Source organism: Tribolium castaneum, chromosome 8 (genome assembly GCF_031307605.1).
Source record: "Tribolium castaneum strain GA2 chromosome 8, icTriCast1.1, whole genome shotgun sequence".
Taxonomy (NCBI): Eukaryota; Metazoa; Arthropoda; class Insecta; order Coleoptera; family Tenebrionidae; genus Tribolium; species Tribolium castaneum.
The window spans coordinates 1,662,393-1,717,392 of record NC_087401.1 but is presented as its reverse complement, the minus strand read 5'-3'; the positions used below and the strand labels follow the sequence as shown (position 1 = coordinate 1,717,392).

The following is a 55,000-nucleotide window of genomic DNA, read 5'->3' as shown; positions in this document are numbered from 1 at the left end:
GGTTACTCCTACGTGAAAAATGCAAATTAGTATTTTGTAGGAAATTTTATCAGCTTTAATTTTAGTAAAAAGATAAAAATTGATAGGAGTTACTGTTTTCGAGATGTAAGCAAGAGACCAAAAAACTGTTACCTTAAATCAGCGTTTGCATATAAGCAAATTTAGTACTTTTAGTATTATTATTATTAATGTTATTGTTATTAATATGACGACTAAAGACGACTCTGAAACATTTAGTGACTTTTATGTCTTCTCCTTTTTCCTCTACTAAAGTGTTAGACACAATTAATTTAGTTTAATTCCGGTTTTTCAAGCATTTTATTTTAAAGCAAATTTTTGTTAAATATTATTTATGTCCAACTCTATAACTCGTTTATGCTTGGTCCTACAAGAAAAATGTTAATAACTATTTTGTTGGAAATTTTATCAGCTTTAATTTTAGTAAAAAGATAAAAATTAATAGGAGTAACGGTTTTCGAGATATAAGCAAGAAACTGTTACCTTAATTAAGCGCTTGCATATAAGCAAATTTAGTAATATTAGTATTATTATTATTAATGTTATTGTTATTAATTTGACGGCTAAAAACGACTCTGAAGACTTTGGTGACTTTTATGTCTTCTTCTTTTTCCTCTACTAAAGTGTTAGACCCAATTAATTTAGTTTAATTTCGGTTTTTTAAACATTTTATTTTAAAGCAAATTTTTGTTAAAGATTGTTTATATCCAATTCTATAACTCGCTTATGGTTGGTCTAACAAAAGAAATGCAAATAACTATTTTGTAGGAAATTTTATCAGCTTTAATTTTGAAAGAAAGATAAAAATTGATAAGAGTAAATGTTTTCGAGATATAAGCAAAAAACCAAAGTGAAAACTGTTACAGTTACTGAACAAAAATGTAATTCAGTTTTCAATGTTTGAGACGAAGACGAAAATGCAGCATTTACAAACGATTCTAAAAACTTCAGTGACCTTTCTGTCACCGCCTTTTTCTTCTAATAAAGTATTGGACCCAATAAACTAAGTGTATTTTAAATCACAAGACATTTTCTGTTAAAGCACTTTTTTTTAAATATTAATTATTTTCAAACTTATATCTCGTTTATGGTTAGTTCTACATGAAAAATGCAAATAACTATTTTGTAGGAAATTTTATCAGCTTTAATTTTGAAAGAAAGATAAAAATTGATAGGAGTAACTGTTTTCGAGATATAAGCAAAAAACCAATAAGAAAACTGTAACTGTTACTGAACAAAAATGTAATTCAGTTTTCAATGTTTGAGACAAAGACGAAAATACAGCATTTAAAATCGACTATGAAGACTTCAGTGACTTTTATGTCACCTCCTTTTTCTTCTAATAAAGTATTGGACCCATTAAATTAAGTGTATTTTAAATCACAAGACATTTTCTGTTAAAGCACTTTTTTTTAAAATATTAATTATTTTCAAACTTATATCTCGCTTAAGGTTAGTCCTACATGAAAAATGCAAATTACTATTCTGTAGGAAATTTTATCAGCTTTAATTTTAGTAAAAAGATAAAAATTGATAGAAGTAACTGTTTTCGAGATATAAGCAAGAAACCAAAAAACTGTTACCTTAATTAAGCGCTTGCATATAAGCAAATTTAGTACTAAAAACAACTCTGAAGACTTTGGTGACTTTTATGTCTTCTCCTTTTTCCTCAACTAAAGTGTTAGACCCAATTAATTTAGTTTAATATCGGTTTTTCAAACACTTTATTTTAAAGCAAATTTTTGTTAAAGATTATTTATATCCAACTCTATAACTCGCTTATGGTTGGTCCTACAAAAAAATGCAAATAACTATTTTGTAGGAAATTTTATCAGCTTTAATTTTGAAAAAAAGTTAAAAATTGATAGGAGTAACTGTTTTCGAGATATAAGCAAAAAACAAAAAAATTGTTACCTTAATTAAGCGCTTGCATATAAGCAAATTTAGTACTACTAGTATTGTTATTATAAATGTTATTGTTATTAATATGACGACTAAAGACAACTCTAAGACTTTTGTGACTTTTATGTCTCCTCCTTTTTCCTCTACTAAAGTGTTAGACACAATTAATTTAGTTTAATTTCAGTTTTTCAAACATTTTATTTTAAAGCTAATTTTTGTTAAATATTAAAAACTATAAAATGGCTTAGATTGCCTAAAAACACAGATCACACATGATCTTTTGCATAGAAATGAGAAAACACTCATATAACACACAAAATAAGCTTAATTTTTGCTTAGAAAACTAAGCTTACTTTTATTACAATTATTATTATTTTTATTAATATTATTGTTATTATTATTATTATTATTATTGTTATTATTATTTTTAATCAATTTTTAATTTTACACCAAAATTAAAGGTGATAAAATTTCCTACAAAATAGTTATTTACATTTTTCATGTAGAACTAACCATAAGCGAGATATAAGTTAAATAATTAATAATTAAAAAAAAGTGTTTTAACAGAGAATGTCTTGTGATTTAAAATACACTTAATTTATTGGGTTCAATACTTTATTAGAAGAAAAAGAAGGTGACATAAAAGTCACTGAAGTCTTCAGAGTCGTTTTTAAATGCTGCATTTTCGTCTCGAGTTTTTAGTCGTCAAATTAATAACAATAACATTAATAATAATAATACTAATATTCCTAAATTTGCTTATATGCAAGCGCTTAATTAAGGTAACAGTTTCTTGCTTATATCTCGAAAACAGTTACTAATATCAATTTTTATTTTTTTACTAAAATTAAAGCTGATAAAATTTCCTACAAAATAGTTATTTGCATTTTTCATGTAGGACTAACCATAAGCGAGATATAAGTTTAAAATAATCAATATTTAAAAAAAAGTGCTTTAACAGAAAATTTTTTGTGATTTAAAATACACTTAATTTATTGGGTCCAATACTTTATTAGAAGAAAAAGGAGGTGACTTAAAAGTCACTGAAGTCTTCAGAGTCGTTTTTAATCGTCATATTAATAACAATAACATTAATAATAATAAGACTAATAGTACTAAATTTGCTTATATGCAAACGCTTAATTAAGGTAACAGTTTTTTGGTTTCTTGATTATATCTCGAAAACAGTTACTCCTATCAATTTTTATCTTTCTACTAAAATTAAAGCTGATAAAATTTCCTACAAAATAGTTATTTGCATTTTTCATGTAGGACTAACCATAAGCGAGATATAAGTTTGAAAATAATTAATATTTAAAAAAAAAGTGCTTTAACAGAAAATGTCTTGTGATTTAAAATACACTTAATTTATTGGGTCCAATACTTTATTAGAAGAAAAAGGAGGTGACATAAAAGTCACTGAAGTCTTCAGAGTCGTTTTTAAATGCTGCATTTTTGTCTTCGTCTCAAACATTGAAAACTGAATTACATTTTTGTTCAGTAACAGTTACAGTTTTCTTATTGGTTTTTTGCTTATATCTCGAAAACAGTTACTAATATCAAATTTTATCTTTCTTTCAAAATTAAAGCCGATAAAATTTCCAACAAAATAGTTATTTACATTTTTCTTGTAGGACCAAGCATAAACGAGTTATAGAGTTGGATATAAATAATATTTAACAAAAATTTGCTTTAAAATAAAATGCTTGAAAAACCGGAATTAAACTAAATTAATTGTGTCTAACACTTTAGTAGAGGAAAAAGGAGAAGACATAAAAGTCACTAAATGTTTCAGAGTCGTCTTTAGTCGTCCTATTAATAACAATAACATTAATAATAATAATACTAATATTACTAAATTTGCTTATATGCAAGCGCTTAATTAAGGTAACAGTTTCTTGCTTATATCTCGAAAACAGTTACTCCTATCAATTTTTATCTTTTTACTAAAATTAAAGCTGATAAAATTTCCTACAAAATAGTTATTTGCATTTTTTATGTAGGACTAACCATAAGCGAGATAGAAGTTTGAAAATAATTAATATTTAAAAAAAAAGTGCTTTAACAGAAAATGTCTTGTGATTTAAAATACACTTAATTTATTGGGTCCAATACTCTATTAGAAGAAAAAGGAGGTGACATAAAAGTCACTGAAGTCTTCAGAGTCGTTTTTAAATGCTGCATTTTCGTCTTCGTCTCAAACATTTAAAACTGAATTACATTTTTGTTCAGTAACTGTAACAGTTTTCACTTTGGTTTTTTGCTTATATCTCGAAAACAATTACTCCTATCAATTTTTATCTTTCTTTCAAAATTAAAGCTGATAAAATTTCCTACAAAATAGTTATTTGCATTTCTTTTGTAAGACCAACCATAAGCGAGTTATAGAGTTGGATATAAATAATCTTTAACAAAAATTTGCTTTAAAATAAAATGTTTGAAAAACCGAAATTAAACTAAATTATTTGGGTCTAACACTTTAGTATAGGAAAAAGGAGAAGACATAAAAGTCACTAAATGTTTCAGAGTCGTCTTTAGTCGTCATATTAATAACAATAACATTAATAATAATAATACTAATAGTACTAAATTTGCTTATATGCAAGCGCTTTATTAAGGTAACAGTTTTTTGGTTTCTTGCTTATATCTCGAAAACAGTTACTCCTATCAATTTTTATCTTTTTTTCAAAATTAAAGCTGATAAAATTTCCTACAAAATAGTTATTTCCAATTTTTTGTAGGACCAACCATAAGCGAGTTATAGAGTTAGACATAAATAATCTTTAACAAAAATTTGCTTTAAAATAAAATGTTTAAAAAACCGATATTAAACTAAATTAATTGGGTCTAACACTTTAGTAGAGGGAAAAGGAGAAGACATAAAAATCACCAAAGTCTTCAGAGTTGTTTTTAGTACTAAATTTGCTTATATGCAAGCGCTTAATTAAGGTAACAGTTTTTTGGTTTCTTGCTTATATCTCGAAAACAGTTACTCCAATCAATTTTTATCTTTTCACTAAAATTAAAGATGATAAAATTTCCTACAAAATAGTTATTTGCATTTTTCATGTAGGACTAACCATAAGCGAGATATAAGTTTGAAAATAATTAATATTTAAAAAAAAAGTGCTTTAACAGAAAATGTCTTGTGATTTAAAATACACTTAATTTATTGGGTCCAATACTTTATTAGAAGAAAAAGGAGGTGACATAAAAGTCACTGACGTCTTCAGAGTCGTTTTTAAATGCTGCATTTTTGTCTTCTTCTCAAGCATTGAAAACTGAGTTACATTTTTGTTCAGTAACAGTTACAGTTTTCTTATTGGTTTTTTGTTTATATCTCGAAAACAGTTACTCCTATCAAATTTTATCTTTCTTTCAAAATTAAAGCTGATAAAATTTCCAACAAAATAGTTATTTACATTTTTCTTGTAGGACCAAGCATAAAAGAGTTATAGAGTTGGATATAAATAATATTTAACAAAAGTTTGCTTTAAAATAAAATGCTTGAAAAACCGGAATTAAATTAAATTAATTGTGTCTAACACTTTAGTAGAGGAAAAAGGAGAAGACATAAAAGTCACTTAATGTTTCATAGTCGTCTTTAGTCGTCCTATTAATAACAATAACATTAATAATAATAATACTAATATTACTAAATTTGCTTATATGCAAGCGTTTATTAAGGTAACAGTTTCTTGCTTATATCTCGAAAACAGTTACTCCTATCAATTTTTATCTTTTTACTAAAATTAAAGCTGATAAAATTTCCTACAAAATAGTTATTTGCATTTTTTATGTAGGACTAACCATAAGCGAGATAGAAGTTTGAAAATAATTAATATTTAAAAAAAAAGTGCTTTAACAGAAAATGTCTTGTGATTTAAAATACACTTAATTTATTGGGTCCAATACTCTATTAGAAGAAAAAGGAGGTGACATAAAAGTCACTGAAGTCTTCAGAGTCGTTTTTAAATGCTGCATTTTCGTCTTCGTCTCAAACATTGAAAACTGAATTACATTTTTGTTTAGTAACTGTAACAGTTTTCACTTTGGTTTTTTGCTTATATCTCGAAAACAATTACTTCTATCAATTTTTATCTTCCTTTCAAAATTAAAGCTGATAAAATTTCCTACAAAATAGTTGTTTGCATTTCTTTTGTAAGACCAACCATAAGCTAGTTATAGAGTTGGATATAAATAATCTTTAACAAAATTTGCTTTAAAATAAAATGTTTGAAAAACCGAAATTAAACTAAATTAATTGGGTCTAACACTTTAGTATAGGAAAAAGGAGAAGACATAAAAGTCACTAAATGTTTCAGAGTCGTCTTTAATCGTCATATTAATAACAATAACATTAATAATAATAATACTAATAGTACTAAATTTGCTTATATGCAAGCGCTTTATTAAGGTAACAGTTTTTTGGTTCCTTGCTTATATCTCGAAAACAGTTACTCCTATCAACTTTGATCTTTTTCTCAAAATTAAAGCTGATAAAATTTCCTACAAAATAGTTATTTCCATTTTTTTGTAGGATCAACCATAAGCGAGTTATAGAGTTGGATATAAATAATCTTTAACAAAAATTTGCTTTAAAATAAAATGTTTGAAAAACCGATATTAAACTAAATTAATTGGGTCTAACACTTTAGTAGAGGAAAAAGGAGAAGACATAAAAGTCACCAAAGTTTTGAGAGTCGTTTTTAGTCGTCATATTAATAACAATAACATTAATAATAATAATACTAATAGTACTAAATTTGCTTATATGCAAGCGCTTTATTAAGGTAACAGTTTTTTGGTTTCTTGCTTATATCTCGAAAACAGTTACTCCTATCAATTTTTATCTTTTTACTAAAATTAAAGTTGATAAAATTTCCTACAAAATAGTTATTTGTATTTTTCTTGTAGGACCAAGCATAAGCGAGTTATAGAGATAGATATAAATAATATTTAACAAAAATTTGCTTTAAAATAAAATGTTTGAAATACTGAAATTAAACTAAATTAATTGTGTCTAACACTTTAGTTTAGGAAAAAGGAGAAAACATAAAAGTCACCAAAGTCTTCAAAGTCGTTTTTAGTCGTCATATTAATAACAATAACGTTAATAATAATAATACTAATAGTACTAAATTTGCTTATATGCAAGCGCTTTATTAAGGTAACAGTTTTTTGATTTCTTGCTTATATCTCGAAAACAGTTACTCCTATCAATTCTTATATGTTTACTAAAATTAAAGCTGATAAAATTTCCTACAAAATAGTTATTTGCATTTCTCATGTAGGTCTAACCATAAGCGAGATATAAGTTTGAAAATAATTAATATTTAAAAAAAAATGCTTTATCAGAAAATGTTTTGTGATTTAAAATACACTTAATTTATTAGGTCCAATACTTTATTAGAAAAAAAAGAGGTGACATATAAGTCACTGAAGTCTTCAGAGTCGATTTTAAATACTGCATTTTCGTCTTCGTCTCAAACATTGAAAACTGAATTACATTTTTGTTCAGTAACAGTTACAGTTTTCTTATTGGTTTTTTGCTTATATCTCGAAAACAGTTACTCCTATCAATTTTTATCTTTCTTTTAAAATTAAAGCTGATAAAATTTCCTACAAAATAGTTATTTGCATTTTTCATGTAGGACTAACCATAAGCGAGATATAAGTTTGAAAATAATCAATATTTAAAAAAAAAGTGCTTTAACAGAAAATGTCTTGTGATTTAAAATACACTTAATTTATTAGAAGAAAAAGGAGGTGACTTAAAAGTCACAAAAGTCTTCAGAATCGTTTTTAAATGCTGCATTTTCGTCTTCGTCTCAAACATTGAAAACCGAATTACATTTTTGTTTAGTAACTGTAACAGTTTTCACTTTGGTTTTTTGCTTATATCTCGAAAACAGTTACTCCTATCAATTTTTGTCTTTCTTTTAAAATTAAAGCTGATAAAATTTCCTACAAAATAGTTATTTGCATTTTTCTTGTAAGACCAACCATAAGCGAGTTATAGAGTTGGATATAAATAATATTTAACAAAAACTTGCTTTAAAATAAAATGTTTGAAAAACTAAAAAATAAAATTTCCTACAAAATAGTAATTTGCATTTTTCATGTAGGACTAACCATAAGCGAGATATAAGTTTAAAAATAATTAATATTTAAAAAAAAAGTGCTTTAACAGAAAATGTCTTGTGATTTAAAATACACTTAATTTATTGGGTACAATACTTTATTAGAAGAAAAAGGAGGTGACATAAAAGTCACCAAAGTCTTGAGAGTCGTTCTTAGTCGTCATATCAATAACAATAACATTAATAATAATAATACTAATAGTACTAAATTTGCTTATATGCAAGCGCTTAATTAAGGTAACAGTTTCTTGCTTATATCTCGAAAACTTACATTTTTGTTCAGTAACTGTAACAGTTTTTACTTTGGTTTTTTGCTTATATCTCGAAAACAATTACTCCTATCAATTTTTATCTTTCTTTCAAAATTAAAGCTGATAAAATTTCCTACAAAATAGTTATTTGCATTTTTCTTGTAGGACCAACCATAAGCGAGTTATAGAGTTGGATATAAATAATATTTAACAAAAACTTGCTTTAAAATAAAATGTTTGAAAAACCGAAATTAAACTAAATTAATTGAGTCTAACACTTTAGTATAGGAAAAAGGAGAAGACATAAAAGTCACCAAAGTCTTCAGAGTCGTTTTTAGTCGTCATATTAATAACAATAACATTAATAATAATAATAATGCTGCATTTTCGTCTTCGTCTCAAACATTGAAAACTGAATTACATTTTTGTTCAGTAACAGTTACAGTTTTCTTATTGGTTTTTTGCTTATATCTCGAAAACAGTTACTCCTATCAATTTTTATCTTTCTTTCAAAATTAAAGCTGATAAAATTTACTACAAAATAGTTATTTGCATTTCTTTTGTAAGACCAACCATAAGCGAGTTATAGAGTTGGATATAAATAATCTTTAACAAAAATTTGCTTTAAAATAAAATGTTTGAAAAACTAAAATTAAACTAAATTAATTGTGTCTAACACTTTAGTAGAGGAAAAAGGAGAAGACATAAAAGTCAATAAAGTCTTAGAGTTGTCTTTAGTCGTCATATTAATAACAATAACATTAATAATAACAATACTAGTAGTACTAAATTTGCCTATATGCAAGCGCTTAATTAAGGTAACAGTTTTTTTGTTTTTTGCTTATATCTCGAAAACAGTTACTCCTATCAATTTTTACCTTTTCACCGAAATTAAAGCTGATAAAATTTCCTAAAAATTTCCTAAAATTTCCCTTACTTTTGTATAGTAAATGTTTTTATACCAGTTTTAAAATGAGTGATTTATTTTAGACAATTTCTTGCCTAAAAACTATAAAATGGCTTAGATTGCCTAAAAACACAGATCACACCTGATCTTTTGCATAGAAATGAGAAAACGCTCATATAACACAAAATAAGCTTTATTTTTGCTTAGAAAACTAAGCTTACTTTTATTACTACTATTATTATTATTTTTAATATTATTATTATTACTATTATTTTTATTATTATTATTACTATTATTATTATTATTATTATTATTATTAATATTATTATTATTAAAAACCGATTATAACTTTTGTATAGTAAATGTTTTTATACCAGTTTTAAAATGAGTTATTAATTTTAGACAATTTCTTGCCTAAAAACACAGATCACAGACGATCTCTTGCATAGAAATGAGAAAACGCTCAGATAACACAAAATAAGCATCATTTTTGCTTAGAAAAACTAAGCTTTAATTTAGAAAAAAATTCATTATTATAAGTATTATTATCATTATTATTATTATTATTATTATTATTATTATTATTATTAACTTTTGTATAGTAAATGTTTTTATACCAGTTTTAAAATGAGTTATTAATTTTATTCAATTTCTTGCCTCAAAAAAAAAGATCACAGATGATCTCTTGCATAGAAATAAGAATACGCTCATATAACACACAAAATAAGCTTCATTTTTGCTTAGAAAACTAAGCTTACTTTTATTACTATTATTATTATTATTATTATTATTATTATTATTATTATTATTATTATTATTATTGTTATTATTATTATTATTATTATTATTATTATTATTATTATTATTATTAATATTATTATTATTATTATTATTATTATTATTATTAATAATAATATTATTATTATTAAAAACCGATTATAACTTTTGTATAGTAAATGTTTTTATACCAGTTTTAAAATGAGTTATTAATTTTAGACAATTTCTTGCCTAAAAACACAGATCACAGATGATCTCTTGCATAGAAATGAGAAAACGCTCAGATAACACAAAATAAGCATCATTTTTGCTTAGAAAAACTAAGCTTTAATTTAGAAAGAAATTCATTATTATAAGTATTATTATCATTATTATTATTATTATTATTATTATTATTTCTTTTATTACTATTATTATTATTATTATTATTATTATTATTATTATTATTATTATTATTATTATTATTATTATTATTATTATTATTATTAACTTTTGTATAGTAAATGTTTTTATACCAGTTTTAAAATGAGTTATTAATTTTAGACAATTTCTTGCCTAAAAACACAGATCACAGATGATTTCTTGCATAGAAATGAGAAAACGCTCATATAACACAAAATAAGCTTCATTTTTGCTTAGAAAACTAAGCTTACTTTTATTACTATTATTATTTTTATTATTATTATTATTATTAGTATTATTATTATTATTATTATTATTATTATTATTATTATTATTATTATTATTATTATTATTATTATTATTATTATTATTAAAAACTTATATTAAACAGACAGAAAACGTCGTATTCTGACACAAAAAAACAAATTACGTTATAGACTTGACGAGAACGGCGTATCTCGGACTCTTATAGGACTCTTATAGGGTCAAAAAGTATCAGTTTGGATTAAAACAAATTATTTTTGTTGACTCTCAGTCTGAATTGTTCATCAGTTCAAACAAAAACGGTTTATTTTAGACGATCTTTTGCTTTGAACAAGAAAACTTACATCGAACAGACTAAAAACGTATTAATCTGGCATAAAAGAGCAATTTATGTATCACTTTGGATAAAGGCAGCTAATCCTATTCGTTTCATTGCCTAAAATAGACAAAATTGTTAAAAAATCTAACAAAAACGCTGTATTCTAGCACAAAATACTAATTACATTATAGTTTTGACGAGAACACCTTATTTGGAATGATTCTATGCTTCCAAACGAGTAAATTTTTATTAAACAGATGCCAAACATCATGTTTTGTCCTATAAAGACAGTTTGCAGTTTGTATTAAAACAAAATATTTTCGTTGATTCTTTGTTAGAAGCAGCAAACCTAACATTAAAGAATCTGAAAACTTTGTATTCGGACACAAACCACCGAATTTTGTATCAGTTTAGACAAAAACGGTTGATTTTCGACAATATTTTGCTTTCAACAAGAAAACTTACATCAAACTGACTAAAAACGTCTTATTTTAGCACAAAACAAAAGATTTGCGTTATAGTCCTAAAGCTGATTCATGCCACAGTTTGGATAAAAACCAATTATTTTTGTTAATTCATTGTTACAAACAAGAAACCTTACATCAAAAAAACTGAAAACCCCTTATTCAGGCACAGAAATTCGAATTACGTTTCAGTCTAGACAAAAACTGTTTATTTTAGACGATCCTTTGTTTTGAACACGAAAACTTACATTAAAAAGATTAAAAACGTCTTATTCTGGCTGAAAACTGCAAATTATATATTACTCTAGATAAAAGCAATTTATCCTGATTACTCCTTTGCTTAGAATAGAGCAAACTTGTATAAAACTTAATGAAAACTTTAAATTTCGTCTCAAAGAAATAATTTACGTTATAGTTTTGACCAGCACTGTTTATTTCAAACGAATTTATGATTCGAAACTAATGAACTTTTATGGGGCAGATGCAAAACCACATATTACCATATAAAGCGTTGTTTTAAAGCAAAGTATTACCTTTTGCAACAAGAAATTTCACGTCAAAGAAACTGAAAACTTCGTATCCATGCATAAATATCGAATTACGTTTCAGTTTAGGCAAATACAGCTTATTTTAAACGATTCCTTGCTATAAACAAGAAAAATTTTATCAAGCATATTGAAAACGTCTTATTCTCGAAAATAAGAGCAAATTATGTATCAGTTTTAACAAAAGCGGATTACTCTGTTTGATTCTATGCTTAGAGTAGAGTAAACTACTTTAAAACGTAATGAAAACTCTATATTCAAGCTCAAAAGAACAAATTACGTTATAGTTTTGACAAAAAAAAAATATTCCGGACGATTACATACTTCGAAGTGAGCAAACTTTAATTGAACAAGTGCAAAAGCTAATACTTTGCTCTAAAATAACGATTTATGTGGTAATATGGTATTTTGCATCTGTCCTATAAAAGTTTACTCGTTTCGCTCCATTGAATCATTCGAAATAAATTATTTTAACACAACAACAACGAAAATAATTTGTTTTTGTTTAAACTGTATCATAAGTCGCTTTTATAAAACGAACTAAGACGTTTGGCATTTGTTTAGTGAAAGTTTTCTCGTTTGGGGGCATAAAATCGTTTGAAATTAACAGTTCTGGTCAAAACTATAACGTAAATTATTTCTTTGAGACGAAATTTAAAGTTTTCATTAAGTTTTATACAAGTTTGCTCTATTCTAAGCAAAGGAGTAATCAGGATAAACTGCTTTTATCCAAAGTAATACATAATTTGCAGTTTTGAGCCAGAATAAGACGTTTTTAATCTTTTCAATGTAAGTTTTTGTGTTCAAAAGAAAGTATCGTCTAAAATATGCAATTTGTGTCTAGACTGAAACGTAATTTGATTTTTTGGGCCTGAATAAAAGGTTTTCAGTTTCTTTGATGTAAGATTTCTTGTTTGTAACAATGAATAAACGAAAATCATTGGTTTTAATCCAAACTGTGACATAAATCGTTTTTTAAAGGCGATGTCAGATGTTTTGCTTCTGTTCAGTGAAAGTATACTGGTTTCAAAGCATAGAATCGTTTGCAATTAACAGTTCTCGTCAAGACTATAACGCAAATCTTTAAAGTGATACAAAGAAATAATTTACGTTATAGTTTTGACCAGAACTGTTAATTTCAAACGATTTTATGCCCCCAAACGAGAAAACTTTCACTAAACAAATGCCAAACGTCTTAGTTCGTTTTATAAAAGCGACTTATGATACAGTTTAAACAAAAACAAATTATTTTCGTTGTTGTGTTAAAATAATTTATTTCGAATGATTCAATGGAGCGAAACGAGTATACTTTTATAGGACAGATGCAAAATACCATATTACCACATAAATCGTTATTTTAAAGCAAAGTATTAGCTTTTGCACTTGTTCAATTAAAGTTTGCTTACTTCAAAGTATGTAATCGTCCGGAATATTTTTTTTTGTCAAAACTATAACGTAATTTGTTCTTTTGAGCTTGAATATAGAGTTTTCATTACGTTTTAAAGTAGTTTACTCTACTCTAAGCATAGAATCAAACAGAGTAATCCGCTTTTGTTAAAACTGATACATAATTTGCTCTTATTTTCGAGAATAAGACGTTTTCAATATGCTTGATAAAATTTTTCTTGTTTATAGCAAGGAATCGTTTAAAATAAGCTGTATTTGCCTAAACTGATACGTAATTCGATATTTATGCATGGATACGAAGTTTTCAGTTTCTTTGACGTGAAATTTCTTGTTGCAAAAGGTAATACTTTGCTTTAAAACAACGCTTTAAATGGTAATATGTGGTTTTGCATCTGCCCCATAAAAGTTCATTAGTTTCGAATCATAAATTCGTTTGAAATAAACAGTGCTGGTCAAAACTATAACGTAAATTATTTCTTTGAGACGAAATTTAAAGTTTTCATTAAGTTTTATACAAGTTTGCTCTATTCTAAGCAAAGGAGTAATCAGGATAAATTGCTTTTATCTAGAGTAATATATAATTTGCAGTTTTCAGCCAGAATAAGATGTTTTTAATCTTTTTAATGTAAGTTTTCGTGTTCAAAACAAAGGATCGTCTACAATAAGCAGTTTTTGTCCTGACTGAAACGTAATTCGAATTTCTGTGCCTGAATAAGGGGTTTTCAGTTTCTTTGATGTAAGGTTTCTTGTTTGTGACAATGAATTAACAAAAATAATTGGTTTTTATCCAAACTGTGGCATGAATCAGCTCTAAGACTATAACGCAAATCTTTTGTTTTGTGCTAAAATAAGACGTTTTTAGTCAGTTTGATGTAAGTTTTCTTGTTGAAAGCAAAATATTGTCGAAAATCAACCGTTTTTGTCTAAACTGATACAAAATTCGGTGGTTTGTGTCCGAATACAAAGTTTTCAGATTCTTTAATGTTAGGTTTGCTGCTTCTAACAAAGAATCAACGAAAATATTTTGTTTTAATACAAACTGCAATATAAAATGTCTTTATAGGACAAAACATGATGTTTGGCATCTGTTTAATAAAAATTTACTCGTTTGGAAGCATAGAATCATTCCAAATAAGGTATTCTCGTCAAAACTATAATGTAATTAGTATTTTGTGCTAGAATACAGCGTTTTTGTTAGATTTTTTAACAATTTTGTCTTTTTTAGGCAATGAAACGAATAGGATTAGCTGCCTTTATCCAAAGTGATACATAAATTGCTCTTTTATGCCAGATTAATACGTTTTTAGTCTGTTCGATGTAAGTTTTCTTGTTCAAAGCAAAAGATCGTCTAAAATAAGCCGTTTTTGTTTGAACTGATGAACAATTCAGACTGAGAGTCAACAAAAATAATTTGTTTTAATCCAAACTGATACTTTTTGACCCTATAAGAGTCCTATAAGAGTCCGAGATACGCCGTTCTCGTCAAGTCTATAACGTAATTCGTTTTTTTGTGTCAGAATACGACGTTTTCTGTCTGTTTAATATAAGTTTTTAATAATAATAATAATAATAATAATAATAATAATAATAATAATAATAATAATAATAATAATAATAATAATAATAATAATAATAATTAATAATTAATAATAATAATAATAATAATAATAATAATAATAATAATAATAATAATAATAATAATAGTAATAATAATAATAATAATAATAATAATAATAGTAATAAAAGTAAGCTTAGTTTTCTAAGCAAAAATGAAGCTTATTTTGTGTGTTATATGAGCGTTTTCTCATTTCTATGCAAGAGATCATCTGTGATCTGTGTTTTTAGGCAAGAAATTGTCTAAAATTAATAACTCATTTTAAAACTGGTATAAAAACATTTACTATACAAAAGTTATAATCGGTTTTTAATAATAATAATAATAATAATAATAATAATTGTAATAATAATAATAATAATAATAATAATAATAATAATAATAATAATAATAATAATAATAATAATAATAATAATAATAATAATAATAATAATAATAATAATAATAGTAATAATAATAATAATAATAATAATATTAAAAATAATAATAATAGTAATAAAAGTAAACTTAGTTTTCTAAGCAAAAATGAAGCTTATTTTGTGTGTTATATGAGCGTTTTCTCATTTCTATGCAAGAGATCATCTGTGATCTGTGTTTTTAGGCAAGAAATTGTCTAAAATTAATAACTCATTTTAAAACTGGTATAAAAACATTTACTATATAAAAGTTATAATCGGTTTTTAATAATAATAATAATAATAATAATAATAATAATAATAATAATAATAATAATAATAATAATAATAATAACAATAATAATAATAATAATAATTTTAATAAGGAAATATGGAGCCTCTTTTGTGTGTTACATGAGCGTTTTCTCATTTCTATGCAAAAGATCATGTGTGATCTGTGTTTTTAGGCAATCTAAGCCATTTTATAGTTTTTAATATTTAACAAAAATTAGCTTTAAAATAAAATGTTTGAAAAACTGAAATTAAACTAAATTAATTGTGTCTAACACTTTAGTAGAGGAAAAAGGAAGAGACATAAAAGTCACAAAAGTCTTAGAGTTGTCTTTAGTCGTCATATTAATAACAATAACATTTATAATAACAATACTAGTAGTACTAAATTTGCTTATATGCAAGCGCTTAATTAAGGTAACAGTTTTTTTGTTTTTTGCTTATATCTCGAAAACAGTTACTCCTATCAATTTTTACTTTTTCACCAAAATTAAAGGTGATAAAATTTCCTACAAAATAGTTATCTGCATTTTTCATGTAGAACTAACCATAAGCGAGATATAAGTTAAATAATTAATAATTAAAAAAAAGTGTTTTAACAGAAAATGTCTTGTGATTTAAAATACACTTAATTTATTGAGTCCAATACTTTATTAGAAAAAAAAGAAGGTGACATAAAAGTCACTGAAGTCTTCAGAGTCGTTTTTAAATGCTGCATTTTTGTCTTCGTCTCAAACATTAAAAACTGAATTACATTTTTGTTCAGTAACAGTTACAGTTTTCTTATTGGTTTTTTGCTTATATCTCGAAAACAGTTACTCCTATCAAATTTTATCTTTCTTTCAAAATTAAAGCTGATAAAATTTCCAACAAAATAGTTATTTACATTTTTCTTGTAGGACCAAGCATAAACGAGTTATAGAGTTGGATATAAATAATATTTAACAAAAATTTGCTTTAAAATACAATGCTTGAAAAACCGGAATTGAACTAAATTAACTGTGTCTAACACTTTAGTAGAGGAAAAAAGAGAAGACATAAAAGTCACTAAATGTTTCAGAGTCGTCTTTAGTCGTCATATTAATAACAATAACATTAATAATAATAATACTAATAGTACAAAATTTGCTTATATGCAAACGCTTAATTAAGGTAACAGTTTTTTGGTTTCTTGCTTGTATCTCGAAAACAGTTACTCCTATCAATTTTTATCATTTTTTCAAAATTAAAACTGATAAAATTTCCTACAAAATAGTTATTTGCATTTTTTTGTAGGACCAACCATAAGCGAGTTATAGAGTTGGATATAAATAATCTTTAACAAAAATTTTCTTTAAAATAAAATGTTTGAAAAACCGATATTAAACTAAATTAATTGGGTCTAACACTTTAGTTGAGGAAAAAAGAGAAGACATAAAATTCACCAAAGTCTTCAGAGTTGTTTTTAGTACTAAATTTGCTTATATGCAAGCGCTTAATTAAGGTAACAGTTTTTTGGTTACTTGCTTATATTTCGAAAACAGTTACTCCTATCAATTTTTATCTTTTCACTAAAATTAAAGCTGATAAAATTTTCTACAATATAGTAAATTGCATTTTTCATGTAGGACTAACCTTAAGCGAGATATAAGTTTGAAAATAATTAATATTTAAAAAAAAAGTGCTTTAACAGAAAATGTCTTGTGATTTAAAATACACTTAATTTAATGGGTCCAATACTTTATTAGAAGAAAAAGGAGGTGACATAAAAGTCACTGAAGTCTTCATAGTCGATTTTAAAAGTTGTATTTTCGTCTTTGTCTCAAACATTGAAAACTGAATTACATTTTTGTTTAGTAACAGTTACAGTTTTCTTATTGGTTTTTTGCTTATATCTCGAAAACAGTTACTCCTATCAATTTTTATCTTTCTTTCGAAATTAAAGCTGATAAAATTTCCTACAAAATAGTTATTTGCATTTTTTTGTAGAACCAACCATAAGCGAGTTATAGAGTTAAATATAAATAATCTTTAACAAAAATTTGCTTTAAAATAAAATGTTTGAAAAACCGATATTAAACTAAATTAATTGGGTCTAACACTTTAGTAGAGGAAAAAGGAGAAGACATAAAAGTCACAAAAGTCTTAGAGTTGTCTTTAGTCGTCATATTAATAACAATAACATTAATAATAATAATACTAATAGTACTAAGTTTGCTTATATGCAAGCGCTTAATTAAGGTAACAGTTTTTTGGTTTCTAGCTTATATCTCGAAAACAGTTACTCCTACCAATTTTTATCTTTTTACTAAAATTAAAGCTGATAAAAGTTCCTACAAAATAGTTATTTGTATTTTTCATGTTCGACTAACCATAAGCGAGATATAAGTTTGAAAATAATTAATATTTAAAACAAAAGTGCTTTAACAGAAAACGCCTTGTGATTTAAAATACACTTAATTTATTGGGTCCAATACTTTATTAGAAGAAAAAGGAGGTGACATAAAAGTCACTGAAGTCTTCAGAGTCGTTTTTAAATGCTGCATTTTCGTCTTCGTCTCAAACATTAAAAACTGAATTACATTTTTGTTCAGTAACAGTTACAGTTTTCTTATTGGTTTTTTGCTTATATCTTGAAAACAGTTACATCTATCAAATTTTATCTTTCTTTCAAAATTAAAGTTGATAAAATTTCCAACAAAGTAATTGTTGCATTTTTCTTGTAGGACCAAGCATAAGTGAGTTATAGAGATGGATATAAATAATATCTAACAAAAATTTGCTTTAAAATAAAATGTTTGAAAAACTGAAATTAAACTAAATTAATTGTGCCTAACACTTTAGTGGAGGAAAAAGGAGAAGACATAAAAGTCTCTAAAGGTTTCAGAATCGTCTTTAGTCGTCATATTAATAACAATAACATTAATAATATTAAAACTAATAGTCCTAAATTTGCTTATATGCAAACGCTTAATTAAGGTAACAGTTTTTTGGTTTCTTGCTTATATCTCGAAAACAGTTACTCCTATCAATTTTTACCTTTTTACTAAAATTAAAGCTGATAAAATTTCCAACAAAATAGTTATTTGCATTTTTCATGTAGGACTAACCATAAGCGAGATATAAGTTTGAAAATAATTAATATTTAAAAAAAAGTGCTTTAACACAAAATGGCTTGTGATTTAAAATACACTTAATTTATTGGGTCCAATACTTTATTAGAATAAAAAGGAGGTGACATATAAGTCACTGAAGTCTTCAGAGTCGTTTTTAAATGCTGCATTTTCGTCTTCGTCTCAAACATTGAAAACTGAATTACATTTTTCTTCAGTAACAGTTACAGTTTTCTTATTGGTTTTTTGCTTATATCTCGAAAACAGTTACTCCTATCAAATTTTATCTTTCTTCCAAAATTAAAGCTAATAAAATTTCCAACAAAATAGTTATTTACATTTTTCTTGTAGGACCAAGCATAAACGAGTTATAGAGTTGGACATAAATAATATTTAACAAAAATTTGCTTTAAAATAAAATGCTTGAAAAACCGGAATTAAACTAAATTAATTGTGTCTAACACTTTAGTAGAGGAAAAAGGAGAAGACATAAAAGTCACTAAATGTTTCAGAGTCGTCTTTAGTAGTCATATTAATAACAATAACATTAATAATAATAATACTAAAAGTACTAAATTTGCTTATATGCAAACGCTTAATTAAGGTAACAGTTTTTTGGTTTCTTGCTTATATCTCGAAAACAGTTACTCCTATCAATTTTTATCTTTTTTTAAAAATTAAAGCTGATAAAATTACCTACAAAATAGTTATTTGCATTTTTTTGTAGGACCAACCATAAGCGAGTTATAGAGTTGGATATAAATAATCTTTAACAAAAATTTGCTTTTAATAAAATGTTTGAAAAACCGATATTAAACTAAATTAATTGGGTCTAACATTTTAGTAGAGGAAAAAGGAAACGACATAAAAGTCACCAAAGTCTTCAGAGTTGTTTTTAGTACTAAATTTGCTTATATGCAAGCGCTTAATTAAGGTAACAGTTTTTTGGTTTCATGCTTATATCTCGAAAACAGTTACTCCTATCAATTTTTATCTTTTTACTAAAATTAAAGCTGATAAAATTTCCTACAAAATAGTTATTTGCATTTTTCATGTAGGACTAACCATAAGCGAGATATAAGTTTGAAAATAATTAATATTTAAAAAAAAAGTGCTTTAACAGAAAATGTCTTGTGATTTAAAATACACTTAATTTATTGAGTCCAATACTTTATTAGAAGAATAAAAAGGTGACATATAAGTCACTGAAGTCTTCAGAGTCGTTTTTAAATGCTGCATTTTCGTCTTCGTCTCAAACATTGAAAACTGAATTACATTTTTGTTCAGTAACAGTTACAGTTTTCTTATTGGTTTTTTGCTTATATCTCGAAAACAGTTACTCCCATCAAATTTTATCTTTCTTCCAAAATTAAAACTGATAAAATTTCCAACAAAATAGTTATTTACTTTTTTCTTGTAGGACCAAGCATAAACGAGTTATAGAGTTGGACATAAATAATATTTAACAAAAATTTGCTTTAAAATAAAATGCTTGAAAAACCGGAATTAAACTAAATTAATTGTGTCTAACACTTTAGTAGAGGAAAAAGGAGAAGACATAAAAGTCACTAAATGTTTCAGAGTCGTCTTTAGTCGTCATATTAATAACAATAACATTAATAATAATAATACTAAAAGTACTAAATTTGCTTATATGCAAACGCTTAATTAAGGTAACAGTTTTTTGGTTTCTTGCTGATATCTCGAAAACAGTTACTCTTATCAATTTTTATCTTTTTTTAAAAATTAAAGCTGATAAAATTACCTACAAAATAGTTATTTGCATTTTTTTGTAGGACCAACCATAAGCGAGTTATAGAGTTGGATATAAATAATGTTTAACAAAAATTTGCTTTTAATAAAATGTTTGAAAAACCGATATTAAACTAAATTAATTGGGTCTAACATTTTAGTAGAGGAAAAAGGAAACGACATAAAAGTCACCAAAGTCTTCAGAGTTGTTTTTAGTACTAAATTTGCTTATATGCAAGCGCTTAATTAAGGTAACAGTTTTTTGGTTTCATGCTTATATCTCGAAAACAGTTACTCCTATCAATTTTTATCTTTTTACTAAAATTAAAGCTGATAAAATTTCCTACAAAATAGTTATTTGCATTTTTCATGTAGGACTAACCATAAGCGAGATATAAGTTTGAAAATAATTAATATTTAAAAAAAAAGTGCTTTAACAGAAAATGTCTTGTGATTTAAAATACACTTAATTTATTGAGTCCAATACTTTATTAGAAGAATAAAAAGGTGACATATAAGTCACTGAAGTCTTCAGAGTCGTTTTTAAATGCTGCATTTTCGTCTTCGTCTCAAACATTGAAAACTGAATTACATTTTTGTTCAGTAACAGTTACAGTTTTCTTATTGGTTTTTTGCTTATATCTCGAAAACAGTTACTCCCATCAAATTTTATCTTTCTTCCAAAATTAAAACTGATAAAATTTCCAACAAAATAGTTATTTACTTTTTTCTTGTAGGACCAAGCATAAACGAGTTATAGAGTTGGACATAAATAATATTTAACAAAAATTTGCTTTAAAATAAAATGCTTGAAAAACCGGAATTAAACTAAATTAATTGTGTCTAACACTTTAGTAGAGGAAAAAGGAGAAGACATAAAAGTCACTAAATGTTTCAGAGTCGTCTTTAGTCGTCATATTAATAACAATAACATTAATAATAATAATACTAAAAGTACTAAATTTGCTTATATGCAAACGCTTAATTAAGGTAACAGTTTTTTGGTTTCTTGCTGATATCTCGAAAACAGTTACTCTTATCAATTTTTATCTTTTTTTAAAAATTAAAGCTGATTAAATTTCCTACAAAATTGTTATTTGCATTTTTTTGTAGGACCAACCATAAGCGAGTTATAGAGTTGGATATAAATAATCTTTAACAAAAAATTTGCTTTAAAATAAAATGTTTGAAAAACTGATATTAAACTAAATTAATTGGGTCTAACATTTTAGTAGAGTAAAAAGGAGAAGACATAAAAGTCACCAAAGTCTTCAGAGTTGTTTTTAGTACTAAATTTGCTTATATGCAAGCGCTTAATTAAGGTAACAGTTTTTTGGTTTCTTGCTTATATCTCGAAAACAGTTACTCCTATCAATTTTTATTGTTTTACCAAAATTAAAGCTGATAAAATTTCCTTCAAAATAGTTATTTGCATTTCTCATGTAGGACTAACCATAAGCGAGATATAAGTTTGAAAATAATTAATATTTAAAAAAAAGTGCTTTAACAGAAAATGTTTTGTGATTTAAAATACACTTAATTTATTAGGTCCAATACTTTATTAGAAGAAAAAGGAGGTGACATATAAGTCACTGAAGTCTTCAGAGTCGATTTTAAATGCTGCATTTTCGTCTTCGTCTCAAACATTGAAAATTGAATTACATTTTTGTTCAGTAACAGTTACAGTTTTCTTATTGGTTTTTTGCTTATATCTCGAAAACTGTTACTTCTATCAATTTTTATCTTTCTTTCAAAATTAAAGCTGATAAAATTTTCTACAAAATCGTTATTTGCATTTTTCCTGTAGGACCAACCAAAAGCGAGTTATAGAGTTGGATATGAATAATATTTAACAAAAATTTGCTTTAAAATAAAATGTTTGAAAAACTGAAATTAAACTAAATTAATTGTGCCTAACACTTTAGTGGAGGAAAAAGGAGAAGACATAAAAGTCTCTAAAGGTTTCAGAATCGTCTTTAGTCGTCATATTAATAACAATAACATTAATAATAATAAAACTAATAGTAGTAAATTTGCTTATATGCAAACGCTGAATTAAGGTAATAGTTTTTTGGTTTCTTGCTTATATCTCGAAAACAGTTACTCCTATCAATTTTTATCTTTTTTTCAAAATTAAAGCTGATTACATTTCCTACAAAATAGTTATTTGCATTTTTTTGTAGGACCAACCATAAGCGAGTTATAGAGTTGGATATAAATAATCTTTAACAAAAATTTGCTTTAAAATAAAATGTTTGAAAAACCGATATTAAACTAAATTAATTGGGTCTAACACTTTAGTATAGGAAAAAGGAGGAGACATAAAAGTCACCAAAGTCTTCAGAGTTGTTTTTAGTACTAAATTTGCTTATATGCAAGCGCTTAATTAAGGTAAGAGTTTTTTGGTTTCTTGCTTATATCTCGAAAACAGTTACTTCTATCAATTTTTATCTTTTTACTAAAATTAAAGCTGATAAAATTTCCTACAAAATAGTTATTTGCATTTTTTTGTAGGACCAACCATAAGCGAGTTATAGAGTTGGATATAAATAATCTTTAACAGAAATTTGCTTTAAAATAAAATGTTTGAAAAACCGATATTAAACTAAATTATTTGGGTCTAACACTTTAGTAGAGGAAAAATGAGAAGACATAAAAGTCACCAAAGTCTTCAGAGTTGTTTTTAGTACTAAATTTGCTAATATGAAAGCGCTTAATTAAGGTAACAGTTTTTTGGTCTCTTGCTTACATCTCGAAAACAGTTACTCCTATCAATTTTTATCTTTTTACTAAAATTAAAGCTGATAAAATTTCCTACAAAATAGTAATTTGCATTTTTCATGTAGGACTAACCATAAGCAAGATATAAGTTTGAAAATATTTAACATTTAAAAAAAAAGTGCTTTAACAGAAAATATCTTGTGATTTAAAATACACTTAATTTATTGGGTCCAATACTTTATTAGAAGAGAAAGGAGGTGACATAAAAGTCACTGAAGTCTTCAGAGTCGATTTTAAATGCTGCATTTTCGTCTTCGTCTCAAACATTGAAAACTGAATTACATTTTTGTTCAGTAACAATTACAGTTTTCTTATTGGTTTTTTGCTTATATCTCGAAAACTGTTACTTCTATCAATTTTTATCTTTCTTTCAAAATTAAAGCTGATAAAATTTTCTACAAAATCGTTATTTGCATTTTTCCTGTAGGACCAACCAAAAGCGAGTTATAGAGTTGGATATGAATAATATTTAACAAAAATTTGCTTTAAAATAAAATGTTTGAAAAACTGAAATTAAACTAATTTAATTGTGTCTAACACTTTAGTAGAGGAAAAAGAAAAAAACATAAAAGTCACAAAAGGTTTCAGAGTCGTCTTTAGTCGTCATATTAATAACAATAACATTAATAATAATAATACTAATAGTACTAAATTTGCTTATATGCAATCGCTTAATTAAGGTAACAGTTTTTTGGTTTCTTGCTTATATCTCGAAAACAGTTACTCCTATTAATTTTTATTGTTTTACTAAAATTAAAGCTGATAAAATTTCCTTCAAAATAGTTATTTGCATTTCTCATGTAGGACTAACCATAAGCGAGATATAAGTTTGAAAATAATTATTGTTTAACACAAAAGTGCTTTAACAGAAAATGCCTTGTGATTTAAAATACACTTAATTTATTGGGTCCAATACTTTATTAGAAGAAAAAGGAGGTGACATAAAAGTCACTGAAGTCTTCAGAGTCGTTTGTAAATGCTGCATTTTCGTCTTCGTCTCAAACATTGAAAACTGAATTACATTTTTGTTCAGTAACAGTTACAGTTTTCTTATTGGTTTTTTGCTTATATCTCGAAAACAGTCACTCCTATCAAATTTTATCTTTCTTCCAAAATTAAAACTGATAAAATTTCCAACAAAATAGTTATTTACATTTTTCTTGTAGGACCAAGCATAAACGAGTTATAGAGTTGGACATAAATAATATTTAACAAAAATTTGCTTTAAAATAAAATGCTTGAAAAACCGGAATTAAACTAAATTAATTGTGTCTAACACTTTAATAGAGGAAAAAGGAGAAGACATAAAAGTCACTAAATGGTTCAGAGTCGTCTTTAGTCGTCATATTAATAACAATAACATTAATAATAATAATACTAAAAGTACTAAATTTGCTTATATGCAAACGCTTAATTAAGGTATCAGTTTTTTGGTTTCTTGCTTATATCTCGAAAACAGTTACTCCTATCAATTTTTATCTTTTTTTCAAAATTAAAGCTGATAAAATTTCTTACAAAATAGTTGTTTGCATTTTTTTGTAGGACCAACCATAAGCGAGTTATAGAGTTGGATATAAATAATCTTTAACAAAAATTTGCTTTAAAATAAAATGTTTAAAAAACCGATATTAAACTAAATTAATTGGGTCTAACATTTTAGTAGAGGAAAAAGGAGAAGACATAAAAGTCACCAAAGTCTTCAGAGTTGTTTTTAGTACTAAATTTGCTTATATGCAAGCGCTTAATTAAGGTAACAGTTTTTTGGTTTCTTGCTTATACCTCGAAAACAGTTACTCCAATCAATTTTTATCTTTTTACTAAAATTAAAGCTGATAAAATTTCCTACAAAATAGTAGTTTGCATTTTTCATGTAGGACTAACCATAAGCGAGATATAAGTTTGAAAATAATTAATATTTAAAAAAAAGTGCTTTAACAGAAAATGTCTTGTGATTTAAAATACACTTAATTTATTGGGTCCAATACTTTATTAGAAGAAAAAGGAGGTGACATAAAAGTCACTGAAGTCTTCAGAGTCGATTTTAAATGCTGCATTTTCGTCTTCGTCTCAAACATTGAAAACTGAATTACATTTTTGTTCAGTAACTGTAACAGTTTTCTTATTGGTTTTTTGCTTATATCTCGAAAACTGTTACTTCTATCAATTTTTATCTTTCTTCCAAAATTAAAGCTGATAAAATTTTCTACAAAATCGTTATTTGCATTTTTCCTGTAGGACCAACCAAAAGCGAGTTATAGAGTTGGATATGAATAATATTTAACAAAAATTTGCTTTAAAATAAAATGTTTGAAAAACTGAAATTAAACTAATTTAATTGTGTCTAACACTTTAGTAGAGGAAAAAGAAAAAAACATAAAAGTCACAAAAGGTTTCAGAGTCGTCTTTAGTCGTCATATTAATAACAATAACATTAATAATAATAATACTAATAGTACTAAATTTGCTTATATGCAATCGCTTAATTAAGGTAACAGTTTTTTGGTTTCTTGCTTATATCTCGAAAACAGTTACTCCTATTAATTTTTATTGTTTTACTAAAATTAAAGCTGATAAAATTTCCTTCAAAATAGTTATTTGCATTTCTCATGTAGGACTAACCATAAGCGAGATATAAGTTTGAAAATAATTAATATTTAACACAAAAGTGCTTTAACAGAAAATGCCTTGTGATTTAAAATACACTTAATTTATTGGGTCCAATACTTTATTAGAAGAAAAAGGAGGTGACATAAAAGTCACTGAAGTCTTCAGAGTCGTTTTTAAATGCTGCATTTTCGTCTTCGTCTCAAACATTGAAAAGTGAATTACATTTTTGTTCAGTAACAGTTACAGTTTTCTTATTGGTTTTTTGCTTATATCTCGAAAACAGTTACACCAATCAAATTTTATCTTTCTTTTAAAATTAAAGCTGATAAAATTTCCAACAAAGTAATTATTTGCATTTTTCTTGTAGGACCAAGCATAAGCGAGTTATAGAGATGGATATAAATAATATCTAACAAAAATTTGCTTTAAAATAAAATGTTTGAAAAACTGAAATTAAACTAAATTAATTGTGCCTAACACTTTAGTGGAGGAAAAAGGAGAAGACATAAAAGTCTCTAAAGATTTCAGAATCGTCTTTAGTCGTCATATTAATAACAATAACATTAATAATAATAAAACTAATAGTAGTTAATTTGCTTATATGCAAACGCTGAATTAAGGTAATAGTTTTTTGGTTTCTTGCTTATATCTCGAAAACAGTTACTCCTATCAATTTTTATCTTTTTTTCAAAATTAAAGCTGATTACATTTCCTACAAAATAGTTATTTGCATTTTTTTGTAGGACCAACCATAAGCGAGTTATAGAGTTGGATATAAATAATCTTTAACAAAAATTTGCTTTAAAATAAAATGTTTGAAAAACCGATATTAAACTAAATTAATTGGGTCTAACACTTTAGTATAGGAAAAAGGAGGAGACATAAAAGTCACCAAAGTCTTCAGAGTTGTTTTTAGTACTAAATTTGCTTATATGCAAGCGCTTAATTAAGATAACAGTTTTTTGGTTTCTTGCTTATATCTCGAAAACAGTTACTTCTATCAATTTTTATTTTTTACTAAAATTAAAGCTGATAAAATTTCCTACAAAATAGTTATTTGCATTTTTCATGTAGGACTAACCATAAGCGAGATATAAGTTTGAAAATAAAGAATATTTAAAAAAAAGTGCTTTAACAGAAAATGTCTTGTGATTTAAAATACACTTAATTTATTGGGTCCAATACTTTATTAGAAGAAAAAGGAGGTGACATATAAGTCACTGAAGTCTTCAGAGTCGTTTTTAAATGCTGCATTTTCGTCTTCGTCTCAAACGTTGAAAACTGAATTACATTTTTGTTCAGTAACAGTTACAGTTTTCTTATTGGTTTTTTGCTTATATCTCGAAAACAGTCACTCCTATCAAATTTTATCTTTCTTCCAAAATTAAAGCTGATAAAATTTCCAACAAAATAGTTATTTACATTTTTCTTGTAGGACCAAACATAAACGAGTTATAGAGTTGGACATAAATAATATTTAACAAAAATTTGCTTTAAAATAAAATGCTTGAAAAACCGGAATTAAACTAAATTAATTGTGTCTAACACTTTAATTGAGGAAAAAGGAGAAGACATAAAAGTCACTAAATGGTTCAGAGTCGTCTTTAGTCGTCATATTAATAACAATAACATTAATAATAATAATACTAAAAGTACTAAATTTGCTTATATGCAAACGCTTAATTAAGGTATCAGTTTTTTGGTTTCTTGCTTATATCTCGAAAACAGTTACTCCTATCAATTTTTATCTTTTTTTCAAAATTAAAGCTGATAAAATTTCCTACAAAATAGTTATTTGCATTTTTTTGTAGGACCAACCATAAGCGAGTTATAGAGTTGGATATAAATAATCTTTAACAAAAATTTGCTTTAAAATAAAATGTTTAAAAAACCGATATTAAACTAAATTAATTGGGTCTAACATTTTAGTAGAGGAAAAAGGAGAAGACATAAAAGTCACCAAAGTCTTCAGAGTTGTTTTTAGTACTAAATTTGCTTATATGCAAGCGCTTAATTAAGGTAACAGTTTTTTGGTTTCTTGCTTATACCTCGAAAACAGTTACTCCAATCAATTTTTATCTTTTTACTAAAATTAAAGCTGATAAAATTTCCTACAAAATAGTAGTTTGCATTTTTCATGTAGGACTAACCATAAGCGAGATATAAGTTTGAAAATAATTAATATTTAAAAAAAAGTGCTTTAACAGAAAATGTCTTGTGATTTAAAATACACTTAATTTATTGGGTCCAATACTTTATTATAAGATAAAGGAGGTGACATAAAAGTCGCTGAAGTCTTCAGAGTCGTTTTTAAATGCTGCATTTTCGTCTTCGTCTCAAACATTGAAAATTGAATTACATTTTTGTTGAGTAACTGTAACAGTTTTCACTTTGGTTTTTTGCTTATATCTCGAAAACAATTACTCCTGTCAATTTTTCTTTTTCTTTCAAAATTAAAGCTGATAAAATTTCCAACAAAATAGTTATTTGCATTTCTTTTGTAAGACCAACCATAAGCGAGTTATAGAGTTGGATATAAATAATCTTTAACAAAAATTTGCTTTAAAATATGTTTGAAAAACTGAAATTAAACTAAATTAATTGTGTCTAACACTTTAGTAGAGGAAAAAGGAGGAGACATAAAAGTCAATAAAGTCTTATAGTTGTCTTTAGTCGTCATATTAATAACAATAACAAAAATAATAATAATACTAAAAGTACTAAATTTGCTTATATGCAAACGCTTAATTAAGGTAACAGTTTTTTGGTTTCTTGCTTATATCTCGAAAACAGTTACTCCAATCAATTTTTATCTTTTTACTAAAATTAAAGCTGATAAAATTTCCTACAAAATAGTAGTTTGCATTTTTCATGTAGGACTAACCATAAGCGAGATATAAGTTTGAAAATAATTATTATTTAAAAAAAAGTGCTTTAACAGAAAATGCCTTGTGATTTAAAATACACTTAATTTAGTTGGCAAGCGCTTAATTAAAGTAACAGTTTTTTGGTTTCTTGCTTATATCTCGAAAACAGTTACTCCTATCAATTTTTATCTTTTTACTAAAATTAAAGCTGATAAAATTTTCTACAAAATAGTTATTTGCATTTTTCATGTAGGACTAACCATAAGCGAGATATAAGTTTGAAAATAATTAAAATTAAAAAAAAAGTGCTTCAACAGAAAATGTCTTGTGATTTAAAATACACTTAATTTATTGGGTCCAATACTTTATTAAAAGAAAAAAGAGGTGACAGAATGGTCACTGAAGTCTTTAGTGTCATTTGAAAATGCTGCATTTTCGTCATCGTCTTAAACATTGAAAACTGAATTACATTTTTGTTCAGTAACAGTTACAGTTTTCTTATTGGTTTTTTGCTTATATCTCGAAAACTGTTACTCCTATCAATTTTTATCTTTCTTTCAAAATTAAAGCTGATAAAATTTCCTACAAAATCGTTATTTGCATTTTTCTTGTAGGACCAACCATAAGCGAGTTATAGAGTTGAATATAAATAATATTTAACAAAAATTTGCTTTAAAATAAAATGTTTAGAAAACTGAAATTAAACTAAATTAATTGTGTCTAACACTTTAGTAGAGGAAAAAGAAGGAGACATAAAAGTCAATAAAGTCTTAGAGTTGTCTTTAGTTGTCATATTAATAACAATAGCATTAATAATAACAATACTAGTAGTACTAAAGTTGCTTATATGCAAGCGCTTAATTAAGGTAACAGTTTTTTTGTTTTTTGCTTATATCTCAAAAACAGTTACTCCTATCAATTTTTACCTTTTCACCGAAATTAAAGCTGATAAAATTTCCTACAAAATAGTTATTTGCATTTTTCATGTAGAACTAACCATAAGCGAGATATAAGTTTGAAAATAATTTATAATTAAAAAAAAAATGTGCTTTAACAGAAAATGTCTTGTGATTTAAAATACACTTAATTGATTGGGTCCAATACTTTATTAGAAGAAAAATGAGGTGACAGTAAATGCTGCATTTTTGTCTTCGTCTCAAACATTGAAAACTGAATTACATTTTTGTTCAGTAACTGTTACAGTTTTCACTTTGGTTTTTGCTTATATCTCGAAAACAGTTTCTCCTATCAATTTTTATCTTTCATTCAAAATTAAAGCTGATAAAATTTCCTTCAAAATAGTTGTTTGCATTTTTCTTGTAGGACCAACCATAAGCGAGTTATAGAGTTGGATATAATTAATATTTAACAAAAATTTACTTTAAAATAAAATGTTTGAAAAACTAAAATTAAACTAAATTAAACTAACACTTTAGTAGAGGAAAAAGGAGATGACATAAAAGTCACTGAAGTTTTTAGAGTCGTTTGTAAATGCTGCATTTTCGTCTTCGACGACAGATACTGAACAAAAATGTAATTCAGTTTTCAATGTTTGAGACGAAGACGAAAATGCAGCATTTACTGTCACCTCCTTTTTCTTTTAATTAAGTATTGGACCCAATAAATTAAGTGTATGTTAAATCACAAGACATTTTTTGTTAAAACACATCTTTTTTTAATTATTAATTATTTTCAAACTTATATCTCGCTTAATGGTTAGTTCTAAATAAAAAATGCAAATAACTATTTTGTAGGAAATTTTATCACCTTTAATTTTGGTGAAAAGGTAAAAATTGATAGGAGTATCTGTTTTCGAGATATAAGCAAAAACAAAAAAACTGTTATCTTAATTACGCGCTTGCATATAAGCAAATACTACTACTACAATACTACTAGTATTGTTATTATAAATGTTATTGTTATTAATATGACGCCTAAAGACAACTCTAAGACTTTAGTGACTTTTATGTCTTCTCTTTTTTCCTCTACTAAAGTGTTAGACACAATTAATTTAGTTTAATTTCAGTTTTTCAAAGATTTTATTTTAAAGCAAATTTTTGTTGAATATTAAAAATTATAAAATGGCTTAGATTGCCTAAAAACACAGATCACACATGATCTTTTGCATAGAAATGAGAAAACGCTCATGTAACACACAAAATAAGCTCCATTTTTTCTAATTAAAAGTATTATTATTATTATTATTACTTTTGTTACTATTACTATTATTATTATTAATATTATTATTGTTAATATTATTATTATTATTATTATTATTATTATTATTAACTTTTGAATAGTAAATGTTTTTATACCAGTTTTAAAATGAGTTATTAGTTTTAAACAATTTCTTGCCTAAAAACACAGATCACAGATGATTTCTTGCATAGAAATGAGAAAACACTCATATAACACACAAAATAAGCTTCATTTTTGCTTAGAAAACTAAGCTTACTTTTATTACTATTATTATTATTTTTATTATTATTATTATTATCGTTATTATTTTTATTATTATTATTATTATTATTATTATTATTATTATTATTATTATTATTATTATTATTATTATTTATATTATTATTATTATTATTATTATTAATATTATTATTATTAAAAACCGCTTATAACTTTTGTATAGTAAATGTTTTTATACCAGTTTTAAAATGAGTTATTAATTTTAGACAATTTCTTGCCTAAAAACACAGATCACAGATGATCTCTTGCATAGAAATGAGAAAACGCTCATATAACACAAAATAAGCTTCATTTTTGCTTAGAAAACTAAGCTTACTTTTATTACTATTATTATTATTTTTATTATTATTATTATTATTGTTATTATTTTTATTATTATTATTATTATCATTATTATTATTATTATTATTATTATTATTATTATTATTATTATTATTAATATTATTATTATTAAAAACCGCTTATAACTTTTGTATAGTAAATGTTTTTATACCAGTTTTAAAATGAGTTATTAATTTTAGACAATTTCTTGCCTAAAAACACAGATCACAGATGATCTCTTGCATAGAAATGAGAAAACGCTCAGATAACACAAAATAAGGTTCATTTTTGCTTAGAAAAACTAAGCTTTAATTTAGAATGAAATTCATTATTATAAGTATTATTATCATTATTACTATTATTATTATTAACTTTTGTATAGTAAATGTTTTTATACCAGTTTTAAAATGAGTTATTAATTTTATTCAATTTCTTGCCTAAAAACACAGATCACAGATGATCTCTTGCATAGAAATGAGAAAACGCTCATATAACACAAAATAAGCTTCATTTTTGCTTAGAAAACTAAGCTTACTTTTATTACTATTATTATTTTTATTATTATTATTATTATTATTATTATTATTATTATTATTATTATTATTATTATTATTATTATTATTATTATTATTATTATTATTGTTATTATTATTATTATTTTTAATATAAACTTATATTAAACAGACAGAAAACGTCGTATTCTGACACAAAAAAACGAATTACGTTATAGACTTGACGAGAACGGCGTATCTAGGACTCTTATAGGACTCTTATAGGGTCAAAAAGTATCAGTTTGGATTAAAACAAATTATTTTTGTTGATTCTCAGTCTGAATTGTTCATCAGTTCAAACAAAAACGGCTTATTTTAGACGATCTTTGGCTTTGAACATGAAAACTTACATCGAACAGACTAAAAACGTATTAATCTGGCATAAAAGAGCAATTTATGTATTACTTTGGATAAAGGCAGCTAATCCTATTCGTTTCATTGCTTAAAATAGACAAAATTGTTAATAAATCTAACAAAAACGCTGTATTCTAGCACAAAATACTAATTACATTATAGTTTCGACGAGAATAGCTTATTTGGAATGATTCTATGCTTCCAAACGAGTAAATTTTTATTAAACAGATGCCAAACTTCATGTTTTGTCCTATAATGACATTTTATATTGCAGTTTGTATTAAAACAAAATATGTTCGTTGATTCTTTGTTAGAAGCAGCAAACCTAACATTAAAGAATCTGAAAACTTTGTATTCGGACACAAACCACCGAATTTTGTATCAGTTTAGACAAAAACGGTTGATTTTCGACAATATTTTGCTTTGAACAAGAAAACATATCAAACTGACTAAAAACGTCTTATTTTAGCACAAAACAAAAGATTTGCGTTATAGTCTTAAAGCTGATTCATGCCACAGTTTGGATAAAAACCAATTATTTTTGGTAATTCATTGTTACAAACATGAAACCTTACATCAAAGAAACTGAAAACCCCTTATTCAGGCACAGAAATTCGAATTACGTTTCAGTCTAGACAAAAACTGCTTATTTTAGACGATCCTTTGTTTTGAACACAAAAACTTACATTAAAAAGATTAAAAACGTCTTATTCTGGCTGAAAACTGCAAATTATATATTGCTCTAGATAAAAGCAATTTATCCTGATTACTCCTTTGCTTAGAATAGAGCAAACTTGTATAAAACTTAATGAAAACTTTAAATTTCGTCTCAAAGAAATAATTTACGTTATAGTTTTGACCAGCACTGTTTATTTCAAACGAATTTATGATTCGAAACTAATGAACTTTTATGGGGCAGATGCAAAACCACATATTACCATATAAAGCGTTGTTTTAAAGCAAAGTATTACCTATTGCAACAAGAAATTTCACGTCAAAGAAACTGAAAACTTCGTATCCATGCATAAATATCTAATTACGTATCAGTTTAGGCAAATACAGCTTATTTTAAACGATTCCTTGCGATAAACAAGAAAAATTTTATCAAGCATATTGAAAACGTCTTATTCTCGAAAATAAGAGCAAATTATGTATCAGTTTTAACAAAAGCGGATTACTCTGTTTGGTTCTATGCTTAGAGTAGAGTAAACTACTTTAAAATGTAATGAAAACTCTATATTCAAGCTCAAAAGAACAAATTACGTTATAGTTTTGACAAAAAAAAATATTCCGGACGATTACATACTTCGAAGTAAGCAAACTTTAATTGAACAAGTGCAAAAGCTAATACTTTGCTCTAAAATAACGATTTATGTGGTAATATGGAATTTTGCATTTGTCCTATAAAAGTTTACTCGTTTCGCTCCATTGAATCATTCGAAATAAATTATTTTAACACAACAACGAAAATAATTTGTTTTTGTTTAAACTGTATCATAAGTCGCTTTTATAAAACGAACTAAGACGTTTGGCCTTTGTTTAGTGAAAGTTTTCTTGTTTGGGGGCATAAAATCGTTTGAAATTAACAGTTCTGGTCAAAACTATAACGTAAATTATTTCTTTGAGACGAAATTTAAAGTTTTCATTAAGTTTTATACAAGTTTGCTCTATTCTAAGCAAAGGAGTAATCAGGATAAACTGCTTTTATCCAAAGTAATACATAATTTGCAGTTTTGAGCCAGAATAAGACGTTTTTAATCTTTTTAATGTAAGTTTTCGTGTTCAAAAGAAAGAATCGTAGTAGATAACGAATGGGGGGACAACACAACACAACCTTGACCTTGAGTTTGACTCCGCCCATTTTCCCTCTCTTTCTTTCAAGGCCACTCGTTCTCTCTCTTACTTTTCAAGGCCAACCCCTCCCACTTCCCCCACCACTTCAAGGCCAAGGCATTATTGGACCTTGATGTTTTCAAGGTCAAGGTTATTCATGCTACTCCCCACTTTTGCAAGGCCAACAACTCCTCACTCATTCAAGATGAATCGCGCAATTGTCCTTACTCATTTTCCACCCCAAACTGTATAAAAGTTAATGTGTTGTGTTGTGTAACACAGTTCTTGTGTATATCTACTATAACAAGAAATTCTTTAAAAATGGAACCCATCAGAAAAAGTTCTATTTATAATACTCCTGGTAAGTTTAATATTTTTTTAGTAGTTTAGTTGGAAATAATTTTTTTTCAGAGGATATCATAGTTTGTCCATACGACAAAAATCACATTCTTCTTTGGTTTCGGCTCGAAAGGCACATATGGAAGTGCCATCGGGCCGATAAAGAAAAACAAAGGGCCTTACGTGAAGTGATGATGAAGGAAGAAGAGGAGAACTGGGATCATTTCAATGAGCCCAGCTACCTCGACTTCCTGAAATCTAAAAAAATTCATAATGTCAAAAAACAAAGATCCTCATGTGAAGTGATGATGAAGAAAGAAGAGGAGAACTGGGATCATTTCAATGAGCCCAGCTACCTCGACTTCTTAAAATCTAAAAGGAATCATAATGCCTTAAATTAAAGAAGTAAGTTTTATTGAATCTTTTTCAACAGTAATTTATTGTGAATTTTTTTAGGGCCGGGGTTCTTTCGTAAAAATAGTGTAGAATAAGTTTAGCAAAGTAGTAGTAGTCGTAGTAAACTGTAAATATTATATTATTGTATAAAAAAAATAAAAGTTGTAAAAAAAAGCTACATGTTTTTATGTACACCTATTTCAACCTACTGATACAAGTAAGTGTGACCTGCAAGCAGAGAGTCGCTCACTGTTTCAAGACCACTCATTCCCTCTTTACCTTTGATGTTTTCATCTCACTTTTTCTCATTATCTCACTTTTTCAAGGCCACAATATTGATGCATTTTCATTCAAGGTTAAAAAGTGGGGGTATAGTTAATATATAGAATTTAGTACAAGTTTGATAGCAGTCAGTACTGATTTAATCCTCCGAGAAATAATAATATAAAAAAGTGCATATATCTGTGTTAATGTCTAAGAGTATTCGCTGCTGGGTCATGGATGTATTGAATCGAATCGCTCGATGCGGACAGAAGCCCATTTTAAAAGCTGGTGAGCTAGAGTTGAACACAAGATTCCGCATACATAATATTAGACGCACAAAGTCTCTGTTCGGAAATTCAGTGCTTGTTGAGTTGGACAATTATGCAGTGTTTCTGCCGAGAAGAATAAGTGATTATTTAACTGAGGAGAAAATTGATGAGTTATTACGAGATCCACGTCCACTATATTTAATATATTTGGGAAAAGAAGATGCTAGAAACCCGACATCTGCACATTGTTTTGAGTTTCAACGTGTTGATGATGAAATATTAGGTGAGTGAACATAATGTAAAATGGAGGATGAAAAGAAATTAAAGAAATGTATATTTCATTTACAGTTAACGAGAGTGCCGAAGAGTAGGATGAAATTATCGGAAAAAGACTTATGTGTGTGAAGTAGTGTGCGTTTTGTGCTAGTGATAGTTTCTTAAAATAAATGAATAAAAATCATGTGTCTAGACGATGGACAATATGAAAAATGTTTATACGAGTGTTTTGATAAAAGACTGTTATCATATAAGAACTGGGTACATTCATACCCATCTCCATGGAGTTTAGCAAAAGCGGGATTGTTTTATATTCAAATATCTGATTGTACCCAGTGTTTTGTTTGTGGAGTAATAATTTCACGATGGGAAAAAAGTGATGATGCGTTTATGGAGCATAAAAAACATTCTCCAAAATGTGGATATGTGAAATTGCTTTCCACAGACAAAACTACAATTCAAAAATTCAAATTAGTTACTAAAAATAGCATTGTTGTAGTTTTATTTTTTATAGTATTTGTATTCATGTATTATTTATGTGCATCTTCTTATGCATAGGTAATGTGATGCAGACTTGTTAACCTTGATCAGTGTCGGGCGCGCGCCAAAGGCGAGGTAAACTAAAGGTTTCAAGAGACGTCTTGATTTAATTAGTTTATAATTAAATAAGTGGTAGAATAATATGGAGGATTTATAATAGATTTAAGGATATTTAATGTACTACCTATAATATTGATGAAATAAAGTGTTTTAATTGATTCCTTTTAGTTTATTTTATTAAAAAAAAACAATTCATAATAATAATTATCTATGTAATATCCGATGAATTAATCCAAGAGTTATGAGTTTTATCCATTCCACTCCACTTGACGAATAAACGGTTACCTTTCTTTCGTAAAACTTTCTCAACGAGATATACATTCGGATATTTAACTTTTTGTAATTCTTCAGTGTAGAAACCTCCTCGTATTGTTTCTCCAGAAACATCTTGTAGCAAATAAGTTCTAGGATTAGTATTTTGAATCTTCGAAACTGTAAATACTTCATTACTCCAATTTGGGGTGTACCCTTTCTTAAAAAGATGTCGATGTTTACTAATTCGAACAAAATCACCAACTTGAAATTTGGGTTTATAAATGTCCATTGTTTTAAGATGACTATAAACTTGATCCAAAACTTTGCGTTCGTTTTTCTTATTTATTGAAATCGGTTTTAAACCAGTAGTCCCATGTCTGGTATTATTGTATTTTTTTATTATGTCAGGTAAAATGTTTATCCAGTTGTAGTGACCTTGCACCGAAAATTCTTTATACATCATTCCCTTGATTGTTCGATTCACGCGCTCGACAACACTACTTTTTAAATTCGAATAAGAACTGTAGTGATTAATTTTGTATTTATTCATTAATTGTTGAAAATGTTTATTGTAAAACTCCTTTCCCAGATCTGTTTGAATGTTTTTAGGAACGTTACGTCGAGTTTTTAAAATTTCACTCATTGCATTTACAACACTTAAAGCCGACTTATTCTTTAATGGAACAGCCCATACAAATTTAGAAAAAACATTGATAACCATTAAGATATACTTAAAGCCTTTATTGACGCGTGAATATGGTATCATTTCAACCAGATCGAGTTGCAATAAATCATTTAAACCTTTCACTATCACACGTCGTCTTTTAAAGTTCACTCTCGCCGGTGCATGTAGTTCATTAACAACTTGACGCTTAATATTTAAATCACTACGCTTCATGGTGGATTGGTACTTTTAAAACTATTTCTATATATATATATCGGTTTAGCTTCTGATGTTTTGGGTCCATATTTAAATGATAGTTTGTCACCTTCACGTAAAATTTGACCAATTAAATTCGTAGTTTGTTTCGAATTAATTAATGCAATCCACCCGCTCGATGGATTACCATTTACAGACGTAATCGTTGCTTCTTTTAATGGGAAAATATAATTCGTACCAATATTAAATAATACAAAAAGTTTTTTAGCTGGATCCAGTGTCCCAAAGAGTGAGATTGTGGTATATGAGAAAGATTTGACACGTTGTAAAGTTGTCCGAATTCTGTGTTCACTAATGTGTTCACCAAATTTATCTAATGTCATATTCTTGTCTATTGAATGAATAAAGTATGTAGAAATACTAACTATAAAATATAATGTGTTTGCAATATATACAAGTCGTCTCTAAATTATTAACGAATTATTTTCGATTCACGCAATTCTGTTATGATGCGATTGATTTCATTCATATGATTATTATTACCAGCTACTGTCGATGATAATAAAAGACGTAGTCTATTTACGAGTGTGTTGGGATTTTTGTAGGGAACAAATTCTAAATTTTTATCTGTTAAAGCCAATGTGCGAAGAATACTACCACCCTTAACTCTTTTTGATATTGGTTGGATACTACTTGTCGGAGTTGATTGTTCATGACCTTGAGCCTGCAATCGTTGTATTGCAGGTATGTTGCGAAGTCGCGGATACTGTTTACGTGCTGGTGGTACGAGAATTGAAAGACTACTACTGCGGCTTCGTTGCTGGACAGGAGTCGATTGACCTTGATCTGCATCAAGGCTTTCTTCAGTATCACTGTAAAATGGCGGCGACTGAGATGCACGGTGTTCCTGAAGCGGTTGTGGCTGTCTCGAGAAATGTCGAATAATTGTTTTATATTTGTTCCCTACATTACCCAGAATTTGTGCATTTGGTTTATAGTTTTTTCTGTCTGCATTGGTTCGAATGACAATATTTCGATAAGTTTCTAAATCTGATTGAGTATAATTAGTTGGATTTTTTTAAATAATAATTCATACAATCCAGGTGTATCAGGATAAGCTACATTTTGAACGATTACATGATCGTCTTTGAAATCAATTTCAGAATTGCCAATAAAAAATTTATTTGCCTCGGTTCCATGTCTCACACCATATTGATGATCAAATTTGTTTTCTGTGTCAATAATCATATCTTCAATGTACTGTCGAGGTAAACCGGTCCATTGTTTAAGAAAATGGCGAAATGCATCGGTTTTTGACAAATTTATTAATGTTTCTTGCAACTTTCCAATGGTCACATTCCTGAGTGATTCTCCCTCCTCTCTGGGTGTGCTAGCAGCCGCATGTTGTCGCATTAAACTGAATCGTGGATCGAGCGATGTAGTACTACGGCTTGTAGTCGTTGACTCAAAAAGTCGCTTCGCCTCCGGTTGCTTGATCTCATGATGAATTGATATTTTTTCCTGTTTTGGGACAACTTCGCGTTCATGTTTAATTTCAGAAATTAAACTTTTTATTGGATCAGTTAGAGGTTGAATATGGGTTGCGAAACGTCTTTGCGAACTTGCAATGTGTGAAGATAATGATCGTACTTTTTGTTTAACGTGTCGTCTTGCCTTATCCAGCTCTAAAGCTAAACGTTTATCCATGTCGATCGTCGACTAATAAATAAATCTTTGACAAACATTTACATTTATATTTTAATGAACTGATCAAAACCGTTACGATAACGCCCATTGTCTTGTTCAGCATCCTTATCAATAGTAACAAATCCATACGGTTTTTGCCAACACTGTGAACACATTTTCTGAAAGGTTTCAAATGACATATCTGTACCAACGTGATCATTAAAAATATGTTTTAAATTTAATACATCCTGAGGAAAGATAATTATGAAATTAGCATTATCACGAATTAATTGTTTCTGAATGGAAGAATACGTTTGGCTAATAAATATACAATCGATATTATAATGCCTACCAAAGCAAAAATAATCACGTATTATATTTTGGTTACAAGTGACTACATCATCAAATATTATTATGGAATAGGGTTTGATTTCTTTAGGAGGAGGAATTTCGGCACCATCTTCATATTCATAGTAACCGACTTTATCGAGAGGTGCCAGAACCGATTTTAAAAATTGATATTTTGGTTGTTGTAGGGTTTTTGAAAATAAGTAAATGTCTGTGAAGCGTAATCCATTTGGATGCAGCAAGAGACTTAATATCACATTTGTTTTTCCACATCCAGAACGTCCAACCACTAGTCCTCTTTTTACACTATTATTGAATAAAGTATTATGTTTAGGAAACTGTTGATAGGGTACACAAACTGAATAGTCGTGGTTAGAAATTTTTAATAAATCTTTTTGTTGCACAAGTTTCATTGTTGACTTACAGAATACAAATAAAAATACTTTACACATTACATCAATTATAAATACATAATAATAATAATAATAATAAATACGTAGTATAAATAAATGGTTACATATCGTTACATATCTACAATAAGGTAAAATTCAATCAGTGGGTTCCACATATTTTTGCAATTCTCTAATTAGGGAATCTAAATTTCGATCTCTATCAATATCGTAATGTCCCCAGGCTAATGTATCAATTGAATTACCTAAAATGTATCGTTTATCATCGAAATTAGACAGTGCTATTTTATTCCTTAATTCGGTATACATATTATGTAAATAAGATTTGAAAACGTTCATAACACAGAAAACTGATGAAGATGAAGGATTTGTTGCAATTGCCCGATATTGTAACAGTGTTAGAGATTTATCAATTACATGTTTACTTACACCTTTAGCCTTTTTAATTAAATCATTCACTGTTTGCACACAATATGCTTTGGCACCGGTGCCATAAAGAAGTACAATTGGTACACCAGCATACTCATCTTTCATTTTACCGATAATAGACACAGTTTTAGGAATATCATGAATATTATTCTCGGGATAATTTGAAGTATCAAACCGATCGATATTCTGTTTAATATCATTATATACGTTTTCCGTATAAATTTCTAAAATTAATGAATCCGTATCCGTATACAAAAGCTGTACATTATTTCCATACTTAACTTTAAGGAAATTATAAAAAAAGTCATACATTAAAGTTTTTGAAATTTCCAATATACTGAATCCTACATAAATAGGTTTATCATACGTTACTTGAACTTTATTCATTTCTATTGCAACTAAATTTTCAGTAAAAATAGAACAATTTTTAAATTGTGGTTTGGCTATCCATGTCTCTGCTCCATACTTGTGACCGTTTTTTTTCCAATGTGTAGCCAGTTTAATATCTACCCGATTATCGACATTTTCCATGGTTTTTCCATACACGCTATTATTCATGAGTTTAAATAAATCTTTTTCAAACTTATTTTTAGTCTGATTTCGTAATTTCGTATTTAAATCAATATATGGTTTGAGCCATGACGATTGATTGAATTTTAGTACTCTATGAATTTTTGTCAATTCTAGTCCATTTTGTAGAGCTTGTTTTAAATTTCGATAGTGTATTATGTAGTTTGTTTTAGCACATAGATTTGGAATGAGTTTCGCACATTTTCCGTTTGGTGGAATTAAATTTTCAGGTAGAAATGGCATATCATTATGAGAGTTGTGTAAATGATAAGGATAAGAGATATCTACTTCAAGGACATAACCTTCAGGTGTGGTATCAGTCAAATCCATAATACTAAGTGAATTAATTTCGTCTTGCGTTAACCAAGTAAATCCACCTAAAGGGAGTACTTCACTCATAGCCCAACCATAGAGATTTGTTGCATCGAGATATAAAATGTATGATGTCGGTTTCAAAGGGTCATAATTTGGAAGAAATTTATTATTTGCTTGAGCCGCTCGTTTAACACATGTACTAACTCCCCCACGAATCCCTTTTTTGAAAAAATGCAACATATCTATATCAGTCAATAATTCTAATTTTACATGGGTAAATTTAAGCATAGCATTCCAACTAAGAGATGGTGCTGTCACGTAATGTGCTGGATCAAGTTCATAATGCTTAAGGCACATGTTTCGAAAATTCTCAAAGACATCAGCTAATAGTAAAATATCACTTTTTAAATAGAGATCAGAATATTCGCCTAGAGTCTGACAATGGAATGTATTCCATACGGTATTAGCTCGTTGATAATCATCTTCAGAAATATGCTCATCGCGAAGTTTATCGTAAAAATCAATTTTTTGTGGTAATTCCATGAGATCTAATTTAGAAAAATCATCGATAAATGAATATGGAAAAACCCCTTTCTGTCTAATTAACTGAAATTCTCTGTCAACGGGAAAGTATCGTTTTACTTCCATACATTGAGCATCATCCAAGGCTGCTGCCAGTTTTTCTAATGAACATGCCAAAAACTGAAAACTATCTATAAAACGCAAGTGTAAGTGCTCCTTGACTATTCGATTGTTTGAATTTAGATATTCGCCTACACAAATTTTTTTCGAAAATGTAATATATTTCTCTTTAGTTTTACCAAGGATATTAATTTCACTTTCTTCAAGGGCCAACTCTTTAATGAATAAGTGACTATCATAATTTGTTAAATTATGAAATACTATCGGAATAAAATTTGGAATTTGAAAATTCAAGTTACAATTACTGTGCGCGGCGGACCTATAACGACCCGTTAAATGACAGTGATCTTTTACTTTAATATCATTCTGTTGAAAAGGTTATTGACAAATATGACATTCCGTTGCTGTAAGATAATCAAACTCTTCTTGAATAGTTAATGGAAGCATTGGTTGTACAATACTTAAATACTTTTTATAAATCTCTATCAAATCTATTTCTAATGCTGTAATAAAGTCAACCACAGATGACTGTCCTCGAAAACTTTGGAATTTAGATAATTGATCATTATATGAACATTTAATGTAATATGCACATGAATATGGTTGATGGAGAAAAGTTTTTATCGAAAATGATTGATTTGGATTTGGTGCAACTGTACTCATAGGTTTCAATAAACATTCGAAATCAGCATAAACAATAAATGGGATAGTCATTTTATGATGATAATTTTGAAATTCTAATACATTAGCGGGAACATTATAACCAAATCTATTTGTTATTAATTCATTATTTGGGATTCTAGCATAAAGTTTTCCACAATCAGTCGAAGAATGTCTATCTAATAAAGCTTGGGTTGTGAAATATTGTAGACATCCATCACAAAAAAATTTTGAATGATGATGTTTTGAGAGTTGGGAAGATACTAAACGTGGCAAATTAGTTATTGTACAGTAATGTTGATTACCATCGTTATCACTCAACAATAATAAATTTATATGTACCGGTTTCTTAAAGTTTGTAAAATATAATGGTCCCACAATTTCAAATTTTACCTTATTGTTTACATAAAGTAATTCAAGTCCGTAAACATTAATAGAGACATTATTTTGACTTTCAAATTTTGCAATACTATCCAGTTTTACAGGAAATTCAATACCTTGGAAATTAAAAAGTGTCGACCAATGTGGATATGAACTGGGTAAATGTTCTGGTCCCATAGGTAGACACACTGCTGCTACGACACTCCAACAAAAACAATGAATATCCTGATTTTGAACATTAACTATTGCCCTCTTCATTTTCACGCTTGGCGGTAGTGGGATATACGATGAAGCTTTCAATGGATTGTAATAGTTTACATTTAATTCTAAATGTAAGATTTTCACAAGTGTCCAGCCTAAAATAAAGAAGCAAAAAAATAATTGTATTATAAAGATTTTTACAATATATAACTACCTGAATCTCGTTCCAAAAAATCCATCATTTTTTGACTAATAACTTCTTGAAAGTCATGCAACATATTCCTAATATTCGTGCCTAAAGTGACAATTCTGTTAGTAGTATTGAAAGATTTTACATCAAATATATTTTTTGACTCAATGGTATACAATCCAAATAATTCCAAATTAATTTTGATTGTACTAAATTTTTCAATTTGTGAAACAATAAGTCCAAGTAATTTATTGTGAATTTTATCCATAAGTTCATTTAAATCGATATAATCGCCCTCATCACAAATCCTATATGAAGCGATGCGTGATTTAAATGCACTGCTGAGTGCAAACACCCCATCCTCCAAGGGAGTACTTTGACAATTATTTCTATGCTGTCTACTTCTCTCATGAGCCGTAATAAGCTTTGGAGCAATTTCTTGATTACATGTAACGCACATATAATTGTTGCTAGCTAGAAAAGAAAAATAATTGAAAATAGAGTACCTATTAGTTAAAACTTACCAGTTGAATGACATATTTTCTGTTTTTTGGCGGCCGGTCCTCCATTTTCCTGTTTTTTGACCACTTGACAATAGAGCTTTTCATGGCGTAGTCGTGATTGACGGGTTGTAAATTGTTTATTACAGTTTTCACAGTGATGCATTTTCTTATGAAAATATGAAATAATAAATTAAACAGGTTACAAATAAAGTTTAATTATAAATTTGCTGCCTTCTGTTACTATCTTTGAAAGACTTTTATTTATACTATATAAATATATATTTTTTTGTGTTCAAAGATAGGTATCCAGCAAGACCTCGAGGAGGAGCAGCATGCTTGCCATCGTGTTGTAGGTAGTATGATGTTAAAATTTGGAAAATCACGTCCGAATTAAATGTACTTGATATGAGTGTAGGACGGAAATAGGATTTATTAATAATAATTATTAATATTAACATCATTAATATTAATATTAATATTATAATTATTAGTAATTAATATTAATGGGGACTTTCGCGCACGTCTACGAGGCTTTCTAGGGCGCCGACTCCTCCTTGATCGTGAGTGAGGGGGAGTGGGTGGAATGATGTTGTCGTCGTCGTCATTGTCTTCGTTTTCGACATCAACGTTTCCACCCTCCACCCTATTCTCAACTCTATTATTTATTTGCCCTAGAATGGGTGACAATTGAGAGGGTTGAATGATGTCATTTTCAACATCCATCTCTTCACCCTGCCTCCTCTCTTCAACCCACGGCTCTGCCAGTGCGTCAATGACATTTTGAGTAATAATACTCATCGGATCGAACGTTGCAGGAGGCTGAGGGAGTGGTGGTGTGATGATGTTAAGTTCCACATCAACCTCGGATCCAGATAGTTGTTGTATGTCATTGACGCCCTGTGATAATATCATGGGTGACGGTGGTGGTGATGGTGACCGAATGATGTTATTTTCGGCCTCTACCACCACCAATCTCTCTGGCAGAACATCATTTTCCTCAATAATCGGTGAATTGGGTTGAGGGGGATGTTCAACGTTACCATTGATAACGTTTTCCACCTCAACCCAAGGCTCCGATAAAGCGTCAATGATGTCCTGCGATATTATCATAGGGGGTTGAGTTAATACCGCGGGTGCCGCTTCAGGAGATGTTGGTGTAACGGGGCGGGTAAACACTGGTTCAACGAAGGGGCTTTGTGGTGGTAGTGGTGGACTGGGAGAGATTGGGGGTTCTTCCACCACCACCATATCATTATCAAATACATTTAACTCATCGGTAACCGAATTATTGATGGGACAAGTTCCTTCATCCACAACCGGATTGGACGCCGCCTCGTCTTCGTTAATAAACTGGTCTATTAAGGTCAACGAGATGTCGTCCGAATAATCATTTTCAATACCATGTTGAGCCAGGTATTGCGTGAATGGTAAAGAAAACGATAATTCACTATCAGGTTGTGATGAAGGAGTAACCATAGAATCATCATCCTCATCAACGATTTGAACAATGTTAGCAACAGCGTGATTAGCTAATTGCTTCTCTTTCACACTTAACTGACTACATTCAATCACATCCTCTTCAAGACAATCTTCCCTCAAAGATTGACTTAAAGACGACTTGGCAAATTGTTCAAATTGTGTCTCATCATTTTTGATTAATTTTGAATTAGCAGGTCTAATAATTACATCAGAAACGATATTGATTCTAGGTTTATCCCTATTAAAACCACTACGGTTTTGATAGGGATTTGCAACTTTTCCCTTCAATACTTTAAATAATAACTTGGATGACTGGTTACTTACAGTTGTCCTAGTTGAGGGACCGGGACACTGAGAACACTCGTCACCATGAGAACACGGTTTAAAATGAGCAAAATAATTTGAACACATTATTTCGTACACAGACTACCTGTACAACACAGAATGAATTTCTGCATGCACTCCTTGCAATTTTATAAATTGTTGAAAGCTCCCGTCAAGGTCAACTTCTTACTGCAACTACATTGGTGTATTCCATCAAGGTTAACATATAGACACAAAAAAAATGTAAAAAGAAGACCTATGTAGACAGGGTGGAGTGTAACCGCCTGTTTCAAGGACATCGTTAACCTGTTTAATTTATTGAACAAATGAGAAAAATCACTCATATCCACTGCAATAATCAACTCTTTTTTATAAATGAAATGAATTTTTTGGGTGGTGTACAAGGATTATTGAAAGTGTAAGGGAGTGGTAAATATTATGAAAAACATACAAATGTTTATAAATTTATAACATTTATTTATAAATACTACAATTAATTAATTCAATTAATATTCCATTTCATTACAAAAAATATTTTTTGAAGAGTTTGTATTTTCAAAGTTGCTTCTCGATGATTGTTGATAATCATTATTAGTATTATGGGATAAAGATGAATCAAAATAATTCCCATTTCCGCAATCAAAACTCCTCCAAGAATATTCACGATGTGGAAGACATCTTCGTAAATGTCGTCGAAGATGTTTTACTTTCAGGCGATGTCCTGGATTATTACGACACGTTATCCAACTCTCTTGATCCATGATTACTAATAGACTGATGAGTTGAGATTATTTACACAATGTTTTGTACACTTTTAACGAAATGTTTGTTTTAAAAAAAATACGTTATGTAGACTGCAATATGCGTTATCGTTTAGATGGTACATGCATTTAACTTTATCGGCGTGTAATGTTGGTTGTTGTGGAAATTCAATAACTTGTTTATGTGTATATTTTTTCAAAAATTCGGCTTTTTCTTTTCCTTTTACGTAAATTTTGTCAACATCCTTCAACACATTGTTTATAACTTGTACGTGCTTCCAATATGGAATATGTCCCATATTCCAGTCAATACAATGATAATTCTTCATTAACCATTTTACTTGTTTTTCATCTTGAGGATTCAAAAGTTGTGAAGGGAAAGGGGGTTGAAAAACATAGTGTGCGAGTTTGTCTCCTCTTAAAGCAGCCAGTTCTTTAACTATAAACTTTTTTCCAATTTTGTAACCTTGAACGTCTATAATCACTTCGTTCTCCATTACTATTAATATTAATTTACACTTGTTTTACAGATTTTGTCAACGGTGTATATGTAAAGGCTCGGTCACTAATGACTAATGCATATGCAGTGGTTCCCTCACTTATACCGGTGTCTGTATCAAATTCAATTCTCAGTGCAATAGACTGTGTTTGTAAACCAGTTTTTTGCATCGAACAATCAATTATGATTAGTGGATAACTGTCGAAAAACTGTGTAGGTGTAATGTGTGTTTTTTTTTATCTGTATAATAGTATCGGGATCTAAAGTTTGTAAACATTTCATATAATATACCGAAATGGTGTTTTTTATATGAAATATTTAAATTTTCATACGGATATCGTTCATTATTTAGAAATACTCTCATATTGGTTATATCGCCTCTATCAAATTTACTCATATTTTTATCAAGTTGTCCTTCTCTATTGCTTTGAAGGCCAAAGATAATATAACGAGGTGTTTCAAATTTTGTAGAGATTTTCACAGGCCAACTACACTTTGTAGTATTTGGAAAGAGTGGCAGCGAATGAAGTTCCCAGCTTCTGTACGGTACTGCAATTTCTTTATCTTTTTCAATGGTTTTTGTCAATTTAACCTCTTCCTTTAAACCGGGCACAATATGTGGAACTAGCCATGCAATTTTATCAATTACAACTCGTGCTTTCTCATTTGTTGCACAAATTAATGCATTGACATCACTATTACTACGAATTAATATTAACTCTTGCGGTATGTTTAGCATTATATTTTTATAATCTTCTGCAAATCCTAATAGTCGATTTAATGGGATACATGCTTGAAAATATCCATCTATAGGTTTAGTGGCTTCTTCATTTAGATCCCAACCAGACATTGTTAATTTCAGACTTTCACTTTGATTTAATGATGCCAGATTTTTCATAGTTGTTGTAATACCTGGCTTTGTGTTTGTATCTACAGTTACTCCACTTACTTCATACCGTATTTCACTAAACAAAAAAGCGACACCATTATTTACAAACTTGGTTTCTGTTGCTGGTACAGTTTTATTGGTTGTAGCGTCGGTTTTAACCAATTGTCCCTCAATTAAAATTAAACTATCACATGGTAGTGTACACAAATCTTCTTGTAAAGGAATTCGAATTTCATCCGTGTTTTCATATCTGGCTGTATATGCCTCATGACTTTGAAATTTGTAACCTACCACACCTTCATCCCACTCAATACCCTTCTCAATATCGAACATTTTTTATGTGTATAATTCAAATCCTAATGATTTTAGAAACAGTTTATTTTTATTACTTAATTGTTGCACGTTTCGTTTCGTACTAACTGTTTTTCTACACTTTTGTTGCTTTTTATATGAGTCAGTTCTAAAACTAATACCCATTTTCTTCTTTCTTCTGCAAATGTAATCCAACTGTTACAGTCTCTTGTTGAAAATTGACCAACTTTTCATCTTGATCTATTATTTTAAGTGTAATATTTCTGATAGTTTTAACACTAATGGGTAGATAAATCACATGATCTGGTGACTGTACTATTTTAAATCCAGGTGGAACGTTTGGAAAAAATTGATAAATTATGTGTACAGGTTCTCCATTTTTAAAACTTCCAATTGTAATATTACATTCAATCATAATCGAATTAAGTTTCATTATGTCTGCAATATTATCCGAATCTTTTCCAATATTTTTTGGAACTATTTGACTATTAAATCCCAACACTGGTCCGATAGTATTTGGTTTGGTAAAGTCAACATCTTTTGTTGCTTTGATATGTGTATGTAATGTATTATTGTTTGCAGTAATAGATAAGAGGTCATTACTGAATTGTTTTTCAATTATATGTTGTAAATAGTTGTTTATATCGGTTAATTGATAACAACCGGTCGGTATTTTAAATTCGACATCCCCGAAAAAGAATTTATTATTTTCTTCATCAATATTCGGTATACTGTTGTAGACTTCAAAATTTGTAACACCCAGTTCATAGACACCATCACTAACATCAATCGGTGGATTAAAGTCAGCACTTAGTATCGCTGATTTTCCTGTTAATACAAACAGCATCTTTGATTCGACTAAACTTATAATTTGCATGTGTGTCTATATAAAAACTTTAAACATAATTGTCCACAATTATATGAACCCATTTTCTGATATCCATCATAATTGTATGTAATGTTATTACCATCATTATCACTTTTGAAATAATTGATAATCTCTGTTGGAGGTTTTAAATTGCCCATACTATCAAAGTATAATATATTATTTTTATTTTTTACATATGCTGTCCAATGAGTTCCACTATTTTTTTCTTCATCTAAATTTATAATTCCTGTTTCATTTTTATGTATAATTTTCGGTAATTTATTACGCATATATACACCTCTAAAATTTGGAATTTGTAATAGTCGAGCAAACTTTATTATTTCAATATTAGTGAGGGCGTGACGTGGTAATTTTACTGGGAGTTTTTTTTCTGATACCATTTATATGGACCAATGTAAAGACCTTTCCCTTTAGTTTTTCCTACACCTTTACCGCTACTCATTTCCATTGCTTTATTATGCCGCATAGTTTCCTCCAACATTTTTTTATCTACCGAAGCTTTATTTACAGCAGTCGCTATCCCTGCAGCTCCTCCTCCTAAAGCGCCTAGAGCACCTAATAGTGGTAATAGGAATGGTAAAAAACCACCATATTTAGGAGCAACTAGAACTCGTTGTTTTTTTGTCTTCTTTTTTTTACCCTTTTTACTTTTAGGTCCCATTCCGAATTTTACTTTGCCTTTCATTATACCAGCAATTGCTAATGCAGCTGCTTTTTCCCCAAACGATGCGTCTTTTGCTTTTAAACGTTCAACTGCTTTACTTAATAATAACTTATCTGCTTCGTGTCGTTTTTGCAAATTAGTTTCGTTGGCGTACGATATATCGTGTTCTTTACAAGCCTGATCTAATTTATTTCTACCACTATGTCCAAGTGCAATTCGTTTTTGTAATTTGGTTCCACAAAACTGATAACCCGGTATATGTAATTCAATAGGTAATTTATTTATTAATTTATTTATTAGAGTTGAATCAATACTATGTTGAGAATCACAAGTCTGTTTATTATATAACTTCATTTATTTACTTTTATCCATACAGCAAAAGAATAATCTAGATACTAATTTAATCTAAGGTTACAAGTTGTTTATATCTAATTTCTACTCTTATTAACTAACATTCTATACCACTATCACAGCTACTTGATGAGTCGTCAGAATCATAGTCATCAGAATCATAAAACATCATTTGTCGCTCTCTACTAAAATACCACATTTTAACAGTCATTCTGTTTATTAAATTATTTCCACACAACTGAGAATTCTGTCCTATTACTGTATTACACCAAAAACACTTGTAGTTTAACACTGAAGTCACATGTAGATGACAAATGTGAAATCTCACTGCCATAAGCTTCACACATCTCAAACAAAAGAATTTTCTGTTACCACAGTCCTTTGGAGATAGGCAAAAGAGCATGTAGCAGTAAGGATCTGAAAACATTTAAAACTTAATTTCTACAAGTACATACAATCTCATATTACATACCATTGTCAACTTCCATTATGCTGATTTAAGTTAGTGGTATATAGCTATAATTTTTTGGGCATTTTCCGGATCCACTTGGCTAGCTGTGTAACACGGAGTTTTACACTTATGACAAAGGAAACCATATTTTCTAAGTAACTCTTTAAATTCTTCTTCATTACACGTAATATCAATACTTAAAGAATTATTCCACCCATCTGGATTAATAATAGAAATGTCCTTAGTGCTGCACTGTTCACACACAACCACTCTATTAAAGAAACGTTCCCAACCACCTTCCAAAGATATGTGTCCTAACTGGTTGTGGAAACACGTTTCTTCCACTATTATGACACCTTCACAAGTAAAACGATACCACATTTTTTTACTACTTTAATATTGAGAAATACTTATTAGATACTGTTTTTGAATTTGTATTGAATTCTATATATATTAGCTGCAGTGACCTTGAATGATAAGTAAAGAGGGAAGTTGTTGGCCTTGAAAAAGTGGGGAGTAGCATGAATAACCTTGACCTTGAAAACATCAAGGTCCAATAATGCCTTGGCCTTGAAGTGGTGGGGGAAGTGGAAGGGGTTGGCCTTGAAAAGTAAGAGAGAGAACGAGTGGCCTTGAAAGAAAGAGAGGGAAAATGGGCGGGGTCAAACTCAAGGTCAAGGTTGTGTTGTGTTGTCCCCCCATTCGTTATCTACTAATCGTCTAAAATAAGCAATTTGTGTCTAGACTGAAACGTAATTTGATTTTCTGGGCCTGAATAAGAGGTTTTCAGTTTCTTTGATGTAAGGTTTCTTGTTTGTAACAATGAATAAACGAAAACCATTGGTTTTAATCCAAACTGTGACATAAATCGTTTTTTAAAGGCGAAATCAGACGTTTTGCCTCTGTTCAGTGAAAGTATACTGGTTTCAAAGCATAGAATCGTTTGAAATTAACAGTTCTCTTCAAGACTATAACGCAAATCTTTAAAGTGATACAAAGAAATAATTTACGTTATAGTTTTGACCAGAACTGTTAATTTCAAACGTTTTTATGCCCCCAAACGTGAAAACTTTCAATAAACAGATGCCAAACGTCTTAGTTCGTTTTATAAAAGCGACTTATGTTACTGTTTAAACAAAAACAAATTATTTTCGATGTTGTTGTGTCAAAATAATTTATTTCGAATGATTCAATGGAGCGAAACGACTGAACTTTTATAGGACAGATGCAAAATACCATATTACCACATAAATCGTTATTTTAAAGCAAAGTATTAGCTTTTGCACTTGTTCAATTAAAGTTTGCTTACTTCGAAGTATGTAATCGTCCGAAATATTTTTTTTGCCAAAACTATAACGTAATTTGTTCTTTTGAGCTTGAATATAGAGTTTTCATTACGTTTTATGGTAGTTTACTCTACTCTAAGCATAGAATAAAGCAGAGTAATCTGCTTTTGTTAAAACTGATACATAATTTGCTCTTATTTTCGAGAATAAGACGTTTTCAATATGCTTGATAAAATTTTTCTTGTTTATAGCAAGGAATCGTTTAAAATAAGCTGTATTTGCCTAAACTGATACGTAATTCGATATTTATGCATGGATACGAAGTTTTCAGTTTCTTTGACGTAAAATTTCTTGTTGCAAAAGGTAATACTTTGCTTTAAAACAATGCTTTATATGGTAATATGTGGTTTTGCATCTGCCCCATAAAAGTTCATTAGTTTCGAATCATAAATTCGTTTGAAATAAACAGTGCTGGTCAAAACTATAACGTAAATTATTTCTTTGAGACTAAATTTAAAGTTTTCATTAAATTTTATACAAGTTTACTCTATTCTAAGTAAAGGAGTAATCAGGATAAATTGCTTTTATCTAGAGTAATATATAATTTGCAGTTTTCAGCCAGAATAAGACGTTTTTAATCTTTTTAATGTAAGTTTTCGTGTTCAAAACAAAGGATCGTCTAAAATAAGCAGCTTTTGTCCAGACTGAAACGTAATTCGAATTTCTGTGCCTGAATAAGGGGTTTTCAGTTTCTTTGATGTAAGGTTTCTTGTTTGTAACAATGAATTAACAAAAATAATTGGTTTTTATCCAAACTGTGTCATGAATCAGCTTTAAGACTATAACGCAAATCTTTTGTTTTGTGCTAAAATAAGACGTTTTTAGTCAGTTTGATATAAATTTTCTTGTTCAAAGCAAAATATTGTCGAAAATCAACCTTTTTTTCTCAACTGATACAAAATTCGGTGGTTTGTGTCCGAATACAAAGTTTTCAGATTCTTTAATGTTAGGTTTGCTGCTTCTAACAAAGAATCAACGAAAATATTTTGTTTTAATACAAACTGCAATCTAAAATGTCTTTATAGGACAAAACATGATGTTTGGCATCTGTTTAATAAAAATTTACTCGTTTGGAAGCATAGAATCATTCCAAATAAGCTATTCTCGTCGAAACTATAATGTAATTAGTATTTTGTGCTAAAATACAGCGTTTTTGTTAGATTTATTAACAATTTTGTCTATTTTAAGAAATGAAACGAATAGGATTAGCTGCCTTTATCCAAAGTGATACATAAATTGCTCTTTTATGCCAGATTAATACGTTTTTAGTCTGTTCGATGTAAGTTTTCTTGTTCAAAGCAAAAGATCGTCTAAAATAAGCCGTTTATGTTTGAACTGATGAACAATTCAGACTGAGAGTCAACAAAAATAATTTGTTTTAATCCAAACTGATACTTTTTGACCCTATAAGACTCCTATAAGAGTCCGAGATACGCCGTTCTCGTCAAGTCTATAACGTAATTCGTTTTTTTGTGTCAGAATACGACGTTTTCTGTCTGTTTAATATAAGTTTTTAATAATAATAATAATAATAATAATAATAATAATAATAATAATAATAATTACAATAATAATAATAATAATAATAATAATAATAATAGTAATAAAAGTAAGCTTAGTTTTCTAAGCAAAAATGAAGCTTATTTTGTGTGTTACATGAGCGTTTTCTCATTTCTATGCAAGAAATCATCTGTGATCTGTGTTTTTAGGCAAGAAATTGTCTAAAATTAATAACTCAATTCAGAACTGGTATAAAAACATTTACTATACAAAAGTTAATAATAATAATAATAATAATAATAATAATAATAGTAATAATAATAATATTAATAATAATAATAATAGTAATAGTAACAAAAGTAATAATAATAATAATACTTTTAGTAAGGAAAAATGGAGCTTATTTTGTGTGTTACACGAGCGTTTTCTCATTTCTATGCAAAAGATCATGTGTGATCTGTGTTTTTAGGCAATCTAAGCCATTTTATAGTTTTTAATATTTAACAAAAATTAGCTTTAAAATAAAATGTTTGAAAAACTGAAATTAAACTAAATTAATTGTGTCTAACACACTAGTATAGGAAAAAGGAGGAGAAATAAAAGTCACAAAAGTTTTAGAGTTGTCTTTAGTCGTCATATTAATAACAATAACATTTATAATAACAATACTAGTAGTACTAAATTTGCTTATATGCAAGCGCTTAATTAAGGTAACAGTTTTTTTGTTTTTTGCTTATATCTCGAAAACAGTTACTCCTATCAATTTTTACTTTTTCACCAAAATTAAAGCTGATAAAATTTCCTACAAAATAGTTATTTGCATTTCTTTTGTAGGACCAAGCATAAGCGAGTTATAGAGATGAATATAAATAATATCTAACAAAAATTTGCTTTAAAATAAAATGTTTGAAAAACTGAAATTAAACTAAATTAATTGTGTCTAACACTTTAGTGGAGAAAAAAGGAGAAGACATAAAAGTCTCTAAAGGTTTCAGAATCGTCTTTAGTCGTCATATTAATAACAATAACATTAATAATAATAAAACTAATAGTACTAAATTTGCTTATATGCAAACGCTGCAGTAAGGTAATAGTTTTTTGGTTTCTTGCTTATATCTCGAAAACAGTTACTCCTATCAATTTTTACCTTTTCACCAAAATTAAAGATGATAAAATTTCCTGCAAAATAGTTATTAGCATTTTTCATGTAGAACAAACCATAAGCGAGATATAAGTTTGAAAATAATTAATAATTAAAAAAAAATGTGTTTTAACAAAAAATGTCTTGTGATTTAAAATACACTTAATTTATTGGGTCCAATACTTAATTAGAACTGTATTTTAAATCACAAGACATTTTCTGTTAAAACACTTTTTTTTAATTATTAATTATTTAACTTATATCTCGCTTATGGTTAGTTCTACTTGAAAAATGCAAATAACTATTTTGTAGGAAATTTTATCACCTTTAATTTTGGTGAAAAAGTAAAAATTGATAGGAGTAACTGTTTTCGAGATATAAGCAAAAAACAAAAAAACTGTTACCTTAATTAAGCGCTTGCATATAAGCAAATTTAGTACTACT

At 27.9% G+C, this 55,000-nt stretch overlaps 3 long non-coding RNA genes across 4 annotated transcripts; 2 read left to right on the top strand and 1 right to left on the bottom strand.

Moving 5' to 3' along the window:
- The first annotated feature begins 34,363 nt into the window (after nt 1-34,363).
- Nucleotides 34,364-35,335, top strand: LOC135266938 (uncharacterized). The gene is made up of 3 exons (XR_010335159.1): nt 34,364-34,697; nt 34,748-35,080; nt 35,132-35,335. It is a non-coding gene; the product is annotated as an uncharacterized LOC135266938 (long non-coding RNA).
- Nucleotides 35,336-35,338: 3 nt separating this feature from the next.
- LOC135266937 (uncharacterized) lies at nt 35,339-36,638 on the top strand. Its single transcript, XR_010335158.1, has 2 exons — nt 35,339-35,887; nt 35,953-36,638. It is a non-coding gene; the product is annotated as an uncharacterized LOC135266937 (long non-coding RNA).
- A 4,423-nt stretch (nt 36,639-41,061) lies between these two features.
- Nucleotides 41,062-44,143, bottom strand: LOC135266936 (uncharacterized). 2 transcript variants are annotated; one of them, XR_010335157.1, is made up of 3 exons: nt 43,972-44,134; nt 43,472-43,921; nt 41,062-43,412 (listed from the first exon to the last, which is right to left on the bottom strand). It is a non-coding gene; the product is annotated as an uncharacterized LOC135266936 (long non-coding RNA). The 2 variants fall into 2 exon arrangements; XR_010335156.1 differs by having other exon boundaries at nt 43,472-44,143.
- Nucleotides 44,144-55,000: the final 10,857 nt, after the last annotated feature.